The 72,089-nt window shown below is 36.9% G+C and overlaps 4 protein-coding genes across 4 annotated transcripts; 1 reads left to right on the forward strand and 3 right to left on the reverse strand.

The window, feature by feature from the left end:
• Positions 1-16,144: 16,144 nt before the first annotated feature.
• LOC148572365 (uncharacterized) lies at positions 16,145-49,374 on the reverse strand. The gene is made up of 7 exons (XM_088507472.1): positions 49,123-49,374; positions 48,521-49,018; positions 48,224-48,379; positions 20,973-21,031; positions 20,072-20,828; positions 19,274-19,804; positions 16,145-19,063 (listed from the first exon to the last, which is right to left on the reverse strand). Exons 1-7 carry the CDS (start codon positions 49,372-49,374, stop codon positions 16,145-16,147), a joined length of 5,172 nt encoding a protein of 1,723 aa, XP_088363598.1.
• A 9,206-nt stretch (positions 49,375-58,580) lies between these two features.
• LOC148572366 (uncharacterized) lies at positions 58,581-59,837 on the forward strand. The gene is made up of 3 exons (XM_088507473.1): positions 58,581-58,824; positions 58,905-59,134; positions 59,391-59,837. The coding sequence occupies exons 1-3, from the start codon at positions 58,581-58,583 to the stop codon at positions 59,835-59,837; spliced, it is 921 nt and encodes a 306-aa protein (XP_088363599.1).
• Positions 59,838-60,282: 445 nt separating this feature from the next.
• LOC148572367 (uncharacterized) lies at positions 60,283-68,420 on the reverse strand. Its single transcript, XM_088507474.1, has 5 exons — positions 67,763-68,420; positions 62,283-62,363; positions 61,756-62,117; positions 61,084-61,641; positions 60,283-60,804 (listed from the first exon to the last, which is right to left on the reverse strand). The coding sequence occupies exons 1-5, from the start codon at positions 68,418-68,420 to the stop codon at positions 60,283-60,285; spliced, it is 2,181 nt and encodes a 726-aa protein (XP_088363600.1).
• A 1,347-nt stretch (positions 68,421-69,767) lies between these two features.
• On the reverse strand, positions 69,768-70,247 carry LOC107633610 (uncharacterized). The gene has a single exon (XM_016337217.1). It carries the CDS (start codon positions 70,245-70,247, stop codon positions 69,768-69,770), a length of 480 nt encoding a protein of 159 aa, XP_016192703.1.
• Positions 70,248-72,089: the final 1,842 nt, after the last annotated feature.

Here is a 72,089-nt window from a genome sequence, read left to right on the forward strand (position 1 = left end):
CACTTTTACCTCATTTAAAGCTTTCGTTTTCTTCTTCTTTGTGGCATTTGCAATCTGTTTGTCCAACTTTGAACCTAATCTATTTTTTGGGCGTCCTCTTGTTCGAATCCTTGGAGGGCTTTGAAGCTCGTTAACGGATTTCAAGTTGGCGTCTTCGTGAGATAAAGAAGATGTCCCCTTCCTTTTGGCTTTCAATGATTCCATCTCAACCATGATGTTATCGTACGCACGGTGCAGAATTGCAGTCAGCTCCTCCGATTCTGATGCAAATTCGCAAATATTTTGAGAACAAAAAACTAATTAGTCAAACCTCTTGCTTCTTGGCTCCAACAATGGCTCGTCGTGGCTGCTCTTGATGTGTGTGTGTCACCTCTTTACCTTCTTGCTCCATCGTTCCAGTATATATCTAGGTGACACTTGGCTTACTCGTTCAAAGCTTAACACGCTTAGTGCGTGACGGCACAATATCCCTCTTGACTCGAATAATAAGCATTGACATTTTACCTCGGCTGCTACTGAGTCGTAAGTAACCACAAACTTGTTGAATATTAAGCTGGAAACTTGTTCTCCAACTTTGTATACTAAATAGCCTAGAGCGGAATTTGTTAATCTAGTGATGCAATTCGCCTTTCCTCTGAATTGTGCTTGGACTTACCTAAACTTTTGATGAGTGTACACATCTTGAAACTGAGCTTCAATGGAGGATTTGGTTGCACACAGTATGACCGTATGAAAATCTGCAGCATCTGATTCTCTCTCTGCTTGCTCCCTGCTTCCGAGGCAATTATCGTATTGTTTGACAAATTGAATAAGCGAGCTGTTTCGGGTAATAAACATGTTAAAAAATGAATGCATGCTCTCACTCATTTGTGTGCTTCTCATCCCTGCCCAGAAGTGGTGATCCAGATAGATTGGAACCCATATATGACGGTCTTCATAGAGATCTGCAGAATACACCCAAAAACAGACTATAAATACACCCGAAAAAAATCAATTTACACCTTTGCTGCAGATTTTAAACAAACATTACTTGAAAGCCACTTGTTGTCCACAAGACCAAAATTCAGCAGAAAATCATTCCAATTCCTATCAACTTCCACTTGACTCATTTCTTGTTCAATTTCTGCATGTCCTTTGTACCCGTTTAATTTGCTTGGAATCTTCTTCATGATGTGCCAAATATACCAACGGTGAATTGTTGTTGGCATACAAGCCTCTAAAGCCCTTTTCATTGATGCGCATTGATCGGTGAGAAACCCTTTCGGAGCATTTCCTCCCATGCAACAAAGCCAACATTGAAATAACCATTTGAATGATTCAATTTCTTTGTTTTTCATCAAAGAGCATCCAAGAAGTGTTGACTGACCGTGGTGATTCACCCCGACAAAAGAACCACAAACCAAATTACACCTAAAACAAATTACCATAGTGCAGAATGAAAAATCATTACGTACACCCAACAAATGCTTTGTATACACCCAAAAACACCCAATATACACCTCTACGGCAGATTCATAAAAAAGCATTAATTTAGCATAATAAACAGGGACAGTTTATTACCTGTTTGTATTGTAGGTGGTGTCAAATGAAATAACATCTCTGAAATACTCAAAGGCAGCTCTACTTCTTGCATCGGCCCAAAAAGTCAGCTTAATCGATTTATCCTCCTCGAGTTCAAGCTCAAAAAAGAAATTCTGATTCTTCTCTTTCATTCTTAACAAATATTTCCTGAATTCCTTTGCATATTCTTGTTTAGAAACATTTCGCACTTCTCTCGTAATGTAATTCCTCACATCCTTTTCAATAAAATTTAACTCGCGATGACCCCCGGCAGCCGCAACAAATGATTGGTAAGTTTTGCTTGGTCTAATACCAGCCTCCTCGTTATTCTCTATTGTACGACGAATGGATATGCTTAGTTCCCTGTGCTGTTTGAGCATCTCTGCTTTACTTGGACAACAAGGGTGTGAATGATCCAGCACAACCTTTGAAATGATCCAAGCACCAACATCCTTCAATGTGTGTATATAAATTCTTGCAGGACAGTTTAAACCAGCTGTCGGATTTGTTTTCTCGGTCGGAGATATTTTAGATTTCTATTTTCCCTTTTTGCTACATGTAATCAATTGATTCTTAATCTCGTTTTCCTTCCTATTTGTGCTCCGAACTCTTGTAGAAAAACCTGCAGCCTTAGCGTAGTTCCTGTAAAAATTTTCAGCATCTTCAAGGGTGGTAAAGGTCATTCCAACCTTGGGAACAAACTTGTCATCAACAACAGAGAGAGGTTGCAGAATACACCATGTCAAAAACTAAAAATACACCCAATCATGTCTGATCTAATACACCCGAACGACAACAACTCAACTAAAATAACAAAAAAAGTCATAAACTGTAAATACACCCACACTTCTCCCTAAAATACACCCAAAAAATTCTGATCTACACCCAAGCGTCTGCTATAAATTGCAGATAATTAATCAAAACTAATACATTAGATTCAATCCACAGATTTATGTTCACGCGTTAATTTCACAGTCAATGTTCACGAATTATTCAGCTAGACAATGATATACGAATAACTGCAACAAAATTTAGAGTAATCGTAATCAGCTGAATGTAAATCAAACCTCAGGAACTTTGTTAGATTCAAATTCAAAATCCACTTCGCCCTGATTCAGCTGACAATCTGAGGTTGAATCATCCATTATCTTCAAAACGAGTTCAAATTTTGATTTCAGAAACCAGAAAATCGAAAAAAACGAAGCTGGAGTTACAGAGAGAGGAACTCACGTCAATGACGAAGAACAAACCAGTGATAAAGGAGGGAAAAAGAACGATCAAAAAGGCAGGGGAAGACGCGTGAGAAGAAGAACGAAGAAATTTGGCAAGAAGGAGAACGAAGAAGGAAACAAAATCTTTTAAAATTGGTAGTTATATATTCGCGGGATCTGTTATATAGCGCGTGTAAGCTACGTAACACTAGGAGCGCGTTTTGGGGGTTACTGGTTAATTGGACTTGTAAGGCTTACAAGCCTTAATCGCTTGTATGCGAAGAATTTCTGTAAATATAATTAATCATATGAGTACACTAATACAAATACATGCATTTTTATAAATCATTAATTTAAATTATATCTATTTAAATTTTAAATTACAAACCAAAACAAATTTTATAATTTAAAAGATTAATTATTTAAATAAAATTAAATTGATCAAAAAATAAAAATATACTAATACAATTCAAATCGTATTAAAACTAAATAAGTTTGTTGAGTCCATAAACAAACTTTACGTAAATAAATAAGTTTAAGTCAACGGTGAATTTTGTGCAAACTTTATGAAAACACACTAAAAAAATTAAATCCTAAAAAGTAACATGATTTTTTTTAGAATTGCATTTTTTTTATCTATAACAATATATAATGAGAATACGGAGAATTTGGTCTCAAATTTTCTCTTCCTATTTTATCCCGATTTTTATAATCTAAAACTAGATACACGTATTCACGTGAATACTACATTAAGTCAGGACAAAAATATATAAAAATATATAACTGCTTCACTTTCAACCATCAAAAGAATTTAAAAAAACTGCTCAGTCTCAACATAAGATTATAAAAATAGATTCGTTTGCAGAATAATTTAAACAAGGTAATTTTTTTAATTAAATCTTACAGAAAATAATTTTCCTTTTTAAATTATCTATAACAATATATAATGGGAATACGAAGGATGTAGTATCTAATTCTCTTTTTCTATTTTACCCCTATTTCTTATAATCTAGAACTACATGCATGTACTTACGTTCTGTAAAATTCTGCATTAACTCACGAGAGAAAAATATAACTAAAAAATATAACAGCTTCACTTTCAACCATCAAAGAAATTTAAAAAAATTGCTCAATCTCAACCTAAGATTTAAAAATAGCTCCACTTACAAAATAATTTAAACAATTTAATTTTTTTAATTAAATGTACAAAATAATGTTTCTCTTTAAATTATTATCGTACTATTTTAATACACTCTTGATATTTATACAATATATTATGATAATTGATGTATACATTCAAATTTTAATATTACTCTTAAAAATAGGTTTATTATTAAATAAATTCTGTGTCAATTACCTTAAATTAAAAAAATTTTACACATTTTTTTACAGTAACTTGGTTAAGATATTTTTGTTGGATGTAAATTAATGTTACAAATTTTATTAATAGGATATGATTTTAAGAAATGGAATTAAAATAGTTCAACTAGGATAATTTTTTTGTAAAAATAAATTTATAAAGACTAATTTTTCTCTTTAAATTATAAACGTATTCTTCTAATATACTCTAAGTACCTACACAATATATAATATTAATTACCGTTTAAATTTAAGTTCCAATATTGTTATTAATGAGATAGGTTTATTAATTTTTTTTAAACAATATACAGACAATAATTTTTGTATCAATATATCATGATCTATTTAACGTATAATATTTATTCATCTAAGTTCATGGAGTGTCTTAAAAAAATAATATTTAAGTAATTTATTTATTTTTTAATTATTTATATTTTGAAATTCAAATTTTAATACATTTATTTTTATTCAAAGTTTATTTTTATATTTTATTTTAATTCTGTTAATCCAAATTATGATTTTTAATTTTAATTTATAATTTTAGGATAAATAAAAAGATGAGATTTTTTTTTATAAATTAAATTATTGAATTATATTTAAAATTTAAATTAAAATTTGATAGGCAACATTTTTAAATTGAAGTTTAAACAGTTTGCCACCAGTGCAAAAAGTAACTTAAATTTGAAGTTAAAAATTCAGGTGAAATCAACTTCACGTGAAGTTGATATATGAGAGTCGTTGAATGAAAATTTAGTCAAATCAGTCAAATCATCTAATGACTCTCAGATATTAACTTCACGTAAAGTCGACTGCACCTGAGTTTCCACCAAATTTAAATATCCCACCAAAAATATTTAATTACAAAGTTGTCCTACTTTAGTTAAAATATTAACTCTTGTTGAGTTAAATTAACTCAAACTAAAACTAAATATCCAATTAAAATGTGCCACGTCATGGGAGATAATTTACATATTGATTTAGAGGAGGTTGGTAGAACTCACCTATAAATAATAATTAATTCAAAGCTCATTATTTATAGAGTGCAGCCGTGTTGGTAATTTGAGCCGTTTTTTTTTAAAGCTGGTAGTTTTGCCGTAAAAGTGATAATAATATTGTACTTTAAAATTATTCTAAAATCAAAATCTTTTACGAAGAATGTTAGAGGGTAATAATATTTTTAATACAAAAAAGTTTATTAGTTTTCTCTTAAATATAAAATATATTAAAAAAATTGGTCTCTAATATTTATGTTTTAAAAAATAACAAAAAAATATTAATGATTTATTCTTCCAATAGTTAATTTTCTAAATATCTTATCAAGCATTAGATTAGGAAAGAAATTTTTTAAGATTTTAATATATGTAAAATATTTATTTATTATTTTATTATTAGTTACGTTATCTAGAATTTTATCTCACTACTCATAACAAAAATTTATTAGAATTTAATTTTGGTACGATATAAAATATTTTAATATGTGTATTTAATTATGTAATATTATATACAAAAAATAATTATTTTTTATATTAATTTCACTAATAATGTTTTAAAATTAGACATAATATATTTTACGTCATGAATTTATTAAAATTAAACTCAAATGTGTTAATTATTAAATTGTTTCGCACCGGAACAATTTGTGAAAGTAGACAGCAGGAAGAGTCAAAGGTAGTAAATGAAAATGGAGAGAAATAAAGAATTATTGGTCCTTTGGGATGTGATGCAGACATGTGGTTTCGTTTACAAGGTCCTACGCGTCAATGACTCGAGACGTGTTCGCTCAACACAGCGAGAGTATTCACAAACAAACAAAACAAGCACCGCTTCCGGAAGAACGAGTAGTGTACTCCACTTGACTTGACCTTAACTAATTGACTTAGCTTTATGCCATGGCTTGGGACCCGGTCAACCTATATATACGCACCTAAATTAGCTGATATATAAATACATGGTGCATGATATGCTACTATAGCTGTGGGAACTGAACCAATGGTGAATCGATGATGTTAGTAGGTTATTAGTTTAATTAGTGGATCACTAATTAAATCAGTTGATTCGATTTTACATACATAAAAAATATAAAATAATTAAAAATAATTAAATTATTTTAAAATAATATAAAACAAAAATAATAAATATTTTATTTTTTTTATTTTATTATAAATATTTTTATTCCATTTTTATATTAAAATAATTATTATTTTTAAATTTTAATAATTTATTAATTAATTTATCTATAATCTATATCTATAATCTATAATCTATAATATCTATCTATAACAATATATAAAGGGGCCAATGAGAAATAGCTCAAATGGCATAGACTCCCCGTATTCAATTAAGAGGTTGCGGTCTTTCCAAATTTTTAAGCCAATGAGTAATAGCTCAAATGACATAGTTTCTCCATACTCAATTAAGAGGTTGCGGATTCGAGTCTCATATCTTTGGTAAAAAAAAAAAACAATATATAAAGGGAATAGAAGAGTTTGGTATCCAATTCTTTTTTTTTTTTTTATTTTACCCTTATTTTTATAATCTAAAATTACGTCTTCAGTCACGTACTCTGTAAATTTTACATTAACCCACGAGAACTGCTTTATTTTTAATCGTCAGAGAAATTTAAAAAACTGCTCACTTTCAATCGTAAAGTAGGATTATAAAAACTGCTCCACTTGCAATGGTTTGTTGTTTTTTTCAATCATAAAGTAGGATTATAGACAAAAAAAAAAATTGAAAAAATCAATAAATTAACAATCACGGCAAGGTCGACCCACTTGAACAGAATATGCTACGCGAAGAAAACAGAATATGAGCCACAACAACACCTACCTAGGAGACGTGCAACTTATCAGGGATGATTTGACAAAGAAAATAAGTTGTCATATCAACTGATACAACTCCTATCCCAACTCCATCGTCAAAGCACAGGTAGAGTTAACTATAAATATATGAGTAGTCCGATTTAACTTAATATAAAAATGGCCAGGGTCACTAACCATCCTCAATTTGTTACGGATAACATATATAACATAATATGTATAATGATAAGTTTTAATATTGTCCTTGATGAAAGAGGTTTGTTATCAAAAGAAATTCTCCTGTACAATCGTCAGTTACTTAATATAAAAAAAACTTCCACCCATTTCAAACAACAATTTCATTAAAAGTTTTTTATTGGATGTAAATCATTGTTGTGGATTTTCAAAGAATAAAGGTAAAATAGTTTAAATATGTATAGTATTAAAAAAAATTCCGTACATCCGTCAGTTATATTGAATAAAAAAACTTTTACACATCTTTCAATGATACTTTATTAAAAAAATTTTATTGGATGTAAATTATTCATACAGAATTTTTGTGGTGGATATGCTTTTGAAAGAATAAAAGTAAAATAGTTTAACAGAACAATATTTTTTTTAAATTACACAGTAATTTTGTACCAATTTATATCATAATTTATTTTTCATATAATATTCATCCATCTAAGATCAGTCGTGGAGTACCTTACAAAAATTATATTTCAGTAATTTTTTTATCATATAACCATTTTATATTTTGGAATTCAAAATTTTGTATTTTTATTTTTATTCAAGATTTATTTTTATATTTTATTTTAGTTTTGTTAATCAAAAAGTATTAATATTAATTTTCTATAAATTAGTTGTTTAAAAAATTACTTATTATAAAAAAAAGTTAAGTCTATTTTTTTACTATAGGAGTACATATAATTCACTCTTAAATAAAATCAACATAAATATATATTTATCAATTTCTTAAAATTTATATTAATTATTAAAATAATGATATAATGAATGTACTCCTACAAAAAAATGAAAATAACTTCGTAACTATATTTTTTGTTAGAAGGAAACATAACTCAATAAATTTAAAGTCTAATTTAAATAACTATAGTTAAATAAAATAAGTAATAAAAAACGAACATAAAATTTAACTCTTTTATTATTTGGTATAAAAATAAATCATTGTTCTCATACATAATGACATCGAATTTTAGCATTATCCTTCTCTATATGCATCTATTTTTTTTAGTTTTTATCTGCTTTATTTTAATCTATAACAATATCTATTGAAATATTAGAAAATTTGGTGTCCATCTTTATATATTGTCTTTATCAAGAAGAAAGGTTTATTATTAAAAGAAATTCTCCTGTACATCTGTCAGTTACTTTACATAAAAAAAACTTCTATCCATTTCCATTTCAAACAGTAACTTCATTAAAAGTTTATGTAAATCATTGTTGTCTATTTTTAAAGAATAAAAATAAAATAGTTTAAACATGATAATTTTTTTTAATAAATGTATAAAGAATAATTTTTTTCTTTAAATTATTATATCATATTATTTTAATATACTCTTGGTACCTACAAAATATATAATGATAATTGGTGTTCAAATTTAAGTTCCAATATTATTCCTAAAAAAAATTTATTATTAAAATTTTTTCTTAAGTCACGTTAAATAAAAAAATTTTACCCATTTTTTCACAATAACCTCATTAAAATTTTTCTATTGGAGGTAATTATTGGTGCAAATTAAAATAGTTGAAAGGGATAATTTTTTAAAAACTAATTTTACCCAGAATATTTTTTCTTTTCAAATTATTATCATACTCTTTTAACGTACTCTAAATACCTACATAACATATAATGTCAATTGGCTTTCAATGTTAAATTCTAATATTGTCCTTAACGAGAGAGGTTTATTATTAAAAAAATTTACATTAATCAGTTACATTGAATAAAAAAATTTCCACACATTTTTTACAGTAACCTCATTAAGAGTTTTCTTTTGAATATAAATTTGTCATGCAAATTTTTATTATCGATATGTTTTGAAAATAACAAAAGTAAAATAGTTTAACAAGGGGAATATTTTTTTAAAAAAATTTACACATAGTAATTTTATACCAACATATCATGATTTCTTTTGCATATAATATTCATTATTTTAAGTTTATTTATGGAGCATCTTACAAAAATTATATTCAAATATTTTTTTTTATCTCATAACTATTTTATATTTTGGAATTCAAAATTTTGTATTTTTAATTTTATTCAAAGTTTATTTTTATGTTTTATTTTAGTTTTGTTAATAAAAAGTATTTATATTAGTTTTAATTTTTATTTTTTAAGATAAATAAAAAGATTGGACATTTTTTATAAATTAGATTATTGAAAAATTAGTTGTTATAGAAAAAGTTAAGTCTATTTCTTGACTATAAGCGTAGATATAATTAACACTTAAATGTAACCAAAATAAATATAAATTTATTTAATTTTTTAAAATTGACATTAATTATTAAAATTATGATATAATGGATGTACTACTATAAAAAAATGAAAATAACTTCACAACTATTCTTTTTTGTTGAGAGAAAACATGACTCAATAACTGTAAAGTCTAATTTAAACAACTACAGATAAGTAAAATAAATAATAAAAAAGGACATAAAATTTAACTTTTTTATTATTTGGTATAAAATTAAATATAATAAAATAAATCAATGTTCTCATACATAATGACATAAAATTTAACATTATCCTTTTTTAGATCTATCTTTTTTTTTTTAGTTTTTATCCTTATTTTTGTACTTTATTTTAATTTTATTAAACCAAAAAGTACTAATATAATTTAATTTTAATTTTTAACTTTTAATCATAAATAAAAATATGTGATTTTGTATGCATTAGATAATAAAAAAATATTCATAATAAAAAAAATTAAATTTACTTCTTCATTATATTTATAAGAGTGTAACTCGAGCTTATTTTTAACTTTATTTTTAAAGTAGTATTCACTCTTGAGTAGGGGTGTCCATGGATCGGATCCGATCCGCATATCCGCGGTGTTTATCCGAATCCGATCCGAAAATTACGGATATGGATCCGATCCGCAAGGCTTTCGGATCGGATCGGATCCACACACTAATCGGATCGGATTGCGGATTTTGTGTTGGTATCCGCATATCCGCGTATCCGCAAAAATAAAGAAATAAATAAGTAAAATATTCTTTTTATGTTTTATTTTAACTAATAATTAACATATATGTTAAATTATTTTAATTTATTATTCAAGAAAAGTATGTTTAATATTATTTTAAGAGTAAACATATTTAAAAGAATAAAAAAATAAATTTTATTGATATTTTTTTAATAAAAATAAGCTTTTAAAAATATTTTTGTGTTTTGCGGATATATCCGATATCCGATCCGATCCGATCCGCAAATGTGCGGATCGGGTCGGATCGGATCCAACCTTAAAAACTGCGGATATTGGATCCGATCCGATCCGATGATTTTAGTGCGGATCGGATCGAAATTTTGGCCATATTCGATCCGATCCGATCCGTGGACACCCCCTACTCTTGAGTGTAATAATTACGAACTAATATACAATGGTAATTAATTGCGATTGAAGAGAAAGTAGAAGGAGAATAAAAATGGAGGAAGAAAGAGAGAACAAGGCAATATAAGAGTGGTGGTGAGCCAACGATGGACATGTGGATAGATAATGGTAAGAAAAAAAATAATAAAAATAAAAATAAAAAATTTTAAAAGAATAATAAAACTAAAGATAATTTAAAATGTTAAATATAAAATTATAAGAAATAAAAGTTTTTTAACCATTAAAATTATACAAGAGAAAGAATGATTTAAATATAAATTTTTATATCAGCTTCAAGTTAAATAAAACTGAGAAATAAATAAATTTATAAATATTTATAAATTTTTATTTTCATTATTACACATAATAACAACGTATAAATTAACTCAAATTTAATTATTCTATATATTAAAAAATTAAATAACTTATAATTTTTTTATTTAATTATTCAATACAAAATTTTTGAATGCTTGATATCTTAATTTTTTCTTAAAATGATAAAATATGACTTAAAAAGTAACTATGAAAAATAAGTATTTATATAATAGTTATACATCTAGATATCTAAATCAAATAAGAAAATAATTCTTTAACAACTCAAAAGTTAACACAATGGATAGTTATGGATCAAAGTGATAAACAAAAATAAGAGTTGTGATAATGGTATGGTGGTAATTGATTACGGTTGGAGTTAATAGAAGAAGAAAAAAAAGGAAGGGGAATAAAACAAGACAACATAATAATGACGACAAAACAATAATAGTTATACATGTAAAAAGAATAATAAAAAAAATAATAGTGTATGATATGATGAGATGATATAATCAAAATAAAAAGAAATAACTTAGAAATAATAATAAAATTAAAAATAATTAAATATGTTCAATATAAGATTAAAGAAATAAATATTTTTATCTATTAGAATTATGCATAAAGATAAAGTGGATTTTGAATTTAAATTTTTAAATTTTCTTCAAATAAATAGGATTGAGAAAATAAATAAATTTAATATATAAATAACTAATTTGTAAATAATGTTAGTAAATTTTTATTTTGATTTTATTACACATAATAACAACATAATTCTTTTTCCTTATTTTTTAATTTAAATCTATTTATTTTATATTTCTTACAAATATTAAATAACTTAAATTATTTTATTTTTTTATAATTTACTTTTTAATTATTGAATAATTTTTTATAATTATTGATATTAAATTAGGATAATATTTTTGACGTTTTTTTTAACTATATCTTCTTATGATAACATATACATATCTTTAATGTGTGCTTTTATAATTTAGCGTTTTAAAAATTTTTTATAGTAATTTTAATTTTAAAAAAATATCATATAACTAAGGCTACGTTAATTTTGAAATGATGAAAAAAAATACTTATTTGACAAATTTAAAAAATGAATAATATATTAGCACCAATACTAAAATAAGATATAAATAAGATCACGTCAATATTAAAATAAAAAGATAGTAATTTAATAAAGGGGATAGAGGAGTTTGGTATCCAATTCTTTTTTCCTATTTTACCCTTATCTTTATAATCTAAAATTACGTCTTCAGTCACGTACTCTGTAAATTCTATATTAACCCATGAGAGAATAAAGTAAGATTATAAAAATTGCTCCACTTGCAATTGTTTGTTGTTTTTTCGTCTTCTTACCTTATGTTCTGATAGATAAAAAAATTGAAAAAATCAATAAATCAACAATCACTTGGACAGAATATGCTATGCGAGGAAAACAGAATATGAGCCACAACAACACCTACCTAGGAGACGTGCAACTTATCAGGAGATGATTCAACAAAGAAATTAAGTTGTCATATCAACTGATACAACTCCTATCCCAACTCCATTGTCAAGCACAGGTAGAGTTACTGATTAACTATAAATATAGGAGTAGTCCGATTTAACTTAATATAAAAATGGCCAGAGTCACTAACCATCCTCAATTTGTTACAGGTAACATATAACATGATATGTATAATGATAAGTTTTAATATTGTTCCTGTGTGAAAGTAGACTCCGAGGTATAGCCTGCTCAGCTAACGCTTGAACTGACTTTTCTTGGAGTAAAGAGTGTGGAACGTCGTCTTCTTGTGGGGAGGCGGCGTTGGATACCTGCAAAGGGACTCCAACGCTCAAGTAAGTATAAGTGTGAGAGCGTTTAAAGTAGAAATTAGAATGAATTGCGTACCTCTAGATCAGTAGTTCATTAGTCTTTTATATTGAGTTTGTTTAAGTGATTTGTTATATAAATCAGTTATTCGTATCTTTGTTGCAGGTTTGACGGGATCTGAGGTTTGTTGTCATCCGGATTTGTTGGGATGATACTGGCGTCGGATGAGGTAGTTATCTTATCTCTGCCAGCTATACTTAGTTCTGAGATTATTGTTGTTGTGGGCCAGGATTTTAGTAACGGATCATAACCCCCAAACTTGACCTATTTTTCAAGGCCGAGTTATAACAGGTCGAGCTTCACGTATAACTCGGAACCGAGTATAGTGGCAGCCCCCAAGATCGATTTGTTTACTCTCGGAGGTTTGTTTTGAAAAATTTGGCAAGGTTGAATTTTTAGGCGGTAAAGTAATTGCTCCAAGAGAGAGATTATCGGGAGACGTGCGCTATAATTGTGTGTTGGGAAGGGGGAGGGTTTGTGATCAGGACCGTTGATGATGGGGTTGGTAATCATTATCGATGGTTTTAGTTTTGATTGTGGGTTTGGGTTTAGTGGGATGGTGAAATCTTCTGGATTCGTGGCTTATCATTTTTCATCTTCTTCATCTTTGCGTCTTTTTCGAAATGAGTAAGAAAGGTTAGTAACTGGTGTGATTTTGTTTCTTTCCTTCTTCTGCTTCTAATTTCTAATGGATAAGGGAAAGAGTGTGATGACTGATAAAAGGGTTAAGGGTAAGAGGAAGAGGGAGGTGAGTGGGAGTACTGATAAGATTGTAGAAGAAGTTTTTGTGTGGGATCCTGTTAATCCGTATGGGTGGGTTGCTGATTCGGTGAAGGGTTGGGTTTCTAGTTTTGATGATGAGCATAGCGTGTCCCAATTAGGGTCGCCGTCGTCCTGGGTAAGGGAGGGTAGTGAGATAGGTCTTAGGTTTGTGCCATGCAATGCTGACGATCGGGTTTGTTTTCGGGGTGAGGGTTTTAAATACTTTTATATGTACAGTGCTGTGTTTGTTGAATTGGGGGTTAGGTTTCCTTTTTCTGAATTTGAATGTGGGGTTTTGATGCAATTGAAGTGTGCTCCTTCGCAATTACATCCGAATTCCTGGGCATTCGTTAGAGCGTTTGAGATTTTGATGAGCGTATTGGAGATGGAACCGTCCTTAGAGGTATTCTTTGGGTTGTTTGAATGTAAGGGTGTGAAGAGAGGTTGTTGGCTAAACCTTGCTAGTGCTCCTGGGTGGGCTATATTTAGTCTCTATGTTTTTGAAAATTGGCGTGGTTGAGGGCGATTTTCCTTGGTACATTGATCACTGTTTGTTAGAGAAATTCCCTTTGTTCTGGGTTCCACGTCCTAGGCAGATTCTGGGTATGGATGTGATGGAGTATGAGAACGAGATGCTTGTGGAATTTTTAGTGAATAATGTGTCGTCCTCCTCTTTGTTTTCTGTTGTGGATATGCTTGATCTTGAGTCTGATAGAGACGCGTTATCTGAGTATATAGGTAAATGATTTGTTTTGTTAGTTTGCCTGTTTTGGTACTTTGTGTTTGTTTTATCTTTTGACTATCTTGTACTTTTGTAGTTGAAAAGGCGCCTAAAGTGACTTCGACGAGTTTGCGTGCGTTTTTCCACTCGAAAAATGTTGAAAGGCAGGGTTTTAGTAGCCAGGCTGCTGCTGAGGTTGGTGCCGAGGTTAACCAGGGATCTCCCATAAGAAAGGTGAACTACAAAAGGAAGAAAGTAGAGAAGAAGGAGAGGGAGACTGGTGGGGCCGAGGATATTCTCGGGCCAAAGGTTGTTGATTTGGAAAAGGTAAAACGTTTTACTGATAGTCAGAAGGTTCTGCATGGCTTCACGGAGAGTGAGGACTTATCTTCTGTGTGGGGGGAGCAGTTTGATTATTCTGCTGTTGCTGATGAACGTGCCCAGAACTCTTCTGATGTGAAAGTTGTTCATGATGTTGGTGATGTCGGGGTGGCCCAATATCTGCAGGTATTTGTGTATTATGTAGTATTTTGGTTTGTTTCTATACTGTTTATCTGATTGGGATTGTGTCTTCGTTGGTCAGGTTCTTGGAGTTCGTTTGATGTGTATAGGTCAGACGCAGGAGCTGAAACATGCGCGGGATGCCTTTGATAGGGCTTCTCTGGCTCAGCTTATGCAGGAGAACGTTGAGAAGTCTGGTAGGCTCCGTGATGCTCTTGATTTGGTGAATGTTCTCCAAGAGAAGTTGACCACATGTGAGAGAGCTGAGAAGGAACTGAAAAAGAAGACTGTGGCTCTGGAGGCGAGGTTGATAGTTCTTGGAGCCGAGAAAAAATAGGCTGAGGCGGAGAAGGAAGATCATGGTTTGGAAATGTTTTCGGCCGGATTCGAGAGGGCTGTTGAGCAGGCCAAATTCCTTGCTCCTGCTGCTGATCTTTCGAGAATGGATCCTTGCAAAGTCGTGGTAGGGAATGAGCTGGTTGAAGATGAAGATGGTGTTGAGGGTGAGGGGGAAAACCCTGATGTTTGATTGTTGTAATAGGTAGTAATGTGTATTTGTCTGACTTATAATCGCTTTTTGTTATGAACTGCTAGTCTTGTTTGTGAAAATGAAGTAGTACTTTGATGTTTGCTTTTGAGAATCGGTTAATTTTGGGTAGAGTATGAGAATTTGTACTTATAGCGTTTTGTCTAATCGACTGGTTTGTGTATGTTTGGTATTCCATACTTTTGGTATAGTTTGACTTTGGTTTTTGGTTAGCTTATTTGATGTTTGGGTTTGTTTTGCGACAGTCTAAGTGTATCAGAGCAATGTGAATAGTATCTAAATAGTTGTTTATTTTAGTTTGTGCTGTGGGTGATTTGAAAAGAATGCGGGGTGGTGTGCCTCATTAAAACCTCTCCAGCAAAAACCCTCCTTAGGGATAAAATCTGGTAGTAGGAAAAAGAGTGCATCACCGTGCCCGACTTATAGACTAGCTGAAGTACATTTTGAGGGAGGCTATATTCCAGGTGTTTGGTAGTATAGCTCCGTCGAGTCTTTGTAATTTGTATGCGCCTTTACCGACGACTTTCTGTACTCTGAGTGGTCCTTCCCAGTTTGCGCCTAATTTGTCATGTCCTTGTGGTTTTCGTATGTCTTCGACTTTTCTGAGTACGAGGTCTCCTTCCGAGAATGTTCTTTGTTTGAGTCTCTTGTTATATTTCCGAGCTATAGCTCGTCTTGCCGCTACTTGTTGTAATGCGGATATGTCCCGAGTTTCTTCTATCAGGTCTAGTTCGGTTCTTCTACTTTGGGTGTTGTTGCTTTCATCTGCGTTTGTAGTTCTGGTGTTTTAGAGGGATACTTCAATTGGTATCATTGCATCACTTCCGTAGACGAGCCTGAATGGTGTTTCCTTTGTTGTTGATTGTTCGGTTGTGTTATAGCTTCATAGCACCTCTGGGATGAGTTCGGCCCATTCTCCTTTTGAGTCGTCGAGCTTCTTTTTGAGACCCTGCAAGATAATCTTATTGGCAGCTTCGGCTAGGCCGTTAGTTTGTGGATGTTCGACAGAGGAGAATTGTTGAACTATTTTGAAATTTTGTAAAAAAATTGTAAATTTCTGATCTATAAATTGTCTACCATTGTCGGTGATGATGGATTGAGGTATACCAAAACGGCATATTATATTTTTCCATACAAAAGAAATCATTTTTTCAGAAGTGATTTTTGCCAATGGTGCGGCCTCTATCCATTTTGTGAAGTAATCTATGGCGACAATTAAAAATTTAACCTGGCCTAGAGCGGGTGGGAATGGTCCGAGGATATCCAGCCCCCATTTGTTGAATGGCCAGCATATCTCGGACGTGTGTAACTGCTCGGCTGGGCTGTGGATGATAGGTGCGTGGCGTTGGCAGTGGTCGTAATGTTTGACTTTATTCGTGCAGTCTTGTTGTAACATCGGCCAATAGTAGCCGGCTCGGAGGATTTTGGCGGCGAGGCTTCGGCCGCCGATGTGTGTGCCACAGACTCCTTCATGGACTTCATCTATTGCCAGTTTGGCGTCTGCTGTATTTAGACATCGTAGCAATGGTCTTGTGAAGCCTCTTTTGTATAGGTCGGTTCCGAGCATGGTGTAGAAACTCGCTCTTCGTTTGAATCTTTGTTGGTCGTGGACATCGTTGGGGATATTCCCTGTTTGCAAGTAAGTGATGAAGGGTGATCTCCAGTCATCTTCCTGTGAAATGTTCAATATAACACTAGGTTCTTCGAGTGTTAGTTGGGATAAAATAGGTGGCGTGGTTTGACTTCTTGTTGTGGCTAATTTTGAGAGGATATCTGCTCTGTCGTTCTGTTCCTGGGGTATATGAAATATGTTGAATTTTTGGAAATATTTGACAAGGTGGTTGGTAATGATGTTGTATTTTTCTAATAACGGGTCTTTTATCTGAAAAATACCTGTTACCTGTTGTACTACCAGCAGAGAGTCGCATTTGACATCTAAATGTGTTATTCCCATTGTTTGGGCTAATCGAAGTCCTGCAATTAGAGCTTCATACTCTGCTTGGTTGTTGCTTGCGTGAAATGTGAATTGCAAGGATTGCTCGAACTGTGTTCCATGTTCGTCTTCGAGGAGTATTCCTGCTCCGGAGCCTTTGCTGTTTGAAGCTCCATCGACGTATAGTGTCCATGTGTTGCTTTTGGGGTCTTGTTCTTCTGTAGTGAGCTCTGCAATGAAGTCGGCTAGTGCTTGGGATTTTATGGCTCCTCTGGATTCGTATTGTATATCGTATTCTGACAGCTCAATCGACCATTTGATCAGCCTTCCTGCTAGCTCGGGTTTTGCCAGTATTTGTCTTAAAGGTTGTTTGGTTCGGACCACGATGGTGTGACTTTGGAAGTAGTGTCGTAGGCGTCTAGCTGTCGTGATCAGGGCTAGAGCTAGTTTCTCTATTTTCGGGTAACGGACCTCGGCATTCTGTAATGACTTACTGACGAAGTATACCGGATTTTGTTGTCTTGCTGCTTCTGTTACTAAGACAGGGCTTATAGCATGGTTAGTAATGGATAAATATAGATAGAGTGGTTTACCTGTTTCTGGAGTTTGTAGGATTGGGGGAGCTGAGAGTATATCTTTGAGCTCAGTGAAGGCCTTTTCACAATCCTCGGTCCATTTGAACTCCTGTCGTTTCCTTAGATTTTTGAAAAAATGGTGGGATCTGTGAGCTGTCTGAGGTAGGAATCTGGCTAGTGCTGCGAGCTGGCCAGTTAATTGCTGGACCTCCTTCACTGTCTTTAGGCTTCGCATATTCAGGATTGCTTGGCATTTTTCTGGGTTTGCCTCTATACCTCGGCAGGTGAGCATGAAGTCGAGGAACTTACCACTTTGTACTTCGAATGCGCATTTATCTGGGTTGAGCTTCATGTTGTATTTTCGGAGTTGTTGGAATATCTCTGTTAGATCTTCAATGTGTTTTGACGTGTCCTTTGATTTGGCCACCATATCGTCAACATAGACTTCTATGTTTCGTCCGATTTGATTTGTGAAAATTTTGTCCATTAGTCGTTGGTAAGTAGCACCTGCATTCTTCAGCCCAAATGGCATGACCTTATAGCAAAAATTTCCGTTATCAGTAATGAAAGCAGTTTTATCTTGGTCGGTTTTATGCATGAGGATTTGGTTATAGCCAGAATAGGCGTCCATAAAACTTAAGCATTGAAAACCAGAGGAATTGTCGACAAGCTTGTCAATGCATGGGAGGGGGTATGCGTCCTTTGGACAGGCCTTGTTGAGGTCTGTATAGTCCACACACATCCTCCACTTACCATTGTTCTTTCTTACCATTACCACGTTGGCTAACCAGGTGGAGTATCTGAGTTCTTTGATGAAGCCAGCGTTGAGTAGCTTCTGAGTCTCTTCTAAGGAGGCTGCTCTCTTATCAATGTCGAGGTGTCGTTTCTTTTGTGCTATGGGTTTGACTGCTGGATTGATGGTCAGCCTATGACAGATGACGTTAGGGTCTATTCCTGGCATGTCTGTTGGGGTCCATGTGAATAGGTCGGCATTTTTTATTAATAGTTCGGTCAGTTGGTTCCGCTCTTGTTCCTTAAGCGCGCTGCCGAGGTATGTGTATTTGGATTTGTCTTCCTTGTGTAGTTGTACCTTTGTGAGATCGTCTGTTGGCATTGGTCGCTCGCTATGGTTGTATCTGGGGTCTAGGTCAGCCAGGGCAGGCAGCTGATCCGAGTTATATACTGCCTGGATGTATTGCTGCTCTGTTTGTTTTGGCTGTTCATTCTTCAGGCTGGCGTTGTAACATTGTCTAGCCTCTCTCTGGTCTCCATGGATAGTAACAACTTTGTTGTCCTGTGAAAGAAACTTAACACACAAATGCACAGTGGAAACAATGGCATTGAATGCATTCAAGGATGGTCTGCCTAGAATGATGTTATATGGACTTCTGCAATCTACCACAAGATACTGTATATTTACGGTCTTACTGTTGGGGTATTCCCCGAAAGTGGTTTGTAACTAGATATAACCACGGATGGAGACACGCTCACCCGAGAAACCTACCAGCTCTCCAGAGGATGGTTGGAGGTTCTTGTCGCTGAGCTTCATCTTTTGAAAAGTTGAATAGAAAAGTACGTCTGCGCTACTTCCTGGGTCTATTAGGATCTTTTTTACTAACGGTTCTCCGACTTGTGCTGTGATGACGACCGGGTCATCCAAGTTTCTGTCGTTTGCTTTGTAGTCGTTGGGGGAGAATGAGATCTCCGGTCTGTCCTCATTGGTCGGTTGGGACATGGCGGATTCTGTTATCGTCATCATAGCTCGGTATGTCCTTTTCCGTGCCGAGTTTGTGCATCCGCCACCTGCAAAACCACCAGAAATGCAGTTTATTATTCTGCGCAGTGGATTGATATCATTGTCTACCTTTTTCCCCTTGTCCCGGGGGTTAGCGGTTGTCTTGGGTTGTTGGCCGTGGTCATCTGTGCTTTGCTTCCTTCCTCGGGTCTCGATGTATTTATCCAGCAACCCTTGGCGGGCGAGCTTTTCGAGGACATCCTTTGCTATGACGCAATCGTCCGTGGTGTGGCCGTACTTCTGGTGGAAAGCACAGTATTTTGATCTGTCCACATGACGCTGGTCTTGGTACGTGCCAGCCCTGTTAGGGGGTTTGATTAGCTTTGAGTGTAGTATATCTTTTATGATGTCCTCCCTTTTTGTGTTGAAGGGAGTGTAATTGTCGAATTTGGGTGTTAGCCGGAACGCTTTTGTGTCTGATCTGTTGTTCGGTTGCCTGCTTCGCCTTTCCTCGTCTCTGTTTGGGGTTGATTTGTCTGCTCTTCGTAACGCTCAGAATTCTTCCACCTCGATCTGGGTAGTTGCTTTCTCGCGAAACTCGGCTAGGGTTTTTGGTTTTGCGATGACTATGGATTCTTGGAATTTCCCTGGCCGGAGTCCGCTCTTGAGGGCGTGGAGGTGGACCTCGGGGTTTAAGTTGGGTATTTTATTGGTCGCTTCGGCAAATCTGGTCATGTAATCTTTCAGGCTCTCATTTGGTCCTTGCTTAATGGTGCTTAGGTAGTCCGAGTTGTGAACGTATATCTTGGATGCGGCGAAGTGGTTGACGCACTGATCTGCTAGCTTGTCAAAGTTAGAGATGGAGTCCTCAGGAAGGTTGGAAAACCAAATAAGGGCGGCTCCGTCTAGGAAGGTTGGGAATGTGCGGCATAAGATTTGGTCAGAGTCCTTGTTCATGAACATCATGGCTTGGAATTTTGTGACGTGGACGTTTGGGTCTCCTATTCCGTTGTAGGGCTTTAAAGTTGACGGGAGGGTGAAGTTTTGGGGCATTTCGAAGCTCATGACTTCTTTGGCAAATGGATTAGTCCTCTTTTTGGTATTGGTGGTTTTGGGAATAGTCTGTTTGGCTTCCGAGGTATGCTCGTCTTCGTTGTCCCTATTCTCGACACTTTTGTGTTCTCCCTTGCTTCGATCATGCCCCATCTGTCGTAGAAGGTCGGCCATTTTCTGGTTTTCAGCTCTGAGGGCCTCATTAATAGCCAAAATTTCCGCCTGATTGAAGGAAGGGGCGTGGCTTTGCTCGTCTGCCATCTGTGGTATCCTGCAATGGGAAATGAGGGAGTATACGAAATATGGGAAAAGTGGGGTTAGATAAAAAATCGAACGGCCCCACGGTGGGTGCCAAATGTTCCTGTGTGAAAGTAGACTCCGAGGTATAGCCCGCTCAGCTAACGCTTGAACTGACTTTTCTTGGAGTAAAGAGTGTGGAACGTCGTCTTCTTGTGGGGAGGCGGCGTTGGATACCTGCAAAGGGACTCCAACGCTCAAGTAAGTATAAGTGTGAGAGAGTTTAAAGTAGAAATTAGAATGAATTGCGTACCTCTAGATCAGTAGTTCATTAGTCTTTTATATTGAGTTTGTTTAAGTGATTTGTTATATAAATCAGTTATTCGTATCTTTGTTGCAGGTTTGACGGAATCTGAGATTTGTTGTCATCCGGATTTGTTGGGATGATACTGGCGTTGGATGAGGTAGTTATCTTATCTCTGCCAACTATACTTAGTTCCGAGATTATTGTTGTTGTGGGCCAGGGTTTTAGTAACGGATCAAATATTGTCCTTGATGAAAGAGGTTTGTTATTAAAAGAAATTCTCCTGTACAATCGTCAGTTACTTAATATAAAAAAAACTTCCACCCATTTCAAACAACAATTTCATTAAAAGTTTTCTATTGGATGTAAATCATTGTTGTGGATTTTCAAAGAATAAAGGTAAAATAGTTTAAATATGTATATTATTAAAAAAAATTCCGTACATCCGTCAATTATATTGAATAAAAAAACTTTTACACATCTTTCACTGTTACTTTATTAAAAAAAATTTTATTGGATGTAAATTATTCATGCAGAATTTTTGCGATGGATATGCTTTTGAAAGAATAAAAGTAAAATAGTTTAACAGAGCAATATTTTTTTGTTAAATTACACAGTAATTTTGTACCAATTTATATCATAATTTATTTTTCATATAATATTCATCCATCTAAGATCAATCGTGGAGTACCTTACAAAAATTATATTTCAGTAATTTTTTTATCATATAACCATTTTATATTTTGAAATTCAAAATTTTGTATTTTTATTTTTATTCAAGATTTATTTTTATATTTTATTTTAGTTTTGTTAATAAAAAAGTATTAATATTAGTTTTCTATAAATTAGTTGTTTGAAGAATTACTTATTATAAAAAAAAATTAAGTCTATTTTTTTTATAGGAGTACATATAATTCACTCTTAAATAGAATCAACATAAATATATATTTATTCAATTTTTTAAAATTTATATTAATTATTAAAATAATGATATAATGAATGTACTCCTACAAAAAAATGAAAATAACTTCATAACTATATTTTTTGTTGGAAGGAAACATAACTCAATAAATTTAAAGTCTAATTTAAATAACTATAGTTAAATAAAATAAGTAATAAAAAATGAACATAAAATTTAACTTTTTTGTTATTTGGTATAAAAATAAATCATTGTTCTCATACATAATGACATAGAATTTTAGCATTATCCTTTTCTATATGCATCTATTTTTTTAGTTTTATCCATATTTTTGTGCTTTATTTTAATCTATAACAATATCTATTGAAATATCAGAAAATTTGGTGTCCATCTTTAAATTTCAATATTGTCTTTATCGAAAAGAAAGGTGATGAGTTTGGAAAACTCAAATTTACTTTGATGATGAACAAACATTATTGAAATAATTAATTACAAAATTATTAATTTGATTTTTACTTAACATATGTTAATTAATAATTTTGTGATACAGGTTTTATCATTGGGCCGAATATAAAAGCAGAATTATTGCAAGCCCAATATGATTTAAACAATTCAGCCTTGTTTAATGTTTCCTATATTAAGTGGTTGAAGCAATTTGTGATTATTTGGTGCAGAATTCAAACATTATCATAAGCCCAAAATTGTTTTGCATACTTGGTCCGAAATCAATAAGAAATTGGGCCAGAATGAGTTTTATTGCTACAAGCCCAAGTTGATATTTGTTGCTACATGATCCAATACTTGATCCGAAACATATTGAGAAAGGAAGCAAAAATTGCTTCTTACGGATCCCATTCCTTCCCTTGGGATGGATTTCAAAATTTAATTAGCTAGCATTGGAAACATGAGAGAGATTGTCTTTGATATGATTGATGGCATTGAAAACTACACGCTACTCAGGGAGGTAAAAGCAACTTTGTCCAATTAATTTGTTTAACTCATTTAATTGCTTTCCTTCCAAATTATTTCTTCTCTCTCATCTCTTTCTTCTCTCTCTCGGTCATTTCCATCAGAAAACATGGAAGCATTAGCAAGCTACCAACAAGAAGAAGAAGGAGCTAGTAAAAAGACCATCACAATGATGGCAAGAAAACATAAAAAATGTAGTGGCTAAGATCTGCAACCATGAAAGGAAAGATATGGTGATGAGATCTTGGCTTTTCCATACCAAAAGTGGTTGAAGGAGATTCGGCCAGCAAGGAGAAGATCCTTGGAGGGATGGCTTGTCACTACTTTTGGGTTCACTCATCACAGAAGGTAGCTAGGGTGACTACGTGAGAGAGAAAGCAAAAGTGGAGCAGAAGAAGCCATAATCATCATGAAGCATCAAGGGCCAGAAATCCATCTTGGAGAGCAAGCCAAGGATGGAGTGCTCAGATTGATGAAGAGTGATGACCAAGGAAGGACTAGAGGTAATTGCATGTTGGATTTTGTATGGGTTATCTCTTCTCACTCTCTGGCCGAACCGATTTTGTTCTTGGAGAAGAAGAAGTTGGCTTGGTTTGTTTGGTTTCAACCTTGGAAGGTTCTTCCTATAAGTAAGGGTGAACAGTTAGGGTTGAAGCAAGGAGAAAGTGTGAGAGTGCAAGGCACAGAGTTCTCAGAGCTACCTGAGCTAACAGATTTTTTTCTCCTTCAATGTATTATATTTTGTATTTTTCTATTAAATTTTGTCATGTCTTGAGTCTCATGAAAAAAGGTAAATAGTGAAGTTTGTAATGAAAAAGCCATAGAGCGGAAAAAGATAGAGAGTGCAAAATTAAAAGAAAAAGCCATAGATGTCCTTAGATTTCCTTTGTTCATCTATGTTGTATTTCATGATTCTGTGAAAATCTCCTTGTAAGTTGGGTTAACACTTTACAGTCTGTAATCAAGAAGATTATAGTGAAATTCTATCATGGTTGTGATGGAGACTGGATGTAGGCTGCACTGCACTTAGCAGCTGAACTAGGATATATCTGGGTGTAATTTTCTCTCTTCTCTACTCCATTTCTATTTCTACTGCACAGGAGCTAAAACAAAAATATCTCGTGCCAAGTGACGAGACAAAAATAAAAGTCTCGTGCCAAGTGACAAGACAAAAATAAAAGTCTCATGGCTAGGAACGAGACATAAATCAAAAAGTCTCCTGAAGTTATTTCTAAGACCAGCAAGTGTTACTGAGCGAAAAGGAGGCTAAGATTCAACCCTCCTTCTCTTAGCCACTGAAAACCATCAATTGGTATCAGAGCTTGGTCTCAAAGAAATCAAGCTTTGCAGCTTGGAGAAAAGATCCAAATGGCAGAAAGCAATGGCTCTAATCTGGTGTCCTACAACCTTACAGAAGGACAGTCAAGCAACAGACCGCCTCTTTTCAATGGGAAAAACTATACCTATTGAAAAGAAAGAATGAAGATCTTTGTGCAAGCAGTAGACTACAGACTCTGGAAGATCATCCTGGAAAGTCCTCAATTTCCAACTAACACAAGTGCTGAAGGAGTAGTTACTCTTAAACCAGAAGCAAGCTGGACCGAGGAAGATAGAAAGAAGGTGGAGCTAAATGACAAGGCTGTCAACTTGCTCAACTGTGCTATCAGCTTCGAGGAATACCGACAGGTATCACGATGCACAATGGCAAAGGAAATCTGGGACAAACTGCAAATCACTCATGAAAGAACCACAATTGTAAAGAAGACTCGGACAGATATGTTGAGCAGAGAATATGAAATGTTTGCAATGAAGGAAGGAGAGTCCATTGATGAACTGTTCGAACGATTCAACATCATCATTGTTGGCTTAGATGCTTTGGAAATTACGTATCCTGATTCTGTGCTTGTGAGGAGAGTGTTGAGATGTCTCACAAAAGAGTGGGAAACAAAAGCTTTAATTATTTCTGAGAGCAGTAGCTTAGATTCCATGACATGTGATGATTTGAGAGGAAACCTTCTTACTTTTGAAAACACTTATTTGAAAAAAGATTCAAAAAAGAAAGGAATTGTTTTTTCTTCTGTAACTAACCCTCTGGATGATGAATCCAGTGATAACTCTTCTGAAAATGAGTTTGTGTTATTTGCAAAAAAATTCAGGAAAATAGTGAAGCTCAAAGACAAAGGCGGCAGCTCAAGAAAAATGAAGAAAGACCTTAGTAAAGTAACTTGTTACAACTGCAAGGAAATTGGGTATTTCAAATCTGATTGTCCCAAGTTAAAGAAGGAGGAGAAGCCAAAAAGAGGAAAGAAGAAGGGACTGATGGCTTCATGGGAAGATTTGGAAAATAACTCAGATGATGATGATGAGGAATCTGAAACAAAGTCTCAACCATGCCTTATGGCTGACCTTGTTGAGCAGGTAATTGTTCCCAACCCTGACACTGAATCTCTTCAACTTATGATAGATAATCTTTCTGAAAAAATAAGATGCTTTTTGCTGGATAATCAAGAACTTGAACAACAAATTATCATCCTTAAAGCAGAAAACGGATTTTTAAAAGAAAAGCTAAGGGAGGCCGAAACTGATTGTGATATTGTTGAAGAAAATAAGCAGTTAAAAGCCCAACTTAGGAGCTGTGAAAGTGACCATTCGGTTGTTGCATATGTTGATTGTTTTAGAAGGAATGAAGATTTGCTTAAAGAGGTCAAAAGGCTTAAAGAAGACTTAGCCAAGTTTACACAAAGTTCTGAAAATCTGAATCAAATTTTGGCTTGCCAAAAACCTCTTTATGATAAAGCTGGCTTGGAGTTTCATAAATCTGTTGAAAAATCTAATTTTGAAAATATTGCTTCATCTTCGAATGATACAAGATTTCAAAACCCAAGAAGCTTTAACAAAACAGCAACTCCAAGATTTTGTAGACTATGTAACCGAAATGGACACGTTCCCATACAATGTTTTTTTGGTGAAAGGATGATAGGTGATAAAGTTTACAAGGTTGTTTTTTATTATAATGGCTTAGGACATAAGAGATGGTTTAACGTGAAAGGATCCAAGAAAATTTGGATACCTAAGGTCACTTGAGCTTGTCTTGTAGGTGTGCTTAGCATCCAAACGGAAGGAGAATATGTGGTATATGGATAGCGGATGCTCTAGGCATATGACCAGAAAGACAACCTTCTTCATAAAGCTTGATGTATATGATGGAGGACTTGTCACTTTCGGTGATGATGCAAAAGGAAAAATAGTGGCTGTTGGGAAAGTTGGTAAAAATTTTTCATCTTGTATAAATGAAGTCCTTCTTGTAAATGGTTTGAAACATAATTTACTTAGTGTTAGTCAATTGTGTGATTTGGGCTTTGAAGTTATTTTTAGGAAGCTTGTATATTTGGTTGTTTGTGAGAAAACTGGAGATATTTTATTTGAAGCTAAAAGATGCAATAATGTGTATAGATTGACTCTTGAAGACTTGAAAGAACAAAATGTGACATGTTTTACATCTCTTGAATCTAAAAAATGGCTATGGCATAGAAAGTTGGGTCATGCAAGCATGTATCAAATTTCTAAGCTAGTTAAGAAAAATCTGGTTAGAGGAATTCCAAATATCAAATTTGATAAGGATCTTACTTGTGATGCTTGTCAATTGGACAAACAAGTAAAATCCTCTTTTAAACCAAAAGATGGAATTTCAATCAAAAGGCCATTAGAGATGTTACATATTGATCTTTTTGGTCCAACAAGAACTCAAAGCTTAGGAGGTAAACACTATGGTCTTGTAGTGGTAGATGATTACTCTAGATTTGGTTGGGTACTTTTCCTTGCTCATAAAAATGATGCTTTTCATGCCTTCTCCACTCTTTGCAAGAAAATTCAAAATGAAAAAGATTTAAAAATTGCCTATTTAAGAAGTGATCACGGAAGAGAATTTGAAAACCAAGATTTTGAAAAATTCTGTAATGACTTAGGAATTTCTCATAATTTTTCGTGCCCTAGAACACCTCAACAAAATGGGGTGGTTGAGAGAAGGAATAGAAGCCTTCAAGAGATGACTAGGGCCATGCTTTGTGAGAATGAGATTCCTAAATTTTTATGGGCAGAAGCTGTGAATACGGCTTGTTACATTTTGAATAGGACAATCATTAGAAAAGGGTTGAAGAAAACCCCTTATGAGCTATGGAAAGGAACCCCTCCAAATCTTAAGTACTTTCATGTTTTTGGATGCAAATGCTTTGTACTTAACAATAAAGAAAACCTTGGAAAATTTGATCCAAAATCCTATGAAGGAATGTTTGTTGGATATTCTACCACAAGCAAGGCCTATAGAGTTTATCTCAAAGAACATAGAACCATAGAGAAATCCATACATGTTACTTTTTGTGATTCTAATTTAATTCCCAGTGCTGTGATAGATAATGATTCAGATGGTGAAGAAGCTGGAACAAGTAAAGAAAATCCCAAATCTGCTCAAAATGAGGAATCTACCAGTCCAGTTTTGTCTCGTCAGATTGGAGGAGACATTTCCATTTTATCTCCTGAGCAGACACGAGAAACTGAAACAGTGAGACCACCAGAAACTCATCAAAGCTCAACACCACTTCGGAAGCCTAGAGAATGGAAGTCTATGAGGGGTTATCCTCATGACTTCATAATTGGTGATCCCTCTCAAGGAGTAACAATAAGATCCTCCACCAAAAGGCAATCCGAACCAAGCAATTTTACCCTCTTGTCACAAATGGAGCCCAACAATATCAAACAAGCTCTTGAAGATCCATCTTGGGTCAAAGCAATGCAAGAAGAGCTTGCTCAATTCGACAAGAATAAGGTTTGGACACTAGTACCTCATCCGCATGGTAAGAAAGTTACGGGTACTAAGTGGGTGTTTAAAAATAAACTTAGTGAGGATGGACAAGTTGTTCGTAACAAGGCTAGATTAGTGGCCCAAGGTTACGATCAAGAAGAGGGTATAGATTTTGATGAGTCTTTTGCTCTGGTAGCTAGAATAGAAGCAATTAGGTTGCCTCTTGCCTATGCTGCCCATAAAGGTTTCAAAATGTTTCAAATGGATGTTAAATGTGCTTTCCTTAATGGCTTTATTGATAGAGAAGTGTATGTGGCACAACCCCCCGGTTTTGAAGATAAAGAGTTTCCAAATCATGTTTTCAAACTATCTAAGGCTCTTTATGGTCTTAGACAAGCTCTAAGAGCTTGGTATGAAAGGCTTAGTGCCTTCTTGTTGGAAAATCAATTTCAAAGGGGTACCACCGATACTACTTTATTTATTAAAGCATCTAATGATGATATACTCCTTGTTCAAGTTTATGTTGATGACATTGTGTTTGGATCGGCCAATGTATCTTTGTGTGAAGAGTTTGGAAAACTCATGACTAGTGAGTTTGAGATGAGTTTAATGGGAGAGCTAACTTTCTTTCTCGGCCTTCAAATTAAACAGACTTCTAGTGGTACCTTTATTCACCAAGGAAAGTATGCAAAAGAACTTATCAAAAAGTTTGGCCTAGAAAATTTCAAACCAATGGTACACCAATGCATACTAACACAAAACTTGAAAATGATGATGATGGTCAAGATGTGGATGAAACAAGGTATAAAAGAATGATAGGTTCACTTATGTACCTTACCTCCTCTAGACCGGATATTGTTCAAAGTGTGGGTGTATGTTCAAGGTTTCAATCTCACCCAAAAGAATCCCATCTGTCGGCCGTTAAGCACATCATTAGATACATTAAGGGAACTAGTGATTATGGCTTGTGGTATCCTAAATCTGATGACTTTTGTGCAGTAGGGTTTTGTGATGCAGATTATGCGGGAGATAGGGTGGATAGACGGATTACATCCGGCATGTGTTGCTTCCTTGGAAGCTCACTCAACATGTGGTAAAGCAAAAAGCAAGCCACAATGGCTCTATCCACAGCTGAAGCTGAATATATTTTTGCATCTGCATGTTGTTCACAATTAATTTGGTTAAAAACGCAGTTGGAAGATTACAAATTAAAGATCAATAGTATACCCTTATTTTGTGACAATATGAGTGCTATTAACATTTCAAAAAATCCTGTTTTGCACTCAAGAACCAAGCACATTGAGATAAAAATATCATTTCATTAGAGAACATGTGCAAAAGGGTACTATTGATATTCAATTTGTAAAATCTGAAGACCAACTTGCTGATATTTTTACAAAACCCCTCTATGAAGACAAATTCTTCACATTGAGAAAAAGTTTGGGAATGTTTGATTTATGTTCTATTGATAACTTGTGAAATATTGATTCTGCTCAGTTTTGTCTCGTAGGAATGGACGAGATAAAAATAAATGTGTTGGAAGGGCTGTGATTAAGGGGGAGTCAGTGCCAAAGTTAATTCTCATGGGTCCCACCAAATTTCCTTGACCCAATCTGACCGTTTTGTTAGTTTCTCATTTTTTAAATCACAATCTCTTTGTTGTCTCATCAAATCTTGTTGGAAGAAGCATGGTGTCAAATCAAATATTTTCCTTCCAACTAATCTCTTGATTCAAGGAAACTCCTTTTTCGGTTTTTAGAAACCTCCCTGGTTAATAACCGCGCCCTTGATGGTCATTAACTCCCTCCACTATCTCTTTCCAATCAACATTTAATGTCCCTCTAACCTCCCTCCACTCACCTCACCCTTCGGCCTTCTCTTCAACTTCCATCACCATTCATCTTCTTCATAATGAAAAAGAAGACAGCACCGAGAAAGAGCGAAAGAATTCGTCTCTCTCAAAAGCCTTCCACTCCCCAAACGCACACACACATACACATTCACTCCACTTCTTCATCTTCTCCTTCACCTCCCACCAAGAAATCCGAACTAATGAGGCGCAAAGTAATAGCCCAGAAATATTCTAGAAGGAGGAAAAGTGACAAGAACAAGGAACCAAGCATGGAAGAAGAGAAAGAGGAATCTCATACATCACCCCCTCCATCACCACCGAAGAAGTCCACTCCACATGCATCTGAAAAAAGCTCTCAGAAGACCAAAGATTTTGTGTTTCACGAGACCAGGGAACCTGCAAGCCTTGGATCAATAGATTTCAAGAACAAATTTCATAAACCACATTCTCATTTGATCCTTCAAGGTTTTCTACATGTGCATTCTATGAATTCCACCAGGAGGTTTTGGAAAAGCGGCATCTGTGTCCCTCATACTTGGTGAATCTTGATTCTCTGGCTGCCAAAGGGATCAATTTACATCCTCTGTTTGACAATCTCAAATGGTCCACATTGCTCCTCATTCATAAAATGGTTTACCCAGGGTTGGTAAGACAATTTTATGCTAATCTGAGATTCATTGATGGTAGTCTTCGCTCCTACGTGAAGCGTGTGCATATCACTATGAATACTGAGACCATCGGCTCTGCCCTTGGATACAAGGATGAAGGACCGAGGGTATACATGACTGATAAATGGGATGCACATGTTGGGGTCATGATGATTGGATTTTTGATGGTTTAGAATTTCACAAATGAAATCTCGTTGCAAGTATAGTTTCTAAACCAATCACTAATCCTTTCATACAAAAAGTTGTTTGTTACTAAAATAAACCCCTAAAATTTATAAACCGAAGTATTCAAACCTCGGGTCGTTCTCCCTAGGAATTACAATAAAGTGTCTTGTTATTGGTTGTGAGTTATATTTGGGGTTTTGATATGAAGCATGAAAGATAAATGGTAAGAAAGTAAACTAATGGCTAAAAAGGTCTTGGCAAGGGTTGGTGGTCAAAGATCTCTATCCTAATCACTAACCACAATATGAGAATTGGCAAGGATTAATCTCATTAAATCATCCTCTAACTAGTAGTAAAGGAAAGTCAAATGAGCTATATCAATCCTAGTCCATAAGTCCTAACTCTCCACTAATTCAATTAGTGAGAACTAGAGTCAATGAATCCCAATCATCAATTACTTGGACATTAGTAACTCAAGAGTTCCTAAGTTACCTTTCCAAGCCAAGAACATAAAACTCTACTCTAAAATCCAACCAAGCATTTCATCAAACACTTGGAAGGCATAAAAGGAAAGCATAGTAAGATTGCAAGAAAAGTAAATCTACACTACTCAATTTGCAAGGAATTAAACAACAACAAATCAAATGAAAACAATTATTATGATTTACCTTGAATTGAATTGAAAGAGAAAGGGAGGAACAAAAGTAGATCTACAACAAAATGCAAGAACAACATAAAGGAAATTACAACAAAAGGATGGAAGAAGAATGAATGTAACAACAAGGAATTGAGAAGATAGAAGTAGAAGAAGATGAATTGAAATCTAGATCTAAGAACTAAGCCTAATCCTAATTCTAGAGAGAAGTGAGAGCTTCTCTCTCTAGAAACTAATTACAAAGCTAAACTAAACTAATTGGTAACTAACACCTAAAGTAAAAAAGTATATTCATTCCCCCTTCAATCCTTGGCTTAAATAGCATCAGAAATGAGTTGGATTGGGCCCACAAGGCTTTAGAATTCGCTGGCCACGTTTTGCTTTAAGTGAACTAGGTGGCAGCAACGGCGCGTGCGCGTACTTTGCACGTGCGCGCCACCATACGTGGTTCAACCATAGCAAATCTTATATCGTTTCGAAGCCCCGGATGTTAGATTTCCAACCCAACTGGAACCGCATCATTTGGACCTCTGTAGCTCAAGTTATGGCCGATTAAGTGCGAAGAGGTCGGCTTGACAGCTTTCCGGTTCTTCCATTTCTTCATGAGTTCTCCAACTTTTCATGCTTTCTTTCTTCATTCCCTTGATCCAATCTTTGCCTCCTAAACCTTAAATCACTTAAAAAACATATCAAGGCATCTAATAGAATCAAGGTGAATTAAATTTAGCTATTTTGAGTCCTAAAAAGCATGTTTTCACATTCAAGCACAATTAAAGGAGAATATACAAAACCATGCTATTTCATTGAATAAATGTGGGTAAAAGGTGATAAAATCCCCAAAAATCAATACAAAACAAACCGTCAAATTGGGGTTTGTCAACCTCCCCACACTTAAACCAAGCATGTCCTCATGCTTAAACCAAGAATGAAGTAAGGGTATGGCATTTATTCAATGGAAACTAACTAAATGCAATCTACCTATATGCAACTATCTAAATGAATGCAAGTGCTTGGTCAAAATAAATCAATTCCCAAGAAACATATATGCACAAGGGCTAAGGACTAGCAAGTCTAATCCACAATTGAATTGAGTTATTAAATATTTTTACAAACTTGCATGAAGAATGATGATCATAGGTGAAAACATGTAATTGAGCATCAAACCCTCACCGGATGTGTTTGCACTCTATTTGCTCAAGTGTTTAGGGTTGATTCACTCAATTCTCCTCTATTTCATGCTTTCCAAGATTTGTTTTTCTTCTAACAATCAACAATTATTCAATGCATGCATACATGTATCATGAGGTCTTTTCATTGGTTGTAATGGGGTTAGGGTCAAGGTAGGATGCATATTTGGTCAAGTGAGCTTGAAATTTGAATCTTTGATAAGCTTAAACTTCCCACCTAACCTATGACATCCTATACAATTAAGTTCTAATCTAACTACCCATTTTTCACCTTTTCACATACTCATGCATTTTCTTTTCATTTCACAACTCATATGCATTGATCTTATTGAGCTTCACCTTGGGGCATTTTGTCCCCTTTTTATTTCTTTCTTTTTCGTTTTCTTTCTTTTTCCATTTTTTTCTATACTTTTCATATATTTTTTTTTGTTTTTCTCATTTTTTTCTTTCTTTCAAACTATATACAAGAGTACCAATGCATAAGGTCTATACATTTAATCAATACATGAGCATGTACCCAATTCCCAATATTTACAGTAATAATACAAAACTACCCTTTTGTTCACCCAATGTCCCAAGGTTCCCACACTTGAATGATACACACACTTTAGCCTAAGCTAATCAAAGATCCAAATAAGGACATTTATTGTTTTTCGCTTTAAGGCTTGTAATGTGCTAAATTAAGAACAAGTGGGTTAATCGTAGGCTCAAATTTGGCTAACAATGGAAGATAAAAGGTAAGGCTATTTGGGTAAGTGAGCTAATAAAATGATGGCCTCAATCATATAAATGCATGAATACACAAAATAATGGACATAAAGAATCAAACAAATCAAAGATTACAATCATAGAAAGAGAATAATGCACACAAGAAGGAAAAATAAGTGGTTATAAGATGTAACCACACCGTTAGGCTCAAATCTCACAAGCTTGTGTTCTTAGCTCAAAACATGATCCATAATATATATAATTCAAGCAAGTTCTATGAAAAGTTTTTCACTCAAATCAATTGGCGCCCTATAGATAGAAATCATTGGAAAATTCTCATTATTTTGACTAAGCTTATTGTGTATGCATATGCAAAAATAAGAAAATGCAAGTAAAAATCCTAAAATCCTAGAATGAAATGCAAAAGTATTGGAGTTAGAAATTTGTCACCCAAGATTGCCGATCGGTCAGACGACCTCCCCACACTTAAAAGTTTGCACCGTCCTCGGTGCACTCAAAGATAAGCAAGGGGGTACGGCGACTCTCCGGATTGCTATGTGTTCTTTCTTCTGCTTCCATGGTTGCTTGTGGTGCATTCGTTATGAAAAACAAAAATACAACACCATAAGATGAGAAGATATAAAAGCAAGGAAGCATACATTGTTGGAATGAGGTAAATCACTAGAATGAGGTGAGTGAATTAGTGTGACATTAAGAAATATTAGGTGTGTGAATTCTAAATTACATGGTTTAGAATACACATTAGCATAAAAGCTATGTCACAAAAGAAGCATGCATTGTACTCATTCTAGTGTGCTTGAGATGCTTTAAGTAGGCTTGTAAGGTAAGACAAGCATTAGAGAAGCATGAAGGCATTCAAGTCAAACATATGGATGGATATAATCATAAAATACAATGCATTAAGGTAAATGCTCAACATTATCCATCAAGAGATTGCCTAATCAAAGAATACGGTTCAAATCACATGGTGGCTAGCTACAACATGCAATTCAAAAGAGTTATAAGCTCGAAGACAATTCTCATCACTTGGTATTTTTCAAAAGGTAAGCATGAAGAACTCAAAACCAAGTAACAAAATATAACCTCAATCATAGAATCCAACAAAGATTATCTAAAATTATTCATGCTAAAATAGCATTTAGGCAATAAGGGCTATAGCAATGTATAGTAAACAAAGTCAATACTCCAACACTTATGATGAAAAGAGAGAAAATAAAGTGAAAACTAAACTAAAACTAACTAATCAACTAACTAACTAACTAATTTGTTAACTAAAATAAATGGTTGTCAATGGTGTTTGGAAGTGTTGGATGAGGGGTAGGAGGAGGGAAGAAGAAAGGAAAAAGGGAGAAATGGAAGGAGGAGAAGAAAAGAAATGGATGGAAGAAAGGGCATCCACGCGCACGCACGCATGGTGCGCGCGCGTCGTTGGCTTATTTCGAGAGTGACGCGTACGCGTCATGTGCGCGTACGCGTGAGTAGGGTTTGTGCCAGAGGCACAACGTTGGCTCGGCGCAGGCACAACTCTCTGGAAAATGTATGGAGGTTGGAACTTCTCAATCCGCGCGTACGCACGCATGGCGCGCGCGCGTGGATGGTCGAAAATGCTGGAAGTGCGCGTACGCGTCATGTACGCGTACGCGTGGATGGTGCTCTGTTTTTCAAAAATTTTTTTCTATGTTTTTGCACCAATCCAAGCATTCCAAACCTCCAAACAGCTACCAAAACACCATAAAACCTTATTTAGCATACTTAGACTACCAAACATACTTAACTAACTAAACAAAATATGAAATGAAACTAATTCTACCAATATATACAAAAGAGAAAATGAAAGGATTTTACCATGGTGGGTTGTCTCCCACCTAGCACTTTTGTTTATTGTCCTTAAGTTGGACTTATGGGGAGCTTCTCTCAAGGTGGCTTGTGCTTGTACTCATCTTGGAACTTCCACCAATGCTTGGACTTCCAATAAGCTCCATCATTCAAGATTAATATCTCCAAGCTTTGATGGACTTCTTCACAAACCATGGGCTCCCAATGTTGATCCTCATGTGTTCCCGGATCCCATATTTTGTCTTCACACCCATCTCCAAGTTGATTATCATTAATCCATGTGGGTGGTGAGCAAGGTGAATTCTCAACAAAGTGACTAAACATCCTTCTAGACCCATGTACTCTAGTTATACACCAACATTTGCTATCAAGCTTTGGACATGTGACCATAATGAACCTAGAAGGATGCTTCCAACCACTAACCATCTCCTTTTTACTCCTAAAGCCACTAATTTTTCTAAGTTGACCATCCGTCTCAAGCAAACCATATTCAAGGGGGAATAACAAAGCTTAAGTATAAGGAATTTACCCACTTGAATGAGAGAATGGATGGTGGTGGCTTGGGGAGAGGTATCTCCAATGTGCTTGCAAGCTCTACTCCCTTGTTTGCTTCCTTGTCAATCTCCACCTCTTCATAAACTTCTTCATTTTCAATCCTTTGTTCATCAACTTCCTCTAACTCTTCAACATCACTCAAGTCATAAATGGGAGGTTGAGAGAAATCTACCTCCACATTGCTTTCTATCTCATTGGGAGAAGGTTCTTCAAATTCAAAGGATTCACCACCAAGATGGTTGGATGCATGATCTTCATCACCAAGGGAACTCAATTCTTGCTTCATTCTTTCCAAGTCTTCATTCAAAAATTGTTTTGGAGGTTGTGCACTTTCCTCCTCAACATCAAATTTACTCTTCTTGGAGGGATTTTCTTTGATTTTAGCTTCCCATGGAGGTTCCGCATCTCCTAAGTCGTCAACCACTTCTTCCTTTTCTTTAATAATCATAGGCTCCTCCAATTGTTCTAATACAAAGTGGCATTCCTCCTTTTCCACCGGAGTTTTCAATCTCTCCTTCATGCTATGCTCTTCTTGAGCCATGGGAGTTCCTTGAGTGTCCAAAAGTTGGGATGCTAGCCGGTTTACCACCTCATCCAAGGCGGTCATGAATTGTTGCACATCCCTTGTCATCTCCTCATGTCCTTGAAGAAGAACACCAAGGGTTCCATCCATTAGAGGTTGGAGTGGATAAGAAGGTTCATTGTCTTGGAGAAAGGGTTCATTATAGGAAGGTGGTTCTTCTTGGTGAGGTGGTGGTGTGTATTGAAGTGGTTCTTGGGAGTAGTAATCTTGGAATTGTGGTTCCATGTATGGCTCATATGGTTCAAAAGGAGGTTGGTATGGTGGGTAAGGATCATGGTCATATGGAGGTGTTTGTTGAAAATAGGCTTGTGAGTGTGGTTGAGGTTCATGTTGAGGATATGACTCATAGGCATATGGTGGTGGTTCTTGAAAGTCACAAGGAGATTCACCATAGCCATTGGATTGATATGCATCATAGAATGGCTCTTCTTCATAGTGCATTGGTGGAGGTTGTTGCCAAGAGGATTGATCATAAGCATATGGCTCCTCCCACCTTTGGTTATCCCATCCTTGACACACATCTTCATTGTAGCTCCCATCACCTACAACATAGTTGTAATCACACTCATAGCCAAAATGAGAATTCATGGTGAAAAGATAAAATAAAAACAAAAGCTAATAGAAAACAAAAGAAACAAAATTCTACAACTAGCAAATAAAGCAAAAAGCAAGATATTCACACTATTCACATATGTACAATAACCAATAACATAACACCATTGCAATTCCCCGGCAACGGCGCCATTTTGATGATTGGATTTTTGATGGTTTAGAATTTCACAAATGAAATCTCGTTGCAAGTATAGTTTCTAAACCAATCACTAATCCTTTCATACAAAAAGTTGTTTGTCACTAAAACAAACCCCTAAAATTTATAAACCGAAGTATTCAAACCTCGGGTCGTTCTCCCTAGGAATTACAATAAAGTGTCTTGTTATTGGTTGTGAGTTATATTTGGGGTTTTGATATGAAGCATGAAAGATAAATGGTAAGAAAGTAAACTAATGGCTAAAAAGGTCTTGGCAAGGGTTGGTGGTCAAAGATCTCTATCCTAATCACTAACCACAATATGAGAATTGGCAAGGATTAATCTCATTAAATCATCCTCTAACTAGTAGTAAAGGAAAGTCAAATGAGCTATATCAATCCTAGTCCATAAGTCCTAACTCTCCACTAATTCAATTAGTGAGAACTAGAGTCAATGAATCCCAATCATCAATTACTTGGACATTAGTAACTCAAGAGTTCCTAAGTTACCTTTCCAAGCCAAGAACATAAAACTCTACTCTAAAATCCAACCAAGCATTTCATCAAACACTTGGAAGGCATAAAAGGAAAGCATAGTAAGATTGCAAGAAAAGTAAATCTACACTACTCAATTTGCAAGGAATTAAACAACAACAAATCAAATGAAAACAATTATTATGATTTACCTTGAATTGAATTGAAAGAGAAAGGGAGGAACAAAAGTAGATCTACAACAAAATGCAAGAACAACATAAAGGAAATTACAACAAAAGGATGGAAGAAGAATGAATGTAACAACAAGGAATTGAGAAGATAGAAGTAGAAGAAGATGAATTGAAATCTAGATCTAAGAACTAAGCCTAATCCTAATTCTAGAGAGAAGTGAGAGCTTCTCTCTCTAGAAACTAATTACAAAGCTAAACTAAACTAATTGGTAACTAACACCTAAAGTAAAAAAGTATATTCATTCCCCCTTCAATCCTTGGCTTAAATAGCATCAGAAATGAGTTGGATTGGGCCCACAAGGCTTTAGAATTCGCTGGCCACGTTTTGCTTTAAGTGAACTAGGTGGCAGCAACGGCGCGTGCGCGTACTTTGCACGTGCGCGCCACCATACGTGGTTCAACCATAGCAAATCTTATATCGTTTCGAAGCCCCGGATGTTAGATTTCCAACCCAACTGGAACCGCATCATTTGGACCTCTGTAGCTCAAGTTATGGCCGATTAAGTGCGAAGAGGTCGGCTTGACAGCTTTCCGGTTCTTCCATTTCTTCATGAGTTCTCCAACTTTTCATGCTTTCTTTCTTCATTCCCTTGATCCAATCTTTGCCTCCTAAACCTTAAATCACTTAAAAAACATATCAAGGCATCTAATAGAATCAAGGTGAATTAAATTTAGCTATTTTGAGTCCTAAAAAGCATGTTTTCACATTCAAGCACAATTAAAGGAGAATATACAAAACCATGCTATTTCATTGAATAAATGTGGGTAAAAGGTGATAAAATCCCCAAAAATCAATACAAAACAAACCGTCAAATTGGGGTTTGTCAACCTCCCCACACTTAAACCAAGCATGTCCTCATGCTTAAACCAAGAATGAAGTAAGGGTATGGCATTTATTCAATGGAAACTAACTAAATGCAATCTACCTATATGCAACTATCTAAATGAATGCAAGTGCTTGGTCAAAATAAATCAATTCCCAAGAAACATATATGCACAAGGGCTAAGGACTAGCAAGTCTAATCCACAATTGAATTGAGTTATTAAATATTTTTACAAACTTGCATGAAGAATGATGATCATAGGTGAAAACATGTAATTGAGCATCAAACCCTCACCGGATGTGTTTGCACTCTATTTGCTCAAGTGTTTAGGGTTGATTCACTCAATTCTCCTCTATTTCATGCTTTCCAAGATTTGTTTTTCTTCTAACAATCAACAATTATTCAATGCATGCATACATGTATCATGAGGTCTTTTCATTGGTTGTAATGGGGTTAGGGTCAAGGTAGGATGCATATTTGGTCAAGTGAGCTTGAAATTTGAATCTTTGATAAGCTTAAACTTCCCACCTAACCTATGACATCCTATACAATTAAGTTCTAATCTAACTACCCATTTTTCACCTTTTCACATACTCATGCATTTTCTTTTCATTTCACAACTCATATGCATTGATCTTATTGAGCTTCACCTTGGGGCATTTTGTCCCCTTTTTATTTCTTTCTTTTTCGTTTTCTTTCTTTTTCCATTTTTTTCTATACTTTTCATATATTTTTTTTTGTTTTTCTCATTTTTTTCTTTCTTTCAAACTATATACAAGAGTACCAATGCATAAGGTCTATACATTTAATCAATACATGAGCATGTACCCAATTCCCAATATTTACAGTAATAATACAAAACTACCCTTTTGTTCACCCAATGTCCCAAGGTTCCCACACTTGAATGATACACACACTTTAGCCTAAGCTAATCAAAGATCCAAATAAGGACATTTATTGTTTTTCGCTTTAAGGCTTGTAATGTGCTAAATTAAGAACAAGTGGGTTAATCGTAGGCTCAAATTTGGCTAACAATGGAAGATAAAAGGTAAGGCTATTTGGGTAAGTGAGCTAATAAAATGATGGCCTCAATCATATAAATGCATGAATACACAAAATAATGGACATAAAGAATCAAACAAATCAAAGATTACAATCATAGAAAGAGAATAATGCACACAAGAAGGAAAAATAAGTGGTTATAAGATGTAACCACACCGTTAGGCTCAAATCTCACAAGCTTGTGTTCTTAGCTCAAAACATGATCCATAATATATATAATTCAAGCAAGTTCTATGAAAAGTTTTCCACTCAAATCAATTGGCGCCCTATAGATAGAAATCATTGGAAAATTCTCATTATTTTGACTAAGCTTATTGTGTATGCATATGCAAAAATAAGAAAATGCAAGTAAAAATCCTAAAATCCTAGAATGAAATGCAAAAGTATTGGAGTTAGAAATTTGTCACCCAAGATTGCCGATCGGTCAGACGACCTCCCCACACTTAAAAGTTTGCACCGTCCTCGGTGCACTCAAAGATAAGCAAGGGGGTACGGCGACTCTCCGGATTGCTATGTGTTCTTTCTTCTGCTTCCATGGTTGCTTGTGGTGCATTCGTTATGAAAAACAAAAATACAACACCATAAGATGAGAAGATATAAAAGCAAGGAAGCATACATTGTTGGAATGAGGTAAATCACTAGAATGAGGTGAGTGAATTAGTGTGACATTAAGAAATATTAGGTGTGTGAATTCTAAATTACATGGTTTAGAATACACATTAGCATAAAAGCTATGTCACAAAAGAAGCATGCATTGTACTCATTCTAGTGTGCTTGAGATGCTTTAAGTAGGCTTGTAAGGTAAGACAAGCATTAGAGAAGCATGAAGGCATTCAAGTCAAACATATGGATGGATATAATCATAAAATACAATGCATTAAGGTAAATGCTCAACATTATCCATCAAGAGATTGCCTAATCAAAGAATACGGTTCAAATCACATGGTGGCTAGCTACAACATGCAATTCAAAAGAGTTATAAGCTCGAAGACAATTCTCATCACTTGGTATTTTTCAAAAGGTAAGCATGAAGAACTCAAAACCAAGTAACAAAATATAACCTCAATCATAGAATCCAACAAAGATTATCTAAAATTATTCATGCTAAAATAGCATTTAGGCAATAAGGGCTATAGCAATGTATAGTAAACAAAGTCAATACTCCAACACTTATGATGAAAAGAGAGAAAATAAAGTGAAAACTAAACTAAAACTAACTAATCAACTAACTAACTAACTAATTTGTTAACTAAAATAAATGGTTGTCAATGGTGTTTGGAAGTGTTGGATGAGGGGTAGGAGGAGGGAAGAAGAAAGGAAAAAGGGAGAAATGGAAGGAGGAGAAGAAAAGAAATGGATGGAAGAAAGGGCATCCACGCGCACGCACGCATGGTGCGCGCGCGTCGTTGGCTTATTTCGAGAGTGACGCGTACGCGTCATGTGCGCGTACGCGTGAGTAGGGTTTGTGCCAGAGGCACAACGTTGGCTCGGCGCAGGCACAACTCTCTGGAAAATGTATGGAGGTTGGAACTTCTCAATCCGCGCGTACGCACGCATGGCGCGCGCGCGTGGATGGTCGAAAATGCTGGAAGTGCGCGTACGCGTCATGTACGCGTACGCGTGGATGGTGCTCTGTTTTTCAAAAATTTTTTTCTATGTTTTTGCACCAATCCAAGCATTCCAAACCTCCAAACAGCTACCAAAACACCATAAAACCTTATTTAGCATACTTAGACTACCAAACATACTTAACTAACTAAACAAAATATGAAATGAAACTAATTCTACCAATATATACAAAAGAGAAAATGAAAGGATTTTACCATGGTGGGTTGTCTCCCACCTAGCACTTTTGTTTATTGTCCTTAAGTTAGACTTATGGGGAGCTTCTCTCAAGGTGGCTTGTGCTTGTACTCATCTTGGAACTTCCACCAATGCTTGGACTTCCAATAAGCTCCATCATTCAAGATTAATATCTCCAAGCTTTGATGGACTTCTTCACAAACCATGGGCTCCCAATGTTGATCCTCATGTGTTCCCGGATCCCATATTTTGTCTTCACACCCATCTCCAAGTTGATTATCATTAATCCATGTGGGTGGTGAGCAAGGTGAATTCTCAACAAAGTGACTAAACATCCTTCTAGACCCATGTACTCTAGTTATACACCAACATTTGCTATCAAGCTTTGGACATGTGACCATAATGAACCTAGAAGGATGCTTCCAACCACTAACCATCTCCTTTTTACTCCTAAAGCCACTAATTTTTCTAAGTTGACCATCCGTCTCAAGCAAACCATATTCAAGGGGGAATAACAAAGCTTAAGTATAAGGAATTTACCCACTTGAATGAGAGAATGGATGGTGGTGGCTTGGGGAGAGGTATCTCCAATGTGCTTGCAAGCTCTACTCCCTTGTTTGCTTCCTTGTCAATCTCCACCTCTTCATAAACTTCTTCATTTTCAATCCTTTGTTCATCAACTTCCTCTAACTCTTCAACATCACTCAAGTCATAAATGGGAGGTTGAGAGAAATCTACCTCCACATTGCTTTCTATCTCATTGGGAGAAGGTTCTTCAAATTCAAAGGATTCACCACCAAGATGGTTGGATGCATGATCTTCATCACCAAGGGAACTCAATTCTTGCTTCATTCTTTCCAAGTCTTCATTCAAAAATTGTTTTGGAGGTTGTGCACTTTCCTCCTCAACATCAAATTTACTCTTCTTGGAGGGATTTTCTTTGATTTTAGCTTCCCATGGAGGTTCCGCATCTCCTAAGTCGTCAACCACTTCTTCCTTTTCTTTAATAATCATAGGCTCCTCCAATTGTTCTAATACAAAGTGGCATTCCTCCTTTTCCACCGGAGTTTTCAATCTCTCCTTCATGCTATGCTCTTCTTGAGCCATGGGAGTTCCTTGAGTGTCCAAAAGTTGGGATGCTAGCCGGTTTACCACCTCATCCAAGGCGGTCATGAATTGTTGCACATCCCTTGTCATCTCCTCATGTCCTTGAAGAAGAACACCAAGGGTTCCATCCATTAGAGGTTGGAGTGGATAAGAAGGTTCATTGTCTTGGAGAAAGGGTTCATTATAGGAAGGTGGTTCTTCTTGGTGAGGTGGTGGTGTGTATTGAAGTGGTTCTTGGGAGTAGTAATCTTGGAATTGTGGTTCCATGTATGGCTCATATGGTTCAAAAGGAGGTTGGTATGGTGGGTAAGGATCATGGTCATATGGAGGTGTTTGTTGAAAATAGGCTTGTGAGTGTGGTTGAGGTTCATGTTGAGGATATGACTCATAGGCATATGGTGGTGGTTCTTGAAAGTCACAAGGAGATTCACCATAGCCATTGGATTGATATGCATCATAGAATGGCTCTTCTTCATAGTGCATTGGTGGAGGTTGTTGCCAAGAGGATTGATCATAAGCATATGGCTCCTCCCACCTTTGGTTATCCCATCCTTGACACACATCTTCATTGTAGCTCCCATCACCTACAACATAGTTGTAATCACACTCATAGCCAAAATGAGAATTCATGGTGAAAAGATAAAATAAAAACAAAAGCTAATAGAAAACAAAAGAAACAAAATTCTACAACTAGCAAATAAAGCAAAAAGCAAGATATTCACACTATTCACATATGTACAATAACCAATAACATAACACCATTGCAATTCCCCGGCAACGGCGCCATTTTGATGATTGGATTTTTGATGGTTTAGAATTTCACAAATGAAATCTCGTTGCAAGTATAGTTTCTAAACCAATCACTAATCCTTTCATACAAAAAGTTGTTTGTCACTAAAACAAACCCCTAAAATTTATAAACCGAAGTATTCAAACCTCGGGTCGTTCTCCCTAGGAATTACAATAAAGTGTCTTGTTATTGGTTGTGAGTTATATTTGGGGTTTTGATATGAAGCATGAAAGATAAATGGTAAGAAAGTAAACTAATGGCTAAAAAGGTCTTGGCAAGGGTTGGTGGTCAAAGATCTCTATCCTAATCACTAACCACAATATGAGAATTGGCAAGGATTAATCTCATTAAATCATCCTCTAACTAGTAGTAAAGGAAAGTCAAATGAGCTATATCAATCCTAGTCCATAAGTCCTAACTCTCCACTAATTCAATTAGTGAGAACTAGAGTCAAAGAATCCCAATCATCAATTACTTGGACATTAGTAACTCAAGAGTTCCTAAGTTACCTTTCCAAGCCAAGAACATAAAACTCTACTCTAAAATCCAACCAAGCATTTCATCAAACACTTGGAAGGCATAAAAGGAAAGCATAGTAAGATTGCTAGAAAAGTAAATCTACACTACTCAATTTGCAAGGAATTAAACAACAACAAATCAAATGAACACAATTATTATGATTTACCTTGAATTGAATTGAAAGAGAAAGGGAGGAACAAAAGTAGATCTACAACAAAATGCAAGAACAACATAAAGGAAATTACAACAAAAGGATGGAAGAAGAATGAATGTAACAACAAGGAATTGAGAAGATAGAAGTAGAAGAAGATGAATTGAAATCTAGATCTAAGAACTAAGCCTAATCCTAATTCTAGAGAGAAGTGAGAGCTTCTCTCTCTAGAAACTAATTACAAAGCTAAACTAAACTAATTGGTAACTAACACCTAAAGTAAAAAAGTATATTCATTCCCCCTTCAATCCTTGGCTTAAATAGCATCAGAAATGAGTTGGATTGGGCCCACAAGGCTTTAGAATTCGCTGGCCACGTTTTGCTTTAAGTGAACTAGGTGGCAGCAACAGCGCGTGCGCGTACTTTGCGCGTGCGCGCCACCATACGTGGTTCAACCATAGCAAATCTTATATCGTTTCGAAGCCCCGGATGTTAGCTTTCCAACCCAACTGGAACCGCATCATTTGGACCTCTGTAGCTTAAGTTATGGCCGATTAAGTGCGAAGAGGTCGGCTTGACAGCTTTCCGGTTCTTCCATTTCTTCATGAGTTCTCCAACTTTTCATGCTTTCTTTCTTCATTCCCTTGATCCAATCTTTGCCTCCTAAACCTTAAATCACTTAACAAACATATCAAGGCATCTAATAGAATCAAGGTGAATTAAATTTAGCTATTTTGAGTCCTAAAAAGCATGTTTTCACATTCAAGCACAATTAAAGGAGAATATACAAAACCATGCTATTTCATTGAATAAATGTGGGTAAAAGGTGATAAAATCCCCAAAAATCAATACAAAACAAACCGTCAAATTGGGGTTTGTCAACCTCCCCACACTTAAACCAAGCATGTCCTCATGCTTAAACCAAGAATGAAGTAAGGGTATGGCATTTATTCAATGGAAACTAACTAAATGCAATCTACCTATATGCAACTATCTAAATGAATGCAAGTGCTTGGTCAAAATAAATCAATTCCCAAGAAACATATATGCACAAGGGCTAAGGACTAGCAAGTCTAATCCACAATTGAATTGAGTTATTAAATATTTTTACAAACTTGCATGAAGAATGATGATCATAGGTAAAAACATGTAATTGAGCATCAAACCCTCACCGGATGTGTTTGCACTCTATTTGCTCAAGTGTTTAGGGTTGATTCACTCAATTCTCCTCTATTTCATGCTTTCCAAGATTTGTTTTTCTTCTAACAATCAACAATTATTCAATGCATGCATACATGTATCATGAGGTCTTTTCATTAGTTGTAATGGGGTTAGGGTCAAGGTAGGATGCATATTTGGTCAAGTGAGCTTGAAATTTGAATCTTTGATAAGCTTAAACTTCCCACCTAACCTATGACATCCTATACAATTAAGTTCTAATCTAACTACCCATTTTTCACCTTTTCACATACTCATGCATTTTCTTTTCATTTCACAACTCATATGCATTGATCTTATTGAGCTTCACCTTGGGGCATTTTGTCCCCTTTTTATTTCTTTCTTTTTCCATTTTTTTCTATACTTTTCATATATTTTTTTTTGTTTTTCTCATTTTTTTCTTTCTTTCAAACTATATACAAGAGTACCAATGCATAAGGTCTATACATTTAATCAATACATGAGCATGTACCCAATTCCCAATATTTACAGTAATAATACAAAACTACCCTTTTGTTCACCCAATGTCCCAAGGTTCCCACACTTGAATGATACACACACTTTAGCCTAAGCTAATCAAAGATCCAAATAAGGACATTTATTGTTTTTCGCTTTAAGGCTTGTAATGTGCTAAATTAAGAACAAGTGGGTTAATCGTAGGCTCAAATTTGGCTAACAATGGAAGATAAAAGGTAAGGCTATTTGGGTAAGTGAGCTAATAAAATGATGGCCTCAATCATATAAATGCATGAATACACAAAATAATGGACATAAAGAATCAAACAAATCAAAGATTACAATCATAGAAAGAGAATAATGCACACAAGAAGGAAAAATAAGTGGTTATAAGATGTAACCACACCGTTAGGCTCAAATCTCACAAGCTTGTGTTCTTAGCTCAAAACATGATCCATAATATATATAATTCAAGCAAGTTCTATGAAAAGTTTTCCACTCAAATCAATTGGCGCCCTATAGATAGAAATCCTTGGAAAATTCTCATTATTTTGACTAAGCTTATTGTGTATGCATATGCAAAAATAAGAAAATGCAAGTAAAAATCCTAAAATCCTAGAATGAAATGCAAAAGTATTGGAGTTAGAAATTTGTCACCCAAGATTGCCGATCGGTCAGACGACCTCCCCACACTTAAAAGTTTGCACCGTCCTCGGTGCACTCAAAGATGAGCAAGGGGGTACGGCGACTCTCCGGATTGCTATGTGTTCTTTCTTCCGCTTCCATGGTTGCTTGTGGTGCATTCGTTATGAAAAACAAAAATACAACACCATAAGATGAGAATATATAAAAGCAAGGAAGCATACATTGTTGGAATGAGGTAAATCACTAGAATGAGGTGAGTGAATTAGTGTGACATTAAGAAATATTAGGTGTGTGAATTCTAAATTGCGTGGTTTAGAATACACATTAGCATAAAAGCTATGTCACAAAAGAAGCATGCACTGTACTCATTCTAGTGTGCTTGAGATGCTTTAAGTAGGCTTGTAAGGTAAGACAAGCATTAGAGAAGCATGAAAGCATTCAAGTCAAACATATGGATGGATATAATCATAAAATACAATGCATTAAGGTAAATGCTCAACATTATCCATCAAGAGATTGCCTAATCAAAGAATACGGTTCAAATCACATGGTGGCTAGCTACAACATGCAATTCAAAAGAGTTATAAGCTCGAAGACAATTCTCATCACTTGGTATTTTTCAAAAGGTAAGCATGAAGAACTCAAAACCAAGTAACAAAATATAACCTCAATCATAGAATCCAACAAAGATTATCTAAAATTATTCATGCTAAAATAGCATTTAGGCAATAAGGGCTATAGCAATGTATAGTAAACAAAGTCAATACTCCAACACTTATGATGAAAAGAGAGAAAATAAAGTGAAAACTAAACTAAAACTAACTAATCAACTAACTAACTAACTAATTTGTTAACTAAAATAAATGGTTGTCAATGGTGTTTGGAAGTGTTGGATGAGGGGTAGGAGGAGGGAAGAAGAAAGGAAAAAGGGAGAAATGGAAGGAGGAGAAGAAAAGAAATGGATGGAAGAAAGGGCATCCACGCGCACGCACGCATGGTGCGCGCGCGTCGTTGGCTTATTTCGAGAGTGACGCGTACGCGTCATGTGCGCGTACGCGTAAGTAGGGTTTGTGCCAGAGGCACAACGTTGGCGCGGCGCAGGCACAACTCTCTGGAAAATGTATGGAGGTTGGAACTTCTCAATCCGCGCGTACGCACGCATGGCGCGCGCGCGTGGATGGTCGAAAATGCTGGAAGTGCGCGTACGCGTCATGTACGCGTACGCGTGGATGGTGCTCTGTTTTTCAAAAATTTTTTTCTATGTTTTTGCACCAATCCAAGCATTCCAAACCTCCAAACAGCTACCAAAACACCATAAAACCTTATTTAGCATACTTAGACTACCAAACATACTTAACTAACTAAACAAAATATGAAATTAAACTAATACGAAGAGCTCGGGACGTCGGCTACTCCAGTTTCACCCCTCGCGACTCAAATCTAGGCCATACCCCACCAACCGACCCGAAGATCCTTTCGAACCATCCGGTAACCGACCTACCGAACATTGGCGCCGTCTGTGGAAATTGGCCCAAATGGACATCGTACAAGGTTCAGGAGACCATGGCCGCAGAGCGGACCCCAGGGGGGCAGCTTTTGTCACCTCTCCCCGGGAGCAGACGAGGTCCCCTCCCCGACGTACCGAGCCGGCCACACGATCCCAGGAAAGACGCCCCTTCGGGGGAACAGGCAGCAATAGCGCCAGGATGATACAGGAATTGCGCCATAGAATGCAAAACCTGGAGCGCCAGCTGGCAGATCGAGAACGCTGCCAACGAACGCCCAAACCAAGCGACTCCCATTCTCCCGTGACACGAGGAAGAACTCCTCAGAGAAGTTATTCCCGGCGTACACGTAGCCCCCGGTCTGAATCTAAAAGCGCCTGGGAGGAAGAGGAGCGCCCCAGAAGACGTTGGGACCCTGTGATATACACCCGACCTGAAACAAGCGCTACAGAGCGAGACCGAGAAGACAGAAGAGAAAGGCCAAGGAGAACAGAGCGAGAACAGGGAGGCAGAAGAGAATGTCCCACGAGAACACGCCAGCCCGTGATAATGGGCGCGACCCCCTTTCATCGTTCCATCCTCGAGGTCTGGCTACCAAAGCACTTGGATAAGCCGACGGACATGAGGTATGACGGAACCCAAGACCCCCAGGAACACCTGACGGCCTTCGAGGCCAGGATGAACCTGGAGGGAGTTGGAGACGAGGTGAGGTGCCGCGCTTTTCTGGTCACCTTGGCGGGGCCAGCGATACGGTGGTTCAACAGCCTCCCACAGGGTTTGGTGGCTAGGTTTTCGGACATCAGCCGCGCTTTCCTAGCCCAATTTACCACCAGAATTGCAAAGGCAAAACACCTAATCAATTTGCTCGGGGTGACACAGAGGTCTGGCGAGCCAACCAGAAAATATCTGGACCAGTTTAACGACGAGTGCTTGGAGATCGACGGACTAACCGACTCGGTAGCTAGTCTGTGTTTGACGAACGGACTCCAAAATGAGGACTTCAGAAAGCATCTCACCACGAAGCCGGTGTGGACAATGCAGAAGATCCAAAGTGTAGCCAGGGAATACATTAACGATGAATAAGTCAGTCAGGTCGTGGCTGCCAACAAGCGGTAGCCCTCCTACAACCAAACCCGGCAGCACGGCAGCGGAGAGAGACAAAAGGAACACGCCAGAGATGGCGGTCCGAGCAAGACACACAGACCGTTTCTTCGAGTCAGGAAGTTCACCAATTACACCCCCCTCACCGTCCCCATCATAGAAGTTTATCAATAGATAGCCGAAAGGGGGATTTTGTCGAAACCCCGACCTCTGAAGGACCGGACCGGGGGAAACAAAAGTCTCTATTGTGATTATCACAAAGGCTACGGACACATGATACAGGATTGCTTCGACCTGAAAAACGCGCTGGAATAAGCGATCCGGGACGGAAAACTGGCCGAATTCTCCCATCTGATCAGGGAGCCAAGGAGGCGAGATCGCGACCGCAAAGGAGAGGACAAGACCCGCGCGGTGAAGCGACGCCACGAGCCGGAGGACAACAAGCACGGTCTTACCATAGTGAACATGGTAACGGCACGAGACGCACCTCTAAGGTCGAGGTCGGCACACAAGAAAGACGCCAAGGTCCTGGCAGTTTCCTCATCCTCTGTGCGAAGCTCCAAGAGGCTCCCACCTATCTCATTCGTTCCAGAGGACCAATGGTTTGAGGAGGCCACGGAAAACCCTCCCATGGTCATCACGGCTAGAGTGGGAACCAGCCTCATCAAGCGAATCCTCGTGGACACCGGGGCTGACTCGAATATCATGTTTCGTAACGTGTTCGATGCCTTGGGCCTATGAGATGCCGATCTAAAGACGCACCAGTACGGTGTTGTAGGTTTGGGCGACCACTTCATCAAACCAGTTGGGATAATCCCCCTACCAATATCTGTAGGAGCAGGACAGGGGCGAAGGTCGGTAATGGCCGAGTTCGTGGTTCTACGAGACTCCACGGCCTACAATGTCATCCTAGGGAGGAAGACTATCAACGACCTCAGAGCAGTGATCAGCACAAAGATGTTGATAATGAAGTTCGTCGCTGATGACGGATCCGTGGGATCCATAAAAGGAGACTTGGAAACGGCAGTCGCTTGCGACAATGCCAGCCTCTCCTTAAGGAAGAAATCTAAAGAGGCATCGGGGGTGTTCCTTGCCGACTTGGACGCTAGAGTCAGCGACAAGCCAAGACCCGAGCCGGAAGGGAACTTAGAGAGGTTTAGAGTCGGGGACACGGAGGAGAAGTTCACCTTTGTGAACAGAAACCTCCCACATAACTTGAAGGAACCTCTAATGGAAATGATAAGGGCCAACGGCGACCTATTTGCATGGACGCCAACCGACATGCCGGGGATAGACCCCCAACTCATGTCACATCACTTGGCCGTGATGGCAGAAGCCAGACCGGTAGCTCAGAGGAGAAGGAAAATGTCGCAAGAGCGAGCAGAGGAGGTGGCCAAGCAGACGGCTAGCCTCCTCGAAGCAGGATTTATTTAAGAACTCGACTACTCGACGTGGCTGTCGAATGTAGTTCTAGTGAAAAAGCACAATGGGAAATGGAGGATATGTGTGGATTACTCTGATCTCAACAAAGCATGCCCCAAGGACTGCTACCCCCTGCCCAACATTGATGCGCTCGTCGACGCAGCGGCGGCATATCGGTACCTGAGCTTTATGGACACTTATTCTGGTTATAATCAGATACCGATGCACCGGCCTGACGAAGAGAAAACAACATTCATAACACCAGGAGGGATATATTGTTACAAGGTAATGCCGTTCGGCCTGAAGAACGCTGGGGCAACGTACCAAAGGCTAATGAACAAGATATTTAGTGACCTCATAGGCAAAATGGTGGAGGTGTATGTAGATGATATCCTCGCAAAGACCACCCGGCCTGAGGACCTCATAAGCGACCTGGAAAATGTGTTTGCCTCCCTCCGACGACACGGCATGAGGCTCAACCCACTCAAATGTGCCTTTGCCATCGAAGCATGAAAGTTCCTAGGGTTCATGATAACCTAAAGAGGGGTCGAAGCCAACCCGAAAAAGTGCCAAGCGATACTCCAAATGAAGAGTCCGGACTGCGTCAAGGATGTTCAAAGGCTGTCGGGCAAACTCATCGCCTTATCCCATTTCCTTGGAGCATCGGCTGCTAGGGCGCTGCCATTTTTCAATCTTATGAAAAAAGGGATAGCGTTCGAATGGACCCCGGCGTGTGAGGAAGCATTTAAACATTTCAAAGAGATCCTCGCCACACCACCCGTGCTCGGGAAGCCCAAAGTCGGAGAACTGCTCTACCTGTACCTGGCCGTAACGGATGAAGCGCTGGCGGCAGTTTTGGTACGGGAAGAAGGGAAGGTTCAACAACCAATTTACTTCGTGAGTAGAGCACTGCAAGGAGCAGAACTGAGATACAGTAAATTAGAGAAGCTGGCTCTAGCACTGCTAACCTCTTCCCGAAGACTACGGCAATACTTCCAGGGTCACCAAGTGGTCGTGAGAACGGACCAGGGAATCCGCCAAGTGCTCCAAAAACCTGACTTAGCGGGAAGAATGATGACTTGGGCCATCGAGCTATCTCAGTATGATTTGCGATACGAGCCCCAACATGCGATCAAGGCACAAGCAATGGCAGACTTCTTGGTAGAAGTAGCGGGGGACTCGACCGAGGAAGCGGGCATACGGTGGAGGCTCCATGTGGACGGGGCCTCCAACCAAACGTTCGGAGGTGCCGGGATCATCTTGGTAAGTCCTGCCGGGGTCATATACGAACATTCAATCAAGTTCGAGTTTCCCGTATCGAACAACCAAGCGGAATACGAGGCCCTTCTAGGCGGCTTGATCTTAGCTCGGGAAGTCGGGGCTACGAGGCTGGAAGTATGCAGCGACTCACAGGTCGTCACCTCGCAAGTAAATGGAAGCTACCAAGCCAGAGACTCGCTGTTGCAAAAGTACTTGGAGAAGGTCAAAGAGCTGAGCAAATAGTTTGAGGAGGTCGCGGTCCAACACGTTCCAAGGGAAAGGAACACACGGGTAGACCTCCTATCCAAGCTAGTGAGCACGAAACCGGGAGCCGGCAACCGATCCCTCATTCAAGGCATGATAAAAGAACCAGCAGTTGCCCTCCACCTGACGAAGATAAGCCCCTCCTGGATGGACCCCATCACTGATTTCCTAGAAAACGGCAAACTCCCTGAAGATGAGAAGGAAGCTAAAGTGTTGAGAAGGGAAGCAGCCAAATATGCGATCATACAAGGCCAACTGTTTAAAAAGGGACTTAGCCAGCCCTTGCTGAAGTGCCTGCATCCCGACTAGACGGACTACGTGCTAAGAGAAATCCACGAGGGGTGCTGTGGCCACTACATCGGGGGCAAAGCCCTAGCAAGAAAGCTCATCCGAGCTGGATATTACTGGCCATCGATGATGACGGACTCCAAAGAGTTCGTAAGGAAATGCGTTAAGTGTCAAGAGAATGCCAACTTCCACAAAGCACTAGCAACCGAACTAAGCTTATTGACGTCCTGTCGACCTTTCGCACAGTGGGGAGTCGACCTACTCGGACTTTTCCCGGTCGGTCCGGGGCAAGTCAAATACCTCATAGTCACTATCACTACTACACCAAATGGATAGAGGCTGAACCACTGGCCAGTATATCCTCATCCAATTGTCGAAAGTTCATGTGGAGGCAAGTAATAACTCGATTTGACATCCCAGAAGTCGTTGTCTCTGATAACGGGACACAGTTCACCGACAAGAAGTTCGTGGAATTCCTCACTGGTCTAGGCATAAAGCAGAAATTCTCCTCTATAGAGCATCTCCAGACGAACGGTCAAGTTGAGGCCGCAAACAAGGTCGTCTTGCTAGGCCTCAAGAAGCGGCTGGATAACAAAAAAGGTGTATGGGCCAACGAACTCGCCTCGGTCCTCTGGTCTTACCGAACAACCGAGCAATCGTCCACAAGGGAAACCCCTTTCTGCCTGACGTACGGGGTGGACGCAATGATACCCGTAGAGATCGGCGAGCCGAGCCCACGATTATTTCTGAAGGGAGTAGAGGAGGCGGTGGAAAAGGACCTAGCAGATGAGGCTAGGGAGATAGCCCATTTGTCAGAAATAGCACTAAAGCAAAGAATGGCCATGCGCTACAACACCAAAGTGCTCAAGAGGGAATTTCAGCAAAACGACCTCGTCCTACGGCGCAACGATATCGAACTACCGACTCAGGGAGAAGGTAAACTGGCGGCAAACTGGGAAGGCCCCTACAGAGTCAAAGAGGTGATTGGCAAGGGCGCCTACAAATTGGAGAAGCTCGATGGTAAAGAGGTCCCGAGAACTTGGAATGCAGGTAACTTGAGAAGATTCTATTCCTAGCTCAAACACGTCGATCAGGCGATCTGACGAGCTCAGTGATTTACTTTTGTTAAGTACTTATTATGACAACAGACTTGTTTAATTATCGATTAATGTTTTACTTGTTGAAATTACCCTCTCATTTACTTTTGGCCATTTACGCATCCCACGACAACAAGTTCCTTATAATACATGTTAAACGGGACCACAATACGGTGCCCCGGAACTGATCGCCCCGGGAGCCAACTAAGCTAAAGCCATAACAAACGGCTACAGCAATAGTAAAGCCATGACTTGGCTTCGTCGAAATACCAACACAACGGTAAACGAACGCCACGACAAGCCAACACCAACAAAACGGTAACAAAACAGGACAAGTACGTTCTACCAATAAGCAGTTAAATGATGATAATCACAAGTCGACCAAGAGATCACATCCTTGGGCATGTCCACAATCTTGCCATCCTTGATTGTTTTAAAAACCCCAATTGCCGACGTGTCGAAATCAGGAGCCACGATCTTCACCTGGGCTTTGAGAGCCTCTTCAGTCATGAAAATCGCGCTCTTTCCCTGTTTCACGGTCTCCTTATGCTTCTTCTTAAGCTCTTCAACCTCAGCTTGAGCAGCCTTAGCCGACGAGATGGCCACATCACGTTCCTTCTCCAAAGCGACCACCCGACCTTGCGCGGCATTGAGTTGGCTCTCCAAAGTCATCTCCCGCTCGGTTAGACGGGACATGGTGGCATCAGAGGTCTTTAGTTTTTCCTCGGCAGACGCGGCCTTCTCCTCGGCAGCTTTAAGCTTCTCCCCCGTTTTGGACAGTTACTCCCGAAGCGTTTCAACTTGAGTCTTGAATTCATTATTGGCCTTGGCAACAGATTCGAGCTTCCTATGTAGCGACTGCATCCCCGACAACTCGAACTCGGCCTTCCGAGTTATCGCAGTACCGCGGAGAAGGGTACGGTACATCCACCTCGCCTGCCCCGCAAGCTCGGTGCCAAAGAAGTGATCCTCTGTGCTGGGAAGCAACTGTGAGTCTATAAAGGTCCCAGCGTCGAAGTTCCGCTCTATCACGGTGAGAGCTCCTTCAGGGCTGGAGGATGTCCGCTGCCTTTTGGGGGTAGGGACAATCTCCAAGTCATCATCCTCTTGTTGAGTGGAGGACGAATGCCCGATGCCGGCCGTCTCCTCGCGAACAGGAGAAATGCGCGTCCCGTCAGAATTTTTGTTCGACATCTCGGTGTCACGAGGTGAAGGCACCGCCTGATCCTTCTTGTCCTCAGGAGGGTTCTCCGGCTTCTCGTCAGCCTTCTTGTCAGCCTTCTCCTCATCGCTGTCTGCCAAGAAAGTCTTGTACAAACCCTCAAGCCCCGTCACTGAAGCAGACATCTCCACTGCAACAAATAAGTAAACAAGTTAGTCGTGAAATCGACATAACCAATCGAAGCAACAATAATGCCAGAAACACAAGTCAAAACTACTCACAAATATAATTTCTGGTGACCTTCCGGTCACCCATTAGGAGGTGGGGATTCACATGATTCCTCCTAAAAATGGCCAACAACACGTTGGCAATCTTTCTGTCCACAGCGGACATCCCTTTATAAGTCACCTTGATAAAAGTGTTGGACCCCGCCCCGAAACTCCAATACGTCGGGATGAGGCGTTCCCCTTCTAACGACAACCAGAAGGGGTGGCGACCTTTGACTGGGCGCACCTTAAAATACTTGTCCTTAAACCCATGATAAGAGTCCTCGAACAAGCCAAAAATCCTCCAACCCTGGGCAGATCGGAAGGACATGAACCCTTTCCTCGCTTTCCCCTCCTTGGAAGGATTCGTGAGGTTGAAGAAAAAAGGAAAACGTCGACGAACACCGGAAACTCTAAATATTCACACACCATCTCGAAACAGCGGATGGAAGCCCAACTGTTCGGATGCAGCTGCGATGGCGCCACGGAGATCCGGTTAAGGAGCGCCATTTGGAAAGCAAAAAATGGAATACGAACCCCCACTTGGGTAAACATGGACTTGTAGAACCAAATCCAATCGGCAACCCGGGGGGAATGGAAGTTGAGCTCATATAGACGTTCGCTGGGGGTAGGAACAAAGACCACGTAGTTGGCCTCCTCGTCAGTCCTGCCGCACAGGTACTTGGCTTGGCAGAACTCGGTTAGCTCCTCCTCGCACATCTGGTTCGGGGAGTCCTTCATGTCGGAAGTCACCCAAGCGTAGGGGTCGTAACCCGCGGCGGAGGTGGAAGCTCGAGAGACGACGCGAGGCATACCTACAGTGGGGTACCACTCGGTTAGTCTATGAGGTCGGAAGTCCGGAAAAAGCCCAGAAACTACATTTACCCTATTCAATAACTAAGATCAAGCATGGCTAAAGCAGAATCCAAGTAAAAGCCTAAAAAGCTAACACCATGGAATGGTAACCCCCTAACGCACCTACTTGACACTATGATTATCTAGCATGCAAATCAAACAAGCAACATGCATATAGAAGAACTGATAACGAAGATAAAATGAACATAAGCAGAGGAAGAGGAGAAGAGTGCTTACCTGATTGACTGTGATAGCTGAGAGGAAAGCAGGAAGGGATGGATGCTCAAAAACGTGAAGATCACAGTAGGGAATTCAGGAAGGAAGAAGGAAAATGCAAAGAAAATGGAATGAAGATGAACAAGGAAATGAAATGAAAATAGAGCGTGAAACTGGCTAGGGGATTAAAAAACTGACATGAAGCGCGAAAGGCAGGGGTAAAAGAGTCTTTACTCACAGGGTTTAAAACAACCCATTATGAGCATTAAATGTCCGGCGCAAAGAACGAAGCGACGAACGGTTATCCCCATTAACGAAGAGACACGCGCGCAAGAGGCACGTCCTCTCCACGAGCGGCCGACCTGGTGACGACATAAGGGAGAAAATATAATGCGCCACCAACAGCGTTCACGTCCATTGCCGGCGTGTTGGGTGCATTGTTATGGCCTGGCCCAAACAGCATACGGGCCGACCTGACCCGTGGACCACCCGACCCGAACTGTCGGGCTTGAGCTGCTCAACCTCCTACCCGGACACGTGTCCCTGACAGCTCCGCTACAGCTGTGTGAAGGAAGCTTCGAATAAGGTGTGTCTGCCCTTGTGGGACCCACCTCTAACATGGTATAAATAGGGAGGGTCCTACCCCTCCCCCAAGGTACGTCACATACCACTTTATACCTTTTTTGCCTGCACACTCAAACTGACTAGAGCGTCGGAGTGTCTTTGCAGGTAACACCCCCACCATACGAAGAGCTCGGGACGTCGGCTACTCCAGTTTCACCCCTCGTGGCTCGAATCCAGGCCATACCCCACCAACCGACCCGAAGATCCTTCCGAACCGTCCGGTAACCGACCTACCGAACAATAATTTATGTTGATTTTATTTAAGAGTGAATTATATGTACTCCTATAGTAAAAAAATAGACTTAACATTTTTTATAATAAGTAGTTTTTCAAACATTTAATTTATAAAAAAGTCCCATCTTTTTATTTATCCTAAAAATTAAAATTTAAAACTAATATTAATACTTTTTGATTAATAAAACTAAAATAAAATATAAAAATAAACCTTGAATAAAAATAAAAATACAAAATTTTGAATTCCAAAATATAAAATAGTTATAAGATAAAAAAATTATTGAAATATAATTTTTATAAGGTACTCTATGACTTAACTTAGATGGATGAATATTATATGTAAAATAAATTATGATATATATTGGTACAAAATTACTATGTAATTTAAAAAAAATATTGCCCTGTTAAGCTATTTTACTTTTATTCTTTTAAAAGCATATCATAGAAATTTCTTTATTCAACATAACTGACGAATGTACGAATTTTTTTTTTAATAATAAACATATTTAAATTATTTTACTTTTATTCTTTAAAAATCCGCAACAATGATTTACATCCAATAAAAAACTTTTAATGAAGTTGCTGTTTGAAATGGGTGGAAGTTATTTTTATATTAACTGACGATGTACAGGAGAATTTCTTTCAATAATAAACCTCTCTCATCAAGAGCAATATTAAAACTTATCATTATACATGTCATATTATATGTTACCTGTAACAAATTGAGGATGGTTAGTGGCTCTGGTCATTTGTTTAATTGTAGTTGTTCCTGTGTGAAAGTAGACTCCGAGGTATAGCCCGCTCAGCTAACGCTTGAACTGACTTTTCTTGGAGTAAAGAGTGTGGAACATCGTCTTCTTGTGGGGAGGCGGTGTTGGATACCTGCAAAGGGACTCCAACGCTCAAGTAAGTATAAGTGTGAGAGAGTTTAAAGTAGAAATTAGAATGAATTGCGTACATCTAGATCAGTAGTTCATTAGTCTTTTATATTGAGTTTGTTTAAGTGATTTGTTATACAAATCAGTTATTCGTATCTTTGTTGCAAGTTTGACGGGATCTGAGGTTTGTTGTCATCCGGATTTGTTGGGATGATACTGGCGTCGGATGAGGTAGTTATCTTATCTCTGCCAGCTATACTTAGTTCCGAGATTATTGTTGTTGTGGGCCAGGGTTTTAGTAACGGATCATAGCCCCCAACCTTGACCTGTTTTTCAAGGCCGAGTTATAACAGGTCGAGCTTCATGTATAACTCGGAACCGAGTATAGTGGCAGCCCCCAAGATCGATTTGTTTGCTCTCGGAGGTTTGTTTTGAAAAACTTGGCAAGGTTGAATTTTTAGGCGGTAAAGTAATTGCTCCAAGAGAGAGATTATCGGGAGACGTGCGCTATAATTGTGTGTTGGGAAGGGGGAGGGTTTGTGATCAGGACCGTTGATGATGGGGTTGGTAATCATTATCGATGGTTTTAGTTTTGATTGTGGGTTTGGGTTTAGTGGGTTGGTGAAATCTTCTGGATTCGTGGCTTATCATTTTTCATCTTCTTCATCCTTGCGTCTTTTCCGAAATGAGTAAGAAAGGTTAGTAACTGGTGTGATTTTGTTTCTTTCCTTCTTCTGCTTCTAATTTCTAATGGATAAGGGAAAGAGTGTGATGACTGATAAAAAGGGTTAAGGGTAAGAGGAAGAGGGAGGTGAGTGGGAGTACTGATAAGATTGTAGAAGAAGTTTTTGTGTGGGATCCTGTTAATCCGTATGGGTGGGTTGCTGATTCGGTGAAGGGTTGGGTTTCTAGTTTTGTGATGAGCATAGCGTGTCCCAATTAGGGTCGCCGTCGTCCTGGGTAAGGAAGGGTAGTGAGATAGGTCTGAGGTTTGTGCCATGCAATGCTGACGATCGGGTTTGTTTTTAGGGTGAGGGTTTTGAATACTTTTATATGTACAGTGCTGTGTTTGTTGAATTGGGGGTTAGGTTTCCTTTTTCTGAATTTGAATGTGGGGTTTTGATGCAATTGAAGTGTGCTTCTTCGCAATTACATCCGAATTCCTGGGCATTCGTTAGAGCGTTTGAGATTTTGATGAGCGTATTGGAGATGGAACCGTCCTTAGAGGTATTCTTTGCATTGTTTGAATGTAAGGGTGTGAAGAGGGGTTGTTGGCTAAACCTTGCTAGTGCTCCTGGGCGGGCTATATTTAGTCTCTATCGTTCTTCTTTTAAAGGATTTAAATCTATGTTTTTGAAAATTGGCGTGGTTGAGGGCGATTTTCCTTGGTACATTGATCACTGTTTGTTAGAGAAATTCCCTTTGTTCTGGGTTCCACGTCCTAGGCAGATTCTGGGTATGGATGTGATGGAGTATGAGAACGAGATGCTTGTGGAATTTTTAGTGAATAATGTGTCGTCCTCTTCTCTGTTTTCTGTTGTGGATATGCTTGATCTTGAGTCTGATAGAGACGCGTTATCTGAGTATATAGGTAAATGATTTGTTTTATTAGTTTGCCTGTTTTAGTACTTTGTGTTTGTTTTATCTTTTGACTATCTTGTACTTTTGTAGTTGAAAAGGCGCCTAAAGTGACTTCAACGAGTTTGCGTGCGTTTTTCCGCTCGAAAAATGTTGAAAGGCAGAGTTCTAGTAGTCAAGCTGCTGCTGAGGTTGGTGCCGAGGTTAACCAGGGATCTCCCGTAAGAAAGGTGAACTACAAAAGGAAGAAAGTAGAGAAGAAGGAGAGGGAGACTGGTGGGGCCGAGGATATTCTCGGGCCAAAGGTTGTTGATTTGGAAAAGGTAAAACGTTTTGCTGATAGTTAGAGGGTTCTGCATGGCTTCACGGAGAGTGAAGACTTATCTTCTGTGTGGGGGGAGCAGTTTGATTATTCTGCTTTTGCTGATGAACGTGCCCAGAACCCTTCTGATGTGAAAGTTGTTCATGATGTTGGTGATGTCGGGGTGGCCCAATATCTGCAGGTATTTGTGTGTTATGTAGTATTTTGGTCTGTTTCTATACTGTTTATCTGATTGGGATTGTGTCTTCGTTGGTCAGGTTATTGGAGTTCGTTTGATGTGTATAGGTCGGACGCAGGAGCTGAAACATGCGCGGGATGCCTTTGATAGGGCTTCTCTGGCTCAGCTTATGCAGGAGAACGTTGAGAAGTCTGGTAGGCTTCATGATGCTCTTGATTTGGTGAATGTTCTCCAAGAGAAGTTGACCACATGTGAGAGAGCTGAGAAGGAACTGAAAGAGAAGACTGTGGCTCTGGAGGCGAGGTTGATAGTTCTCGGAGCCGAGAAAAAACAGGCTGAGGCGGAGAAGGAAGATCATGGTTTGGAAATGTTTTCGGCCGGATTCGAGAGGGCTGTTGAGCAGGCCAAATTCCTTGCTCCTGCTGCTGATCTTTTGGGAATGGATCCTTGCAAAGTCGTGGTGGGGAATGAGCTGGTTGAAGATGAAGATGGTGTTGAGGGTGAGGGGGAAAACCCTGATGTTTGACTGTTGTAATAGGTAGTAATGTGTATTTGTCTGACTTATAATCGCTTTTTGTTATGAACTGCTAGTCTTGTTTGTGAAAATGAAGTAGTACTTTGATGTTTGCTTTTGAGAATCGGTTAATTTTGGGTAGAGTACGAGAATTTGTACATATAGCGTTTTGTCTAATCGACTGGTTTGTGTATGTTTGGTATTCCATACTTTTGGTATAGTTTGACTTTGGTTTTTGGTTAGCTTATTTGATGTTTGGGTTTGTTTTGCGACAGTCTGAGTGTATCAGAGCAATGTGAATAGTATCTAAATAGTTGTTTATTTTAGTTTGTGCTGTGGGTGATTTGAAAAGAATGCGGGGTGGTGTGCCTCATTAAAACCTCTCCAGCAAAAACCCTCCTTAGGGATAAAATCTGGTAGTAGGAAAAAGAGTGCATCACCGTGCCCGACTTATAGACTAGCTGAAGTACATTTTGAGGGAGGCTATATTCCAGGTGTTTGGTAGTATAGCTCCGTCGAGTCTTTGTAATTTGTATACGCCTTTACCGACGACTTTCTGTACTCTGAATGGTCCTTCCCAGTTTGCGCCTACTTTGCCATGTCCTTGTGGTTTTCGTATGTCTTCGACTTTTCTGAGTACGAGGTCTCCTTCCGAGAATGTTCTTTGTTTGAGTCTCTTGTTATATTTCCGAGCTATAGCTCGTCTTGCCGCTACTTGTTGTAATGCGGATATGTCCCGAGTTTCTTCTAATAGGTCTAGTTCGGTTCTTCTACTTTGGGTGTTGTCGCTTTCATCTGCGTTTGTAGTTCTGGTGTTTTGGAGGGATACTTCAATTGGTATCATTGCATCACTTCCGTAGACGAGCCTGAATGGTGTTTCCTTTGTTGTTGATTGTTCGGTTGTGTTATAGCTCCATAGTACCTCTAGGATGAGTTCGGCCCATTCTCCTTTTGAGTCGTCGAGCTTCTTTTTGAGACCCTACAAGATAATCTTATTGGCAGCTTCGGCTAGGCCGTTAGTTTGTGGATATTCGACAGAGGAGAACTGTTGAAATATTTTGAAATTTTGTAAAAAATTTGTAAATTTCTTATCTATAAATTGTTTACCATTGTCGGTGATGATAGATTGAGGTATACCAAAACGACATATTATATTTTTCCATACAAAAGAAATCATTTTTTCAGAAGTGATTTTTGCCAATGGTGCGGCCTCTATCCATTTTGTGAAGTAATCTATGGCGACAATTAAAAATTTAACCTGGCCTGGAGCGGGTGGGAATGGTCCGAGGATATCCAGCCCCCATTTGTTGAATGGCCAGCATATCTCGGACGTGTGTAACTGCTCGGCTGGGCTGTGGATGATAGGTACGTGGCGTTGGCAGTGGTCGCAATATTTGACTTTATTCGTGCAGTCTTGTTGTAACGTCGGCCAATAGTAGCCGGCTCGGAGGATTTTGGCGGCGAAGCTTCGGCCGCCGATGTGTGTGCCACAGACTCCTTCATGGACTTCATCTATTGCCAGTTTGGCGTCTGCTGTATTTAGGCATCGTAGCAAGGGTCTTGTGAAGCCTCTTTTGTATAGGTCGGTTCCGAGCATGGTGTAGAAACTCGCTCTTCGTTTGAATCTTCGTTGGTCGTGGACATTGTTGGGGATATTCCCTGTTTGCAAGTAAGTGATGAAGGGTGATCTCCAGTCATCTTCCTGTGAAATGTTCAATATAACACTAGGTTCTTCGAGTGTTAGTTGGGATAAAATAGGTGGCGTGGTTTGACTTCTTGTTGTGGCTAATTTTGAGAGGATATCTGCTCTGTCGTTCTGTTCCCAGGGTATATGAAATATGTTGAATTTTTGGAAATATTTGACAAGGTGGTTGGTAATGATGTTGTATTTTTCTAGTAATGGGTCTTTTACCTGAAAAATACCTGTTACCTGTTGTACTACCAGCAGAGAGTCACATTTGACATCTAAATGTGTTATTCCCATTGTTTGGGCTAATCGAAGTCCTGCAATTAGAGCTTCATACTCTGCTTGGTTGTTGCTTGCGTGAAATGTGAATTGCAAGGATTGCTCGAACTGTGTTCCATGTTCGTCTTCGAGGAGTATTCCTGCTCCGGAGCCTTTGCTGTTTGAAGCTCCATCGACGTATAGTGTCCATGTGTTGCTTTTGGGGTCTTGTTCTTCTGTAGTGAGCTCTGCAATGAAGTCGGCTAGTGCTTGGGATTTGATGGCTCCTCTGGATTCGTATTGTATATCGTGTTTTGACAGCTCAATCGACCATTTGATCAGCCTTCCTGCTAGCTCGGGTTTTGCCAGTATTTGTCTTAAGGGTTGTTCGGTTCAGACCACGATGGTGTGACTTTGGAAGTAGTGTCGTAGGCTTCTAGCTGTCGTGATCAGGGCTAGAGCTAGTTTCTCTATTTTCGAGTAACGGACCTCGGCATTCTGTAATGACTTACTGACGAAGTATACCGGATTTTGTTGTCTTGCTGCTTCTGTTACTAAGACAGAGCTTATAGCATGGTTAGTAATGGATAAATCTATACCAATATATAAAGGCAATACCAGAGTTTTGTGTCCAATTTTGGTAGACATTATTTGTCCTCAAATAATTTATTTTACAAACTAAAATTATGGACAAAATAGTAAAAATATATTTTTGTTTTTAATTAAAAATCATTAACCCACAAAAAAAGTCAAATAACTACCTACTAAAATGAAAACAGTTTTGTTACTTCTATTAACTTCCCACTAAAATGAAAACAGTTCTGTTACTTCTATAAATATAACAACACATCTTCCATTGCCTCCATCCACTGCAGTTTAGATTTTACTTTTCTATATTTTTCTTGCTGTTTGGTTCTTCTCCTTCCTTCAACACTCTCGCCTCCATCCTCTTCCATTGCATTCATCCACTGCAGTTACAAATTTTATTCAGTTACTACTTTTACGCATAACATTCACTTATATCTCTTCTTCTCTTTAGTTTACTTATTTAATCTATATTTTCAGTCATTTCTCTGCTTTTTTAATTTATTCCCAACTTTTGACGTATGAAAATATTACTGTATCTCCTTTTGTTTTTATCAATTTATTAGATTGATATATAACATTTAAATGTGACAAGATAAGAACTATGTTATACATTTTTTATTGTTTTAATCTTTATGATTATTTTCTTCTCTTTATTTTTCTATCTCATGAGTCATGTAAGTTTTAATTTATTATTTTTCATATATATTATACGTCTAACAACAATATATAGAGTCAATACAGAGAATTGACTGACTTTGGTGTCTAATTTTTTGGACTATATTAATCCTACAATAAACTATTTTGGAAACTAAATTATAAGGACAAAATAGACATAAAATTTGTTTTGAAAAATCCAATAACTTCCTACTAAAATGACAGTTTTAAAAATGTAAGACAGTCTGTAAATTGCTAATAAATAAAAAGAAAATGAACTGGTATGAATATCAATATCTTCACATTCTTCATCATCTTCATGCTTTGTTTAATTCTATGTTAGTTTTAGTTTATATCGTTTGTTCTATCAATATCTTCATGCTTTGTTTAATTCTATGTTAGTTTTAGTTTATATAGTTTATTCTGTCAATGTCTTCGCATTCTTTATCATGTTCATATTTTGTTTAATTTTATATTAATTTTAATTTATATCCTTTTGTTTTGAGTACGTTATCCTTTTAGTAGTTTATTTTTTATTTTTTTGTATTTTTCTTGCTGTTCTGTTATTCTCCTTTCTTCAACACTCTCGCTTTCGTCTTCTTCCATTGCCTTCATCAAAGTTGTTAATTTCATTCAGTTTTACAGCGGTTACTATTTTCACATATAACATCCACTTATATCTTTTCTTCTCTTTAGTTTACTTATCTAATCTATATTTTCAATCATTCCTCTGTCTTTTTAATTTATTCTCAACTTTTGACATATGAAAATACTACTATGTCTTTTTTTTTATCAATTTAATGTAGAAAGAAATATTTTTTTGTCTTATCAATTTGATGCAGAAAGAACACAGTTTCTTTTTATTTGATATGTGTTTTATGTTTTTTATATGTCCTTACCTATCACTAATTGAATGAAAGAGTTCCATAAATATTTTGTTAACTTATTTTTTTTAAATTACTTTGTAATAATATTTTCTAAATTTTTTAAAATATTAATTATGTAGAGTATTATGTTCAAAATTTGAATACATAAATATTTACTTTGAAAATAAATTAAGTTATTAATTTTGTCTACCACAATATTATTTATTTTGCACATTGACTAAGTTATATGATTGGCATATATATATATATATATAGGACGCAAGAAAATTCGCACCCATCAAAGATTCGTTAAAACATTAATATGTTAATTTCCTAAACTATCTAAGCTATTAATTATGTAGAGTACTGAATTTGATATTTAATTATATAGAGTACTATGGTTGACATTTATTAATTTTCTAAATTGTATTGTAAAAAAATTAATTAATTTTATATTATTTGTTTGTCACATAATTAACATATAACTGATACAAAAAAAGCCTACACCTATCAGTAGAATGAAAAATTCTCACACATATTTTGTTTACTTCTTTTTTTTTTTATTTGTAATCTATTTTACATTGGATAATATTATTTTTATTAATTATTAGTTCGACATATAACACAACAAATGTAGCAATATAAAAACTTTGTTAATTGATTTTTTAAATGATCTGATGACCTAAGATAAGAATTTTGTTAATTGATTTTGTTAATCTCTTTTTTATTTTTAATCTATTTTATATTAGATAATATTATTTTTTATTAATTATTAAATTTATATATAACATTTAAATGTGGCAAAATAAAAACTATGTTATACATTTTTTATTGTTTCAACCTTTATAATTATTTTCTTCTCTTTATGTTTCTAACTCATGAGCCATGTAAGTTTTAATTTATTATATATATATATATATATATATATATATATATATATATATATATATTTTTTAATAGATTTTTTAATAGATTTTTTAATAGATTTATATACATTTATGTTTCTAACTCATGAACCATTTTATTTTAATAGATTTTTTAATTAATTAATTTTATTGTATTTTTCTTTTACTTTAAAAACTTTAGGGGTCTAATGATCTTTCGTTTAAACAATTCCAATTATACAATCAAAAAGTAGTTCAAGAGAATAGGTTTGAATTTTGGTAATTTATTAAGTCTAATTTTTATACAAAAGGTTAAAAATATTCTGAATTTAAAAAACTATTTAATAATAAAATTGAGTTTGTTCAAAATCGTAGAGAGAGAAAAAAAAGTTAAAATTTTTTAACTAATTACAAAAATTCACCACCATCAAAGCCATTAAATTTGAGTATATTAAGTGAGGATTAATAAGAAGCAAACCAGAACGATAAATCTAAAAGTTTTCAAAACTATTTTATGAACAAACAAAATAACAAACAAAATAATAAAAAGATTCGCATTAGATTATGAAAGTTAATCTCATCCTTATAATACAATGGCATTATTTCAAAATATGTAAAATAAAATAATAAAGTGCACTTAAATTAATGTGCACAATAAAATAAATGTAAAACTTAGATAGTAGCAGTCAAATATGAATAGCAATGGTTTCCTTTTGTCCCAATGTACTATATTAAATTGCGACTTAAATTTATAATTATTAGTTTAAAAACTTACAATTATGTATTTTTTTTATTATTTTAGTTAAAAGTAATATATGTTGATATTATTTTTTAGGATTATTGACATCAAATTTTGATAATTTGAAAAAAAAATTAAATACTTTATATCTTACTTCTTTTAACAAAACTTCAACAACTCATAAAAGTTAACAGAACAGATAGTTATAAATCAAAGTGATAGACAAGATTGAAAGTTGCGATAATAATACTTGGTGATAATTAATTACGGTCGGGTGAAGAGAAGGTGGAAGGAGAAGAAAAAAATGAGAAAGGAGAACAAGGTAATATAATAATGGCGATGAGACCATGACAAGTATGTGTATAAAGAATAATAATAAGAAAAAAAGTGTTTGATATAATAAAGGGATATAATAAAATATAAATTAATAATTTTAAAAAAATAACAAAATTAAAGATAATTTAAAAAAATTAAATATAAAATTAAAAATAAAATTAAAATATTTTTTATCAATTAGAATTATGCATGAAGATAAATAATAGTGTTTTAAATACAAATTTTTATCTCAACTTCAAATTAAATACTATTAAAAATAAATAACTAAACTTAATAACGTTTATAAATAGTTAATTTGTAAATAATGTTTTTAAATTTTTATTTTGATTTTGTTACCTATAATAACAACATACTAAATTTGTTTAATATCTTATTTAATTTAAATTTATAAATTTTATACGTTCTAAAAGTTAATTTGATAATTTGGATAAAAATTTTAAATGCTTTATGTCTTACTTCTTTTAGCGAAACTTCAACAACTCATAAAAGTTAATATAATAGATGGTTATAAATCAAAGTGATAGACAAGATTAAAAATTGCGATAATAATACTTGGTAATAATTAATTACGGTCGGGTGAAGAAAAGGTGGAAGAAGAAGGAAAAAATGAGAAAGAAAAATAAGGAAATATAATAATGGCGATCAGATAATGATAAGTATGTGTTTAGAGAAAGATAGTAAGAGAAAGAATAATGTTTAATATAGTAAGGGGATATAATAAAAATATAAATTAAAATTTTTAAAAATAATGAGATTAAAAAAATTTAAAAATTAAATATAAAATTTAAAAAAATAAAATATTTTTTAACAATTGGAATTATGCACGAAGATAAAGAGTCTTTTGAATATAAATTTTTATGTCGGTCTCAAATTAAATACTATTAAAAATAAATAATTAAACTACTTAATAAAGTTTATAAATATTAAATTTGTAAATAATATTTTTAAATTTATATTTTGATTTTGTTACACATAATTTTTAATTGAATAATATTGAAGTGTTTAAATAATTATTTTTATGGTCAACAAATTGACAGTTTTTCAAAACTCGAAAAGTTATTGATAAGGAGATGTATGATGAATTATGAATGATTTTTTCTAAATACATAATTTTTATACTCTCCTATTTTTTTATTAATTATTCTTACAGTTTAATATTTAAAACAAAAAAAAATAAGCACTCACATTTCTTCTATCTTTCACTATTTATAAAAAAATGAAGGCCTCTTTATATTCAGATTCATATTTTGACCTACCACTTAAAATATATGAAGACAAATATGAATATTCATGATATTTAAGTAAACATTATTTTTTGTAAATAACTAACATATATTTTGGTTTATGTATACTCTTTTTGAATTAGGATAATGTTATTATCATTTTTTAAACTATATTTTTTTTGATAATATATATACCTCTGATCCCTATTGCGAGCTTTTATAATTTAATATTTTAAAAAAAAATTATAGTAATTTTAATTTTAATAAAATATGATATAAATAAGGTCACGTCAATATTAAAATAAAAAATACTTATCTAATAAATTTAAAGAGGGAATAATATATTAACAAAAAAATAAAATTAATTTTTTAAAAATAATAGAAAAGCAGCTGAACAGGCACGATAGTGCCTGTTGAGCCGCTAGTATAGATAGAGTGGTTTACCTGTTTCTGGAGTTTGTAGGATTGGGGGAGCTGAGAGTATATCTTTGAGCTCAGTGAAGGCCTTTTCACAATCCTCGGTCCATTTGAACTCCTGTCGTTTCCTTAGATTTTTGAAAAAATGGTGGGATCTGTGAGCTATCCGAGGTAGGAATCTGGCTAGTGCTGCGAGCCGGCCAGTTAATTGCTGGACCTCCTTCACTGTCTTTGGGCTTCGCATATTCAGGATTGCTTAGCATTTTTCTAGGTTTGCCTCTATACCTCGGCAGGTGAGCATGAAGCCGAGGAACTTACCACTTTGTACTCCGAATGCGCATTTATCTGGGTTGAGCTTCATGTTGTATTTTCGGAGTTGTTGGAATATCTCTGTTAGATCTTCAATGTGTTTTGACGTGTCCTTTGATTTGGCCACCATATCGTCAACAAAGACTTCTATGTTTCGTCCGATTTGATTTGTGAAAATTTTGTCCATTAGTCGTTGGTAAGTAGCACCTGCATTCTTCAGCCCAAATGGCATGACCTTATAGCAAAAATTTCCGTTATCAGTAATGAAAGCAGTTTTATCTTGGTCGGTTTTATGCATGAGGATTTGGTTATAGCATTGAAAACCAGAGGAATTGTCGACAAGCTTGTCAATGCATGGGAGGGGGTATGCGTCCTTTGGACAGGCCTTGTTGAGGTCTGTATAGTCCACACACATCCTCCACTTACCGTTGTTCTTTCTTACCATTACCACGTTGGCTAACCAGGTGGAGTATCTGAGTTCTTTGATGAAGCCAGCGTTGAGTAGCTTCTGAGTCTCTTCCAAGGAGGCTGCTCTCTTATCAGTGCCGAGGTGTCGTTTCTTTTGTGCTATGGGTTTGACCGCTGGATTGATGGTCAGCCTATGGCAGATGACGTTAGGGTCTATTCCTGGCATGTCTGTTGGGGTCTATGCGAATAGGTCGGCATTTTTTATTAATAGTTCGGTCAGTTGGTTCCGCTCTTGTTCCTTAAGCGCGCTGCCGAGGTATGTGTATTTGGATTTGTCTTCCTTGTGTAGTTGTACCTTTGTGAGATCGTCTGTTGGCATTGGTCGCTCGCTATGGTTGGATCTGGGGTCTAGGTCAGCCAGGGCAGGCAGCTGATCCGAGTTATATACTGCCTGGATGTATTGCTGCTCCGTTTGTTTTGGCTGTTCATTCTTTAGGATGGCGTTGTAACATTGTCTAGCCTCTCTCTGGTCTCCATGGATAGTAACAACTTTGTTGTCCTGTGAAAGAAACTTAACACACAAATGCACAGTGAAAACAATGGCATTGAATGCGTTCAAGGATGGTCTGCCTAGAATGATGTTATATGGACTTCTGCAATCTACCACCAGATACTGTATATCTACGGTCTTACTGTTGGGGTATTCCCCGAAAGTGGTTTGTAACCAGATATAACCACGGATGGAGACACGCTCACCCGAGAAACCTACCAGCTCTCCAGAGGATGGTTGGAGGTTCTTGTCGCTGAGCTTCATCTTTTGAAAAGTTGAATAGAAAAGTACGTCTGCGCTACTTCCTGGGTCTATTAGGATCTTTTTTACTAACGGTTTTTCGACTTGTGCTGTGATGACGACCGGGTCATCCAAGTTTCTGTCGTTTGCTTTGTAGTCGTTGGGGGAGAATGAGATCTCCGGTCTATCCTCATTGGTCGGTTGGGACACGGCGGATTCTGTTATCGTCATCATAGCTCGGTATGTCCTTTTCCATGCCGAGTTTGTGCATTCGCCACCTGCAAAACCACCAGAAATGCAGTTTATTATTCTGCGTGTTGGATTGATATCATTGTCTACCTTTTTCTCCTTATCCCGGGGGTTAGCGGTTGTCTTGGGTTGTTGGCCGTGGTCATCTGTGCTTTGCTTCCTTCCTCAGGTCTCGATGTATTTATCCAGCAACACTTGGCGGGCAAGCTTTTCGAGGACATCCTTTGCTATGACGCAATCGTCCGTGGTGTGGCCGTACTTCTGGTGGAAAGCACAGTATTTCGATCTGTCCACATGTCGCTGGTCTTGGTACGTGCCAGCCCTATTAGGGGGTTTGATTAGCTTTGAGTGTAGTATATCTTTTATGATGTCCCCCCTTTTTGTGTTGAAGGGAGTGTAATTGTCGAATTTGGGTGTTAGCCGGAACGCTTTTGTGTCTGATCTGTTGTTCGGTTGCCTGCTTCGCCTTTTCTCGTCTCTGTTTGGGGTTGATTTGTCTGCTCTTCGTAACGCTCGGAATTCTTCCACCTCGATCTAGGTAGTTGCTTTCTCGCGGAACTCGGCTAGGGTTTTTGGTTTTGCGATGACTATGGATTCTTGGAATTTTCCTGGCCGGAGTCCGCTCTTGAGGGCGTGGAGGTGGACCTCGGGATTTAAGTTGGGTATTTCATTGGTCGCTTCGGCAAATCTGGTCATGTAATCTTTCAGGCTCTCATTTGGTCCTTGCTTAATGGTGCTTAGGTAGTCCGAGTTGTGAACGTATATCTTGGATGCGGCGAAGTGGTTGACGAACTGATCTGCTAGCTCGTCAAAGTTAGAGATGGAGCCTTCAGGAAGGTTGGAAAACCAAATAAGGGCGGCTCCGTCTAGGAAGGTTGGGAATGTGCGGCATAAGATTTGGTCAGAGTCCTTGTTCATGAACATCATGGCTTGGAATTTGGTGACGTGGACGTTTGGGTCTCCTATTCCGTTGTAGGGCTTTAAAGTTGACGGGAGGGTGAAGTTTTGGGGCATTTTGAAGCTCATGACTTTTTTGGCAAATGGATTAGTCCTCTTTTTGGTATTGGTGGTTTGGGAATAGTCTGTTTGGCTTCCGAGGTATGCTGGTCTTCGTTGTCCCTGTTCTCGACACTTTTGTGTTCTCCCTTGCTTCGATCATGCCCCATCTATCGTAGAAGGTTGGCCATTTTCTGGTTTTCAGCTCTGAGGGCCTCATTAATAGCCAAAATTTCCGCCTGATTAAAGGAAGGGGCGTGGCTTTGCTCGTCTGCCATATGCAGTATCCTACAATGGGAAATGAGGGAGTATACGAAATATGGGAAAAGTGGGGTTAGATAAAAAATCAAACGGCCCCACGGTGGGCGCCAAATGTTCCTGTGTGAAAGTAGACTCCGAGGTATAGCCCGCTCAGCTAACGCTTGAACTGACTTTTCTTGGGGTAAAGAGTGTGGAACGTCGTCTTCTTGTGGGGAGGCGGCGTTGGATACCTGCAAAGGGACTCCAACGCTCAAGTAAGTATAAGTGTGAGAGAGTTTAAAGTAGAAATTAGAATGAATTGCGTACCTCTAGATCAGTAGTTCATTAGTCTTTTATATTGAGTTTGTTTAAGTGATTTGTTATATAAATCAGTTATTCGTACCTTTGTTGCAGGTTTGACGGGATCTGAGGTTTGTTGTCATCCGGATTTGTTGGGATGATACTGGCGTCGGATGAGGTAGTTATCTTATCTCTGCCAGCTATACTTAGTTCCAAGATTATTGTTGTTGTGGGCTAGGGTTTTAGTAACGGATCAGTAGTTAATATGACTACACCTATATTTATAATTAATCGGTAATTTTTACCTGTGCTTGACAATGGAGTTGGGATAGGAGTTGTAGATATGGCAACTTATTTTCTTTGTCAAATCATCTCTTGATAAGTTGCACGTCTTTTATCTAGGTGTTGTTGTTGCTCATGTTTTATCTTCTTCGCCTAGCATATTCTGTCCAAGTGGGTCGACGTTGCCAAGATTATTGATTTATTGAATTTTTTATTTCTATTTGTCTATCAGAACATAAGGTATGAAACGAAAAGAAAAACAAACAATTGCAAGTGAAGCAGTTTTTTAATCTTACCTTACGATTGAAAGTGAGCAGTTTTTATAATCTTACCTTATGATTGCAAGTGAAGCAGTTTTATAATCTTACCTTACGATTACAAGTGAGCAGTTTTTATATAATTCTCTCGTGGGTTAATGCAGAATTTACAGAACGTGGTTACGTGACTGAATACGTAATTTTAGATTCTAAAGATAAGGGTAAAATAGGAAAAAAAGAATTGGATACCAAACTTCTCTATTCGCTTTATATACTGTTATAGACAAGGCAACATAATAATGACGACAAAACAATAATAGTTATACATGTAAAAAGAATAATAAAAAAAATAATAGTGTATGATATGATGAGATGATATAATCAAAATAAAAATTAATAACTTAAAAATAATCATAAAATTAAAGATAATTAAATATGTTTAATATAAGATTAAAGAAATAAATATTTTTAACTATTAGAATTATGCATAACGATAAAGTGGATTTTGAATTTAAATTTTTAAATTTGTTTCAAATTAAATAGGATTGAAAAAATAAATAAATTTAATATATAAATAACTAATTTGTAAATAATGTTAATAAATTTTTATCATGATTTTATTACGCATAATAACAATATAATTATTTTTCCTTATTTTTTAATTAAAATTTATTTATTTTATATTTCTTACAAATATTAAATTACTTAAAATATTTTATTTTTTTATAATTTATTTTTTAATTGTTGAATAATTTTTTAGAATTATTGATATTAAATTAGG

Source organism: Arachis ipaensis, chromosome B3 (assembly GCF_059453495.1).
Source record: "Arachis ipaensis isolate K30076 ecotype BB chromosome B3, ASM5945349v1, whole genome shotgun sequence".
Taxonomy (NCBI): domain Eukaryota; kingdom Viridiplantae; phylum Streptophyta; class Magnoliopsida; order Fabales; family Fabaceae; genus Arachis; species Arachis ipaensis.

Bases quoted from the DNA above. Each gene is read 5' to 3' on its own strand.
- LOC148572365 (XM_088507472.1), bottom strand. From the start codon at position 49,374: ATGATATTCGAGTCAGCCCCGGTGTCCACGAGGATTCGCTTGATGAGG. The intron at 49,019-49,122 runs GTAAGACCGTGC...CTCCCTGATCAG, and splicing joins CCGTTACCATGTTCACTATG to ATGGGAGAATTCGGCCAGTT. The intron at 19,064-19,273 runs GTAGGTTTCTCG...TTTCTTTCACAG, and splicing joins AACCATCCTCTGGAGAGCTG to GACAACAAAGTTGTTACTAT.
- LOC107633610 (XM_016337217.1), bottom strand. From the start codon at position 70,247: ATGCCCCAAAACTTCACCCTCCCGTCAACTTTAAAGCCCTACAACGGA.
- LOC148572366 (XM_088507473.1), top strand. From the start codon at position 58,581: ATGTTTTTGAAAATTGGCGTGGTTGAGGGCGATTTTCCTTGGTACATT. The intron at 58,825-58,904 runs GTAAATGATTTG...GTACTTTTGTAG, and splicing joins CGCGTTATCTGAGTATATAG to TTGAAAAGGCGCCTAAAGTG. The intron at 59,135-59,390 runs GTAAAACGTTTT...TTCGTTGGTCAG, and splicing joins AGGTTGTTGATTTGGAAAAG to GTTATTGGAGTTCGTTTGAT.
- LOC148572367 (XM_088507474.1), bottom strand. From the start codon at position 68,420: ATGCCAGGAATAGACCCTAACGTCATCTGCCATAGGCTGACCATCAAT. The intron at 62,364-67,762 runs GTATAGAGGCAA...ATATTGGTATAG, and splicing joins CTTCATGCTCACCTGCCGAG to ATTTATCCATTACTAACCAT. The intron at 61,642-61,755 runs GTAACAGGTATT...CCCTGGGAACAG, and splicing joins CTCTGCTGGTAGTACAACAG to AACGACAGAGCAGATATCCT.